The 72,089-nt window shown below is 50.1% G+C and overlaps 1 long non-coding RNA gene and 1 pseudogene across 2 annotated transcripts; both read left to right on the forward strand.

Moving 5' to 3' along the window:
* The first annotated feature begins 4,085 nt into the window (after positions 1–4,085).
* On the forward strand, positions 4,086–9,043 carry LOC109746419 (probable NAD kinase 2, chloroplastic; annotated as a pseudogene).
* Positions 9,044–12,424: 3,381 nt separating this feature from the next.
* LOC141021193 (uncharacterized) lies at positions 12,425–14,340 on the forward strand. Of its 2 annotated transcripts, none has more exons than XR_012181341.1 (2): positions 12,425–13,136; positions 13,206–14,340. It is a non-coding gene; the product is annotated as an uncharacterized lncRNA (long non-coding RNA). The 2 variants fall into 2 exon arrangements; XR_012181340.1 differs by having other exon boundaries at positions 13,211–14,340.
* Positions 14,341–72,089: the final 57,749 nt, after the last annotated feature.

Raw genomic sequence — 72,089 nt, forward strand, 5'->3', positions numbered from 1 at the left:
CCATTATGTTCTAAGATTGATGTTGCTATGACTTTTCTATGCTTAATTCTTGTCACTAGGGCCCAAGTGCCATGATTTCATATCTGAACCTATTATGTTTTCATGAATATATGTGAGTTCTTGATCATATCTTGCAAGTCAATAGTCACCTACTATGTGTTATGATCCGGCAACCCCGAAGTGACAATAATCGGGACCACTCCCGGTGATGATCGTAGTTTGAGGAGTTCATGTATTCACTAAGTGTTAATGCTTTGGTCTGGTACTCTATTAAAAGGAGGCCTTAATATCCCATAGTTTCCAATAGGACCCCGCTGCCATGGGAGGGTAGGACAAAAGATGTCATGCAAGTTCTTTTCCATAAGCACGTATGACTATATTCGGAATACATGCCTACATTACATTGATGAACTGGAGCTAGTTCTGTGTCACCCTATGTTACATATTGATCTTTGCTTAGTTACTTTTCCGTTGCCACTGTTACGATTACTACAAAAACTACTACTTTGCTACTAAATACTTTGCTGTAGATATTAAGTCTTCCAGGTGTGGTTGAATTGACAACTCAACTGCTAATACTTGAGAATATTCTTTGGCTCCCCTTGTGTCGAGTCAATAAATTTGGGTTGAATACTCTACCCTCGAAAACTGTTGCGATCCCCTATACTTGTGGCTTATCATACATCAAGTCTCTGGTAGATGTAGTCTCGATCACGCCTCCGGCGTGCGGCTTCCGGAGTCCACCTTGAGCGAAATGAGGGCCCATCAGCCCAGCCCGAGGACCACGGGCCGACCAGGCCAGTGCCCCCTAGTCCGGAACACCGTCATTGTGGTTACAAACACCCAAAATACGACCACCAAACTTGCTCTAGGGGTTCACATACGGTCCATTATACAATTTATTATACGTACACGCTTATCTGGACTAAGTCAACCCTTGCCATGTGTACGCTGACTACCATGTATGCTCGTTCTCCTGAATACGCAGCAAGGCATTTTTTTCAAAAATTCCAGAACAAAAGAGCTGCGCCCCACCTGGTCGGACCGAGCCGTTCACCTGGTCGGGTCCTGCCCCGCCCCTCACTCTCTCCTCTCCCAACCCTAGTTCCCAAATTCCCTCCCCACCGCCTCAGCCATTACCGCCGCCGTCCGCCGCTGGCGTAGCCATTGACTGCAGCAACTCCATCCGTTAGCGGTGTCGTCCTCATGTCATCTTCGACCTGCGTGCGCTCTGGACTGCGTGGCCGCTCCATTGTTATTCCATTAATCAGGTGCCCGGATTGTGGTGACCAAGTCAAGTCCTACCGCTCTAGCACCGACAAGCATGATGGGTGGGTCTTCTACAGGTGCAGCAAACACACTGTAAGTGTGGCATGTTCGATTTGTTTGCCTTCCTTTGTGCTTGATATTCTTCACTGGTTGTCTGGTCTGTAAGGAGTATAATTAATCTGTTTTATTTGCTACTTGTCAATTATATGCCTTGTCCTATTTTATGTATAAACTAAGTATATATTGAAGCACAATTAAGATTCCATGCCTTGTCCTATTTAAAATAGCTCTACTTACTTGTCCCAATTTAAATTAGGCTTGAACCTTAATTATAGGTTCTGCTTGCCAATTAAGTTAACTAGTTAGTTAACAAGTTAGTTCATGCACACTTGTTTTGCTATGATCCATGCACATTATTTATTGCTAGTGTAGGTTGCGTATATAATAGTTAACTGAACTTTTTCCAGTTAACGAAACTTGTCGTGTTTCATCTGTTTTATCAAGACATGCCCTTGCTTTGGTTCAGTTGTTTGTCTCTGTGAAATAAAGATGTTATTTTTTCGTAGGTCACCTGTGATTTCTGGCACTGGGAGCTAGAATATGTGTAGCATCTGGTTGAAAATAGGGTTTTTGTTGGTGATGCTGTTGTGGATGCAATAGGTGCAGCTAAGGACAGAAGAGGAGAGAGCTTGAGAGGAAGAGGACTGAATCAATGAACCCAAGAAGCATAGTTGGAAGAGGCATTGCAAGCAGAGTACATTTTGGCACCCCTAGTGACCAAAACTTTGCTACCAAGTAGCAAGTTGCTATGCTGCTTGGATTAGGTAGAGAGATCCTACTGTTGCTAAAGCTGGTGATGGCTACTGTTATGGTGCTTTGGGTGATGTGTTTCATCTTAATTATGAAGAAGTGAGATGTTGATAAATGAGTGCTATGTGAAGTTGTTCTTAATTGAGCAGACTAAGTAGATGTTTTGGGTTTGGCTCCATGCTGAAGTGGCATGGTTGCTGTAGTTATTAGGGTTGTATGGTTGTAATGGATAATCTATCAAATAATACGAAGACCGAAGTCTCAATGTTTCTTCTTCCAATTTGTTGTCATTTGAATTGTTATCATGATATCTTGAATACATAGCAATCTTGTTATGGTACTTCCTTATTTAGTCAGAAATCTTTTTCAGTTTAGTTCAGTGCTGGCCAAATATGTTCTTGTGAAATGAGTTGGCCAGCACTAAACTAAACTGAAAATATTGATGAATGTTTTAAATGCGTGCAAATATTTGTGATGAAATCACATTTGTGTATATCTGGGCAAAAAAGACAAAATTGATGCTTCGAAAATACTTGTTGGAAGCATTTTGGAGCATCCATTTGTCTTTTTTGCCCAAACCTACACGAATGTGATTTCATCACAAAAAATTGCACACAGTTAAAAAATTCATCAATGTTGATCATGAAAGAATTCATTTTGAATTTTTTTTACTTTCTTTCTTCTGATTTCAGTTTTAGTTGCATCGGAGGTGTCAGTTTGTTCATAGCGACTTGACATTTTCTGAGAGGATGGCAGTTTTGAGCCTTCATTTCAAAAAATCATGTCGCTCTGAAGAAATGCCACGCCACACACAACTAAAACTGCTATGGAAACATTCGCAAATGCCATCCCCTCCCAGCAAATGTCAGCCAGATGAGAGGGTCCATAATTTGTAACCAAGATATAATCTTATTTTGTCTACTGTGCTTTTCAGATATGAAGTATAAACTAAAAAAACATACCACGTGACACGTGTGGTAAGCAATCCAAACAATTAAAAAAACTAAAAAAATCCCATAATAAAACCCAAACCACACGATGTGGGCCATGATACCTTCGCCAAACTGAATATCTGAACCTTATCCGTTCAGAGCATCTCCAATAGAAAATGTAAATTTAGAGATGTAAGACAGAAGTTTACATCTCCAAAAAGTGCCTTTTACATCTTTAAAAAAGTGGCAACTCCAACAGAAGATGTAAAAGTGCAACTCCAATAGATGATGCAAAATGGAGATGTAAACTAGTTGTCCCGCCGGCGACCATCAAGCACGGTGGAGTGCCTTGGGTTTGCTCTACGGGCGACGATTTGCAGCGGCGTTTGACTCTACAGATAGCTGGGAGCGAGACGCGTCCTTTGGGGCAAACGAGAGAAGTTGCGGTAGCTGATACGCGGCGGCCGGAGCATGGAGGGGCTGCCGGCGGATGTAGGTGGCGGTGCCGGGCTGCGGGCGGCGGCGGTGGTGGAATCGAGCGGTGGCGGTGTGGGGATGCAGCTGGTGATGCGGGCGGGGCGGCGGGGGTGGTGGAATCGAGCGATGACGGCGGTGGAATCGAGCAACGGCAGTGGAACCGAGTGACGGTGGTGGAATCGAGCGGCGGCGGAAAACCGCTCGATTTGTGGCGTGCGGCGGCGGCCGGCGGTCGAAACAGGCGGCAGGGGTGCCAAAGGGGGCGGATTTGGCGCGGGCCAACGACGGCGGGGTGTGGCCGGCTTGCCGGCGGGCGGCGGCGGTACGGCGGGGCAGCAGGAGGAAGAAGAGGGGCTAGGAAAGAAAATCGAATGGCGGTTGGCGCGCGGCTAATGTTTTTACATCTCCAGTGGATGGAGATGTATATTTGCAGCGCGAGGTGTTGTAGTTTATATCTCCAAGGCGGAGGTGTATTTTTTTGCATCTACATTGTTTATTGGAGAGATGTTTTTGGACATCCGAGATGTAAAAGTTAGCAAACCTCCGAGAATGACAATCTAATAGAAAAGAGACTCTGATCACCCCTCATACTATCCGTGTAGTTCTCCTCATACTTGTGTGCGCGCGCGCGCTCGCGCGCTCCATTTGAGATCGGCTACAGCAATTTGCACACAGCCACCCACAAATGGCGGCAGCGTGACCAACCTGCCGCGGAGAGTTTGCCAGTTCGCCTGTTGTTTTCCCTACCGGGTTTCTTCTCCCCACTCCCTCATCAGAAGCCACAGTTTTTTACTCCACCTCCTGACTGTGGATGCCATCGAGAGGCACGCCGAGACCACGGGCGGCCTCGACAGCGTCGCGCATCCTTCCGCTCCTCTCGTCCTCGTGTGATGCTCGCCGTCTGCGCGCAGCACGGGCCCGCCGAGCTCCCGCTCCCGCCGCCGCCGCCGCTCGCTGGCGAACGTGTCGCCTGGATCGCCGCCGGCAGGTGGTGGTGGTGCTGGCGCCCCGCGGCGGCGCGCCGCGGCGTCGTCCTTCAGTTCCCGGATCCTGCTCGATTCCCAGGTTAGTTGGCTCCCTCCCCGTTCTCGAGCATTACGTCGAACAGTTCGTGGAAGCGACTCGGGGCGCCACCCTTGGTCTAGCGATCTTAGCGGCTTCTACCTTTTGAACCTTCGATATGCAAATTGTACCCATTTATGGGACGGATGGCTGATGGCACATGCTTTTCTGTATATATGGTCCTAGCCTGTATATGGTTTCTGTGGGCATTTGATCGAGCACTTGGCTTGAAGCTAGAAATGAAGTGGAAACTTTGTTGCTTGTGTGATTGCATCGATAGCTCCAGATGATATTGTAGTGTTGCTTCCTGACTGATGGGTCACATTCTTTGCTGTAGAATTCTCACACAAGGGACTTATCCTAGCTGTTGTGGGCGGGTCCAGTGCCTGGCGACATCGCAGAAATTGAGGCATACTGCCGCAGAGCAGCTCCAAAATGCTGTCATGTCGGCTCTGTGATCCAGAGACAGGCGAGTGCCCTGTCCGGTATGATGTGCAGTCCGAGGACCTGCCAGTGCTGGACGACAAGGTTGCTGCCGTGCTTGGCTGCATGCTGGCATTGCTGAACCAAGGTAGGACAGAGGTGCTTGCAGGACGGTCAGGTGTCGCGAGCGCGCGATGGATAGGATTCCACCACTGGCCTTGTTCCGTGGTGATATGAAGCGGTGTTGTGAGAGCATGCAGGTTGCACTTGTTAGCTATCTTTGTACCGAATGAGGCCTGAGGATTGGATATCTGGATGAGGCTGCAAAGGTTGAAGAATGCCTGTTATGATGCGGGTTTCGCAAGGGTTGATGGTCATCCCTGTCCAACATTCTTTGCAAATTGGTTTCCGGTGTACTCAACTGTGCCAGATGTTTCGGCGACAGACGAGTTGGAGGTTGCATTTTGGAGGGGAGGGCAAGTCAGTGAGGAGGGTCTTGCATGGTTATTGGCCTAGGGATTCCGAACTATTGTCGATCTCCGGGAGGAAGATGTTAAAGATGATTTAGACCTTTCAGCAGAAGCGAAGCTGTATCATCTGGAAAGATAGAGGTGGTCAACAGGTCAGTTGAGATTGGGACTGCTCTTCAGCCGAACAGATTCAACAATATGCGGCACTTGTGTCAGATGGAATGAAGAAGCCCATCTATCTTCATAGCAAGGAAGGGATTAGTAGGACGTCTGCAATGGTCTCCAGATGGAAGCAGTATGCTACTCATGCAGAGAGACTGGCCACCAAAAAGCGGTCACCTATTGTGAATGGTAAGGCACTGAAGAATGATCTGACAGTACAGCACACAAGTGGCCCATGTTCCTCCTCAAATGGTAGTGAAAATGGTGCAATAGTGAATCTGATATAACCGTGGATGCTGGGGAAGCACATGATATAGACATAGAAATTACAAGCGATAATCTGGAAGTTACTTATACCCTTCCCAATGGTCAAAGCACTGAACAAGGTGAAATGCATGACAGCAGGACAGAACTTCTTTCAGATTTTAAACTGGAGACTAGTCCCCTTAAGGCACAGTTTCCTACTTGCAATGTTTTCTCTAGAAAGGAGATGACCAAATTTTTTTAGAAGCAAAAAAAAGTTTATCCAAATCGTTCTGAACTCCCGGAGATGATCGAGTAGCCTGATGATCTCAAAGAGAAAACAAAATCTCAGAGCTGAACATAATGAAGCCATTGATTGTGAAGCAGCAGACATGATGGTTCTGAAAAGCGCAAATGGGACATTATTTGACAATGATTATATACTATCGGTTTCTTAAAGTACCACTAATGGAAAACCGTCGAACACTGGAACCTCCACTTCTCTTGAAGAAAAGGAAAGTGCAGCTTCGCCCTAACTATTGATCCTAAAACGTCTCATGCCAGCAATCACAATGGGAATGCTCAGCTTGGATCACAAGAACCATCTGAAAAGAATGGTGGTCCTTATCTTGAGAGGTAGGAGTACCCATCAGTGATCAGATACAATTGATGGAAGTATTTGTGCCACTGCAACTTGTGTTGTCAGAGTTCAGTCAAGAAGAAAAGCTGAGATGTTTCTAGTACGAACAGATGGATTCTCTTGTACTAGAGAAAAAGTAACAGAATCATCTTTAGCTTTTACTCATCCTAGCACCCAGCAACAGATGTTTATGTGGAGAACTCCTCCCAAGACTGTCTTACTGTTGAAGAAATTAGGTGATGAGCTCATGGAAGAGGCTAAAGAGGTGGATGCACACTTCCATTTTTTAGTACATATATATTTATTGCATATCATTCATATATCAATACCTCGTTCCTTTTTTCGTATCTGGTAGCAAAATGTACTCTAGTCATCTTAAAGAATAAAGTTCCGGCATGCAAATTATGTATTCGATAAAATTATAGATATAGTGCTAGTGCTTGCAAGTTAATGCTTTATGTTCAGAGACTTGCCTTACATCATGATTTTGTCACATGCTTGGGTGGTGGCGGGGTCATATTACACGCATCAAACTTATTTAGAACCTCTGTACCACCTGTTGTCGCACTCAATCTTGGATCTCTTGGATTTCTGACTTCACATAATGCAAGATCTGTATAAAGTCTTAGGAACTAGATGTCTCTATTTGTGCCTTTTTCCTTGGTAACTATGCATCATTGCCCTTCGTCTATATTTCTCCAAATATTGAATTAACTCAATTTTCATGGGTGGCACCTCCAAATTCTGTATTATGCTAGAAAAGTTTAGCCAGTGGTCACTTATGTTTCAAAATTTCTACAAACTGAACTGTCCTTCATCGTTTGATACTTTTATCACTTGGTGCCCGAAAGAAACGGTTATTGCAATAGCCACATAATAGTGTAGCTGAGTCTGCTTGGTACGCTTGATCTTGTAGTCCTGGAGATTATATTACTGTTTGATGCTTGAATTTACTTAGATGTTCAGGATTGTTGTACTACTATGTACCCACTATAACTTCCAACTTCTTTGAATTAATGGGAATGTATATAGGTTCAAGGAGATGGTATGATAGTAGCAACACCAACTGACAGCACAGCATACTCTACTGCAGCAGGGGATTCAATGGTAGGTTAATTTTTGCAAGTTATATTACTAGGAAGAACTGAGCAAAAGCATTAACTTAAATTATGCATGTACAAAAGCATTTTCCAGATTCACATAATGCATGTTTCTTGTGTTATATTTTCATCCATGTGACATGTATTTCTCAGTTGTGCAGCATATGGATATAATTTTACATTTACGACAGAAATTTGGTTATGTGAGTAAAACTACTATCTGTCATGCATCCAGTACCTGTTTCAAGGAAGCCAGGCCGATGAACATCTGGAAAGCTCCTTGTCCTTGATTTCCACTGCGGAATTGATAAGTGGTTCCTTTTGACAAAGCTTAAAAAAATACAAACGCTTCTCACAAGCTTCACTCGCACATGTTTGTATACACACCATCTACTTCAATCATAATACAAAATCTTTCTCTGTTGCCTGTGAGCAAGATTCAATCTACCTGCTGCAGTTAAGATCTTGTATTTTAAATCTTGGGGGCAACGCATACCTCAAGGCTGAATAACGGAAACTGATGCTATGACATGTTTGTCTGCTTTGCTGGTGGAGTGCTTCGTTCAAATGCATTATGTCATGTGCGCTTTTATCTTTTGAGCACCGCAATTGCATTACTTGTGTGTTTAGTAAAACTTTCTTTCTTGCCAGTCAGTTCGTTCCTTTTCCCATGCGTACTTCGATATATCAAGTGAAAAGAACAAGTTATTTACTGTGATCATTGTGGTTTTGCTGTCCAGGTACATCTAAATGTCCCATGTATGCTGTTCACTCCAATCTGCCCATACTCGCTGTCATTTAGACCTGTCATCCTTCCTGATTCCGCACGGCTTGAATTGAAGGTACGGAAATCCTCCAATAGATGGATGGTGAAAGAAATGCCTAATATTCTCATGTATTCTTATGTCAGTACCTCATCCTGTTAAGTGCTTGGCATTCTTATGTCTCGAGAATATCGCTGGCCTTGTTACCCTACAATACCACATGCTTGCTCTGCTGCTGACTTTGTGATTTTTACCAGATCCCGGATGACGCGAGAAGCAATGCATGGGTGTCCTTCGACGGCAAAAGGCGGCAGCAGCTGTCGCGAGGAGACTCTCTTCATATATCCATGAGCAAGCACCTGCTCCCAACAGTCAACAAATCGGACCGAACCGGCAACTGGTTCCGCAGCTTGATCAGGTGCCTGAACTGGAATGAGAGGCTGGACGAGAAGGCGCTCTAGACACCCCTAGACACACACACTAGAACCCTAGCATGTTCCTGTACATACATTGATACATGGGCTCTATACATAGATAACCTCCTTCTGTTAGAAGATAGATGATCTTTTCTGTAGCATCTGTAATGTTACAGAAGACAGGCAGACTTTTTGACCTGACAGCAGATGATGGTAACACTGATAGTGTTTGTAATTGTACGCTCTTTAAATCAACAGTATATGGCCTTCTTCGAGGGGAAAACGAGCATGCCAAGAGCTGAGCAGCTGTGGACTATTAGTGTTATCTATGTATTACAGGAGCCTTCTTCGAGGGGAAAACTTAGCATTACTATGTGAAGATTCTATTTGAAGGATCAAGATGTCACACATACTCTAGTGATTTACCACAGAGATATCGATTCAGTCTCCTCTGTGAAGATGAACAATGCACTTTCAATTGCTATTCCTGAACAGTCAACAGTATCATATGTAATGTAAAATGAAGGGGGTGCAGCTTTCTGTCAAGTCAAGCAGTCAAGAATGGTAATCATGTGAGATTACTGCAGTATTGCCACGAGTGATAAATACCCAAATAGGAGTACATCCTATGGAACATCATCCCTCCTGCTTTAGAAATTCTAGCAAAACTGAAGTGGAAAAATGCACAGCAAAAAAAAAACACGGACTTGGTCACAGAGGAAGATTCAGAATCCTGATCTAGAAGTTAAGCAGGGTGCTTACACTTGCTTCAAATCGTTATTGACGAAGAATATCAGCAGATCAAGGAGAAGAGAGGATCTAGCTAGGGTTGGGAGCACCAGATCGAAGGAATCAAGACGAACTATAATGTATATTATCAGAGGAACCACCCATCCACCCACACCTCTGTTCCGTGTTCCAGCTACAAGCCGGCCGATCTGCCATTCCATCCTGAACGTTGCCACCAAACAAAGCTAAAAGAGGAAAACTATTACAGAGCTCACTGAGCCCACTCACGGCGTGCAAGCCGGGCTGAACTGTACTCATTCTCCCGCCCACTGTTTGAGTTATCTACGGCGCTGCATCTTTAAGTGGATGTAAGGTCCAATACAATTTCACCATCAAGCAACGGCTTCGTCATGCTGTTCAATAGATGCCAAGGACAGAAGATGCAAAATTATCCAAAATCTTTTGTAAATAAACAATAAAGAGAACAACAGCCAACCCTAGACTGAGATGATTTTACCGACCTCTCGGTTCCTTCCTGTGAGATCTGGTTTGTAGTATCATTGACAGTGGCCCGGTTCCAATAGCTTTGCAGTTTGTTGATTAGCTTCCCAAATGGCGAGCTGACAAAATTGTCAATAAAACTGTTGGAAAATAATAAAGCAAGCAAGAGCTGCAAACAATAATAAATAGACAGATTAAGAGCCCACCAAACAAGTGACCAAAACCATGAACCTGCTGATGCGATGTACTTGAGACAAACAGAGATAACCTGCATATATATATAATCGTTAGACTCGTAGAAGAAATTGGTTCAAATGATTTGAGCTATCTCAGTTCATTACTATAGGGTCGTCGGTGCTGCAGCCCCAGTACACAGTGAGCAGAAAACCTGCAACACAAGCACAACCGATAGCCCACATAGCATTTGCATGGTAGTTGAACGTGTCCAGATGAAGTCCCAGCACCATGAATAGCAGGGCCTGGAATGCTCCATGGCCAGCGATGCTCATCGAGCATGGCGCTGACGTGGGGAACTTGCAGGCTACCATTCCCAAAACCATTGCTGTAACGGCACCACAGAAGTAAACTGCAACGAAAGGTGTTAGTCTGGGGTTGCTCTTGTTCACTCTATCCAACATCTGGAGAGCGTCCTTCCACACGAAGGTGGTCAGGCCCGCGGTGATCAGACCATAGTACAGATCCATTAGTTTCTTCTGCTCGGATTTTTCCTGCAGCTCAATGGGAAATGCAATTAATAGTTCCTCATTATCTGACTTAGGATCCTCATTTTCCTCAAGGAAGTTGGTCCAAACATGAGGTAAGATTAACCAAATGTGTCAAAACTAATTAGTTACCTCATCATCGGGCTTGGGATCCTCTTTTTTATCAGCAAGGTTGGGGCCGGGCGCCCTTTTGAACGCTGTAACATTGAGCAACCAATATGATACATGCCTATTGGTTTTCTACACCGAAGGAACGTTGTAGCAAATAGTCGAATAGAAGTGCATCAAAAGTTAGAGTTCATCATTTACTCTTTAGTTGCAAAATTATTCAAAATGTTTGGAATATACAGTATATAGTTTCAGAATCTGAATAAATCTATATTCTGTTGCTCCAGGTTATCAATCAAACAAGAATCATGTTGTGGTTTTTTAGGCCAAAAGCAGGCACTCTATACCAATTCAATTCGGGTAATGAGAAGTAAATAAAGTATATACAGATGAGTAGTGTTATAAAAGTAGGAGCAAAGCCCCCAAAATCAAACACTTAGCTAGCACGAGTGTATCGATTCCCATGTAGCACGTCCTTCCATGTACATACACACCATCACCATTGAAATCATTGGATTGGGCGCACTAAAGCCACACATGACACAAAGCGTTCATGACTCGTGAGGACGCCATAAAATTTCCTCGAGTTTTTGGCATCAGGCCCGCCCAAACGTGAGCAATCCGCTCACCATCATCAAGCACTGGCGTGATGGCGTTGTTCCTGGCAATGTGCTCATTCGTTTCGAGCTCTAGCTATGCGTATTGTTTCTGACGGCTAAATATGGCTCGCCTGGTTCTCAAATCAATCAACCCAACAGGCGGAAGGAAATTCGGTTCATAGACAAACACACTAGAATTACGACAAACGCACTACAATTCGGACCGATTTCGGCGCTCGTCCGACAAACTATGAGAAATCGAAATGCACACGAGAATCTGTGACAGCGTCGCTGCGCTCAAAGCGAGAGGTTGCAACATCGATCCTGTGCTGAAATCGGTCCAAATCAATCGACATGGCAGAGGAGGAAGGGGGCTCAGGTGCGCGATACCTTGGTGCTCGATCGGCGGCCTCAGCGAAGGGGAGAGGAGGGCTGGGGGCTTGGGCGGGCTCGGCTCGACTCGTCCGCAGCGAGCGCTCCTTGCTTTGGTTCTAGAACATTCCAGAAGCCAGAAGAAGGTGAGAGGGTGAGGTTGAAAAGGGAGAAGAGAACGTAGGCGGGTCAGGCGCGCGATACCTTCGGGCTCGATCGTCGGCCTCGGCGAAGGGGAGAGGAGAGGCGGCGATGAAGCTCGGGCTGGGCTGGGCTCGACTCGACTCGGCTCGACTGATCTCCGCAGCGAGCGCTCCTCCTTCTAGAACATTCGAGAAGCCAGCAGAAGGTTAGGCGAGAGCACGGGGTTGAAGGAAGAGAAGAGAAATGGAGGGGGTTAAGCTAAACCCTGCTTGCCTGCGTGTTGCGGGGTGAGGAAGACGGAGCCGAGCCAGCGTGCCAAATGCCGGTGCTCCGGTTTATAAGGCGATCACCGAAACGACGACCTACGCTGACAGGTGGGCCTCGCTATTTTTTTCTTTCCTGCGGCTTCCTTCTTCTTCCACGGCGAAGGGAGCACGCGCGGCGGGGCGGGGCGACTAGCCGAGCAGGTGGGGAGCTTACTCAGAGGGGCTGACGGGTGGGCTCCACTATTCAAATGCGTCTTCCAAGTAGAGCAGGTGGGGAGCTTATTACTCAGAGGAGCTGACGGGGAGCCTTTAGCATTCGGTGAGTCATACCCCTTCGAAATATCAATCAACACATTTGCTTATGTAATTGGATTAGACTGGTCATAACTAGGCTCGCATGACTGCATAAGTTGTCCAGTCCACTATATTGGGCCCAACTTTGGTGACATTGTTTGCATGTTAGGATCACTGTAACATCTCTTGGGAGTGTATCTAGAGAGGCATGTTTCCACGCATGCCAGCTTGATGTTGCGATTTCGAGAGTAACACCGAGAACTGGTACTCAGGGTGACAATGGAAACTTGATGATAGCACCCATAATGTTCTGTACCACATCCATAAGGTCCTTTCTGTTGCATAGCACTGCTTCTGTCTGTATATTAATATAGTTCTACTATGTGTATTACCCAACACCAGTATGGCCGTATAGGCTAGTTAATATTGTTCTTGCATTTTGTTTGTTCATGATATTGTTTTGGTTTTACATATTATCCTGCTCTTCCTACAGGTACAGGTGGTAATTTTTTCCAGATGCTAATCCAAATAAAAATGTGTCACGGCCTGTGTGCATGTTTCGTGCATATGGACTGTTACTATAACAGAAAAAACAAGCTTGGTCATGTTGATATTGTATTTATCGATGAAAGGGTATGGTATCTGTTTCCTTACTGATGCTGCTTTGTTCTTTGTGGATATTTACTGATATCTTGCTTATAGAGCAGGAAACTAAGCTGTATGCGGAACAAAGAAAGCTCAAGCATAAAAATCCGTGGTTATTATTTTGTTCTTGTTGCAAGAGGCAAGTTAGCCTTGCTGAGCGTACTAAATTCTAAGATTGTGGCTAGGTTATAAAGCCTTGACCAACAAATTTCCAAGGTTCTTCTCTTTCAGAAGAACTTTGATTGAAGAAAGACTCTGGATGTGTGCAAAGGTTGTTCGCTGGAGTAGTTTTATCAGCTAAACCTGACAGGGTGTCATGGATTTTTAATACTAAGGGGTGTCATGGTTGGGACTTGGAAAGGTAAAACTAAATGCTAGTTGTGTGGTCGATGAAAGCGCGTGGAATCATCTTTCTTTTGTTGCCCGTCAGCGAGATACTACAATTTTATCTTGCTTGGTCGATGGTTAGAAAACCAGGAGTTAGTCCCTGTTGGGTTTGCTGCTTTCTGATGGACTTGTATGAAAACAAGAAACCAGCATGTGTTTTAGCAATAGCTATAAAATGCTAACTGATTCAAATCTGTTTTTTTTACTTTATGTCACTGGTTGCGTTTCTGGGTTTATTGCAAGAGGAAGGCAGAAACCATATATGCTGGTAGCCCAAGTTGCTTAAGTATCTGTCAGGATTGCCGGTGTGATCGTACATTGTAGTGCCAGCAAGGGTGGAATACCTTTTCTGCTTTGGTAGAGACTTTTAGTGCTTATTCTTTTTAAGAACTTGCATATTTTTGCCATTTAATATGATTCGTGTTTAGGGGAGGACTTGCCACTTCCTGGGCAAGGAGAGTGGGAACAGTTTTTGACTGCCTGACAGACTCAGCGGTACAATTTGCTAAAATTTTGTTAGATCAATGTACCGATGTGTGTGGGGATTGACATATGATGCCATGCAATTGTTTAGGGTGAAGTGAGTCGGTTTTTAAAGGTTACCCGAACCATGTTTTCCCTGCAGAAGCAACTCGGATCATGATTCAGAATGTGAACTATGACAGATAGTAGTGTATCCTTGTTTTCTCGCCTGGAAAATATTTGTATTGGTTGTTGGCTGCTGTTGTTCGCCCGCAAGCAAGCTTCGATGTCCTGTTGTTATATTTGTCATGTTTATTCATGAATTTGTGAACTTGACGCATAATTGTCTTTTTCTTTATGTTGCGGCAAAACTTTTAATATCCGATATTATAGCAACTATTAACAAATTCAGGAATTGTCATCCGTTAGAGCTCGTGGAGGTATGTGGCTGCTGATGATACTTGTAGTTCTTTAACAATCAAATTCACATTGATGCTATAATAGCTAGAACTTATTCCAAGAACGCAGTTGCAAAACACATAAAATCAGAGGCTCGTATGTACTTCCTCTGTGAACTCTGCCTTCCTTCACACAACCCAAACGCAAGTAGTAGATGAATGCAATAGATGCTCATCAACTTGCTGAGATTATTTACTTGTTCTGCTTAACTGGTGACTGTTTGTTTCCCTCACAACGTACCACAATTAGGTACTCATGGGTCCATGCAACCATTGTGACAATCTTGGCCTCCTGGATATATCTTTTTTGCTTGATAGGATATTCCCTTTCTCCTTCAAACAACTATTTATTTTTCATTAATAGCCCTTTTACTCCATAATTCTTGATTAGGGGACAAGAGAGGGCTGCAGTATTTGCACATATATCCAGGATACACTGGAATTTGCAGAAGAAAGTGTCCGTCATTTGGCGTTCGCGGTAACCATGAGGGCATGTACAATGGTTGATAAGATAGTCCTATCTTAAGTATTGCATGTAATTTAGAGATGACAAAAAAAGATGTCTACAATGGGTCATTTCTTAGTCTTATCTTCAATAACTAGCTATTCCTAAAAACGTGGTGAGACATATTGTGCTAAGAGATCATCTCTTGTCTTCTCTTAAATAAGAGAAGACAAGCCTTTTCTTACGAACTCTCTCTCCTCCACCTCATCATTTATCCTAAGTGTCACTCCTAAGATAGCACCATTGTACATGCCCTGATACTCTACTATTGTGCAAGTTCTTGCAATTCTTGTTACATGAGTTTTTTTTGTGTGATAAAGAGTTGAGACAATTGAGGCTTTGAGAAAGGCATTGCATTGCCTTGTACTCCCTCCGTCCGGAAATACTTGTCGGAGAAATGCATAAAAATGAATGTATCTAGAACTAAAATACATCTAGATACATCCATTCCTCCGACGAGTATTTCCAGACGGAGGGAGTACTTGACAATCAAGCTTTCTCTTACAATTTTCAGTTTCAGTTCATAAAATGATAATTCAACGGTGTACTTATTTTTGGGAAAAGGCTTCTCCTCAACTGACTGATCGTTCGCGCGTGTGGACCACCTCCGTGAAACCGTGACCGTCCGATCAGTGCTCCGATCAGTGCTTATCTTGTGGCGCACAACACCCTACCCACCACGTGTTTGCAACATTGGCGATGTTGCAATAGCCAAGCGCAACATAGGGCGTGCTGCGGACCGACCGAGTGCCACACATCCCATGAACGTAGTCACGTACGCAACCTTATCTCCTCGAGCCACCCCCTTTCCCCCAAATTTAATTTTCCCGCAAAAAAAAATTTCTTCTCGAGCCATCATCTTCCTCTTGAAGCATCCCCCTTCCCCTAAATCTATTTTTCCTTGCAGGTTGCCCCATCCAATTCCTCTCCAAGTTGTCACCGTGCGCAATGCTTCCGAGGATGTTGCCGCTGTTGCATAGCATCTCCTTGGAGCCACACGCCATCACCGTGAGTTTTGCACAAAGGCGCTACACCACCACTGTCAGAGAAGACGGTCAGCCAAAGCTGTGAAGGAGCTCCGATCACAACACCGACGACTCCGCAACTATGAGCAAGGAACGACTGACCGAAGCTGCAAGCTAAGGCTATGAGCAGGAACAACTCACTTTTTAATACATCTAAGGTGTTGCGAGAGGCGCCGATGATGCCAGCTCGTAGGAGATGTTTCTGTGGGAACGACCTCAACACGGCTGAGCGCAACATGAGTAATGTTGCAAACCTCCGAACGAACATGGCTCATGTTGCAAAACACTCGTTAGTGCAAATATGATTGCAACATGACCCATGTTTCAACCTCCGAGCACAACATAACCCATGTTGCAAAGCTCATTAGTTGGATCGAGTGGCTACGACGCGGTGGATCCAACTGTTCACGACCCGACTGATCTTTTTGGAGATCAACAGGGTGACGTGTAGCTTTGTCCTTATGACCAAGCTAGGAGTGTTGTTCTGCAAGTTCCCCAAGTCAAAATATGTAGAAGTGTCGGAGTAAATGACCACGGGTAGCCTCATCAGCCTCCCATGGTATTTCAAGACATCGGGGCCGGCTGCGCCCCTCAAGCATCAATGACGAAGGACCGCCTTCTTGGGGCCAGCTGGTCCAACCGGCCGGCTGTCGGAAGGCGGCGGAATCCGGAAGACGGCCATGAAGTGGGCCGACTCCTAGTAGGCGGCCTCCAGAGAGGCCGTCTTCAAGCAGGCGGCCCCTTGAGCCCTCGAAGTTAGCACCCACATAAAACATGACGAGACGGGGCATGGCTACAGTGCAGCCTGCCACCCCCGAATCCAGGACGGGACATGGCCACAGTGCAGCGTACCTGGCGAACATCCCGCGCCCGGCGCGACACTGTAGCCATGCCGCTCATGACATGACCCGTGGCAGAGGGAGCCATGCTCCCACGACGGGCTGTCGGTACGGCCCACCGGCGGCGGGCCCTACCTGTTCGTGAGAAGCCAGAAGGCGGCGAACCCTGGCCAGTCGGCTTAGGAGGAGGCCGGCTCCTGACCAGGCGACCCTCCCCCTTCCTTGAAGTTTGTATGCCATTAACTAGAAGAGATGGGGAGTGGCCACAGTGAACGCCCACCAGGCGGCGGGACTGTAGGCACGCTCTCCCCAACAAAGCACACATCATCAGAGGCATTGCCACAGTACTAAGTAACCGGCAAGACCCGCAAGCGGCAGGCGTGGCCTGTTGGCCAAGTACGAGACAATCAGCGGGACCCACTAGGTGGCGGGCCCCAGCTGCCGACGAAGAAGCCGACCACTAGAGACACTGATAGCCGGGTCCTACACCCGGTCGGATTACCATTGTACCCCTGGGGGGTAGGCCTATATAAACCCCCCAGGGCACCCATGCAAAGGGTTCAGCCCCTTAGACACCACACCCACGTAGAGAGAAGAGCAGAGCTAGCCTTGCCCTTCTTCCTCCTCTAGCAAAGAGCTCAAGGAGCAAGCTTGTAGCTACTTGTTGAGATAGTGATCATGCGGAGACCCCGCAGAGCAGGACTAGGGGTGTTATCTCCTAGGAGAGCCCCGAACCTGGGTAAAGTGCGTCGGCGTTCATGTTTGCGCCTTATCCCGTTTCCAGGCACCAGCGACGTATTATTCTCCCCCACCATGATAAGCCATCCTTTGGCATATGTCGCACGAAACCCCCGAGATTTGGCGCCCACCGTGGGGCTAGGTGCACCATCATTCGGAGATCTGTTCTGGACGGGAACCCTCTTCCTCCCTGGCAAGCGCAGCCAGCCCGGCACGCCCGATGGCGTTTGCGCCGACGCGATGCATGGCGCGGAAGTTGCCTACGCGGCGAGCTGCCTCGCTGATCTCATCGGCGAGATTCGCCTCTCCAACGAGCCCGCGCCCGACGCGGGAGTAGCCAGCTCCGAGAGCTGCCTCATCGACCTCCTCGGCAAGCTCCACATCGCCAACGAGCCGGCCTCCGACCTAGAGTCGATCGGCTCCACTGACCCGATGCTTGCCGACTCCGACACGACATCCCTCGACGCCTTCCCCACCAACGTGGTGGTCATCGACGATCCGCTCCCCTGTGCGGACAGCAACGCCAGCACCGTCACGGAGGTGCTCATCATCAGCCACGATGGAGCCTCTGGCGGATCCGGCCAGGACCCGCTGCAAGCGGCGCTGCGAGACCTGTCCGCACCCATCGCGGCAGACGCCAACGCCGAGACCTTAGAAGCCTGCCGCGTCGCGCTCGTCGAGAGCGCCAAGAAGTTGGCTACCATGAGACGCCTCTCCGAGGCTTACCAGTGCGAGATCGACCGCGCGATCGGCGGCACTCCGGCTGCTGGTTAACCCAGCCGCGTGGGCACGGTCCGACAACGCGGGGCCGCTATCGCCAGCATGTTCGGAGTAGACCGCCCGGTCTATGCCACTCCTGCGGAAAAATACGTGCTGCCCAGGCGGCAGCAGACGAGCTGGACCACCTGGAAGGTGACGAGCGTCGCTGCATGACGGAGCTCGTTCAGCGGCTCATCGACGTGGCTGCCGCGCAGCAAGAAGCCGGCCGCCACGTGGTGGAGCCTGGCGCGCACGCTGAGAATCCCCCCCCCCCCCCGCCCAGAGCAAGGCGCGACCTCCCGGACGCCGACAGCAGGCGGCGCCCGCGACCGAAGAGACAAAGAGCCGGCTGCTAGTCACAGCCGCACGCGCATCACCATCGAGCGCGACCAAGACGGCCTCCCACGAGCCGTGGAGCGGCGGGACGATCGTCCGCCTCCCCCTCCTCCTCGCAGGGAGAGGTATGCCTCCCCGCCGCCTGTTGAGCACCCGACGCTCAGCGGCCAGCTGGGCTGCCGTGAAGGAATTGGAGAAAACGATGCCCGCCATCGGATCGACCGCCTGGCTCGATCCCTGGCGCTAGAAGAAGAAGATGCGATTGGTCTGCCTTGTTTTGGCCCCCGCATTCGCGACGAGCCCTTCCCCAAAGGGTTCTTGCTCCCACGAGATACGCCCAAGTACAACGGCTCCATGAAGCCGGAAGATTGGTTGGTTGACTACTCCACCGCAGTCAACATAGCAAACGGCAACAAGCACGTTGCCGTGAAGTACGTACCCCTCATGCTTCAGGGCACGGCCCGGACTTGGCTAAACAGCCTCAAGCCCTACGGCGCCAACAGCTGGGTAGATTTCACCGAGGTCTTTATCCGCAACATCACCAGCACCTACAAGCGGCCGCCCAAGCCTCGCCTGCTCTCTCTGTGCATCCAAGGCCCTACCGAATCCACTCGCGACTACCTGACGCGGTGGGCCGAACTGCGCAACTCCTGTGAAGGGGTGCACGAGGTGCAACCACAGAATACTTCACCGCCGGGTGCAGAGAAGGCACCCTACTCAAGCACCGACTTCTCTGCGACGAGCTGCTGATCATAGCAGACAAGTACGCCACTGCCGACTCCTCCATGAAGTCGGAGCTTCAGGTGGACGCGTCTGGGAAGGTGCTCCCTCCGGCTCCCAGAACGCCGGCTGGTGACTCCAGCCGGCGCCAGCAGCAAAACGACAACAAGCGCAAAGCCCCGATGCCGGCTTCCACCAGCCGGCAGGTGGCGACAGTCGAAGACCAGCAGCCGGAGGGGCAACCCGGCCCCAAGCGTCAGAAAGGCGGCAAGCCGGCTTGGCTGCCCGCCTTCTCCTATGAGCAAACCCTCGATGCTCCTTGCAAGTTCCATAGAGGCGCGAAGCCGTCCAACCACATCACCCGGAAGTGCCACTGGCTCACCCGAATCTCCAAGGGCGAAGGATTGCTGCCGCCTCCGCCTGCTAGCCAGCCGGCTCCGCCTCCTCAGCAGCTAGCGGCCCGTCCAGTAGTTGGCGCCATCCAAGATGAATTCCCTGAAGAGCACAGAGCCTATGTCGTCTTCACCAGTGTGGCCGATGATAAGCGCAGCCGGCGCCAGCAGCACCAAGAAGTCAACGCTGTCGCCTCTGAAGTCCCAGAGTACATGCACTGGTCCGAGAAGCCCATCAGCTGGAGCCGAACCGACCACCCAGAAGTGATGCCTTGTCCGGGTTCTTATGCCCTGGTGTTGGATGCCACCTTTGCAACAGAGAGGCGAGCTGCTCGTTTCTCTCGAATCTTGATAGATGGCCGTAGCAGCATCAGCATCCTTTACCGCGATACCATGGAGAAGTTGAGCATCAAAGTGAAGCAGCTCCAGCCCAGTCGGACCGTCTTCCACGGCATTGTGCCCGGCCTTTCCTGCTCACCAATTGGCAAGATCAAGATAGATGTCCTCTTCGAAGACAAGGATCATTTCCGCCGCGAAGCAATTTGGTTCGAGGTGGTCGACCTCGAGAGCCCTTATCATGAGCTCCTAGGCCGGCCAGCTTTAGCCAAGTTCATGGCGGCGCCACATTATGCTTACCTCAAGACGAAGATGCCGGGAACCAAGGGCATTATCACCATATCTGGAGACTACAAGAAGTCGGCCGCTTGTGCCACAGCTAGCAGCCGGCTGGCCGAGTCCCTTGTGATTGCAGCCGAGAAGAAGCTCCTTGACCAGGTTGTGGCCATGGCCAGCAAGCAGCCGGACCTGTCGCCAGACCCCAAGGAGTCGGAGACCCAGGGCTCCTTCCAGCCGGCCAAAGAAACCAAAAAGATACCCTTGGACCCGAACCACCCGGAGAGGTTTGCTGTCGTAGGGACCAATCTCGACAACAAATAGGAAAGCGAGCTCATCGATTTCCTCTGTGAGAATCGGGACATCTTTGCATGGTCTCCCAAGGACATGCCGGGTGTTCCGACGGATTTCGCCGAGCACAAGCTACATGTCAGAGCAGATCGCAAGCCGGTCAAACAACCCCTCCGCCGCCTGTCAGAGGAGAGGAGAAGAATTGTTGGTGAAGAGATAGCTCGTCTCCTAGCAGCCGGCTTCATTATGGAAGTATTCTTTCCAGAGTGGCTTGCCAATCCAGTCCTTGTACTGAAGAAGAACAACAAGTGGCGCATGTGTATTGACTATACCAGCCTCAACAAAGCCTGCCCCAAAGATCCGTTTGCTTTGCCTTGGATAGACCAAGTGATAGACTCCACAGCCGGATGCGAGCTACTGAGTTTTTTGTATGCCTACTCAGGGTACCACCAGATCAAGTTGAACCTGGCCGGCCGCCTGAAGACCGCTTTCATCACACCATTCGGAGCCTTCTGCTACCTGACCATGACATTTGGCTTGAGGAATGCCGGTGCCACATTTCAGCGTTGCATGCAGAAATGCCCACGTCTATGTAGACGATATTGTGGTGAAGACGGAGAAGCGCGGTACCCTTTTGGAAGATCTCAAGGAAACTTTTGATAATCTGCGCCGTTTTCAAATCAAGCTCAACCCAGAGAAGTGTGTCTTTGGAGTACCAGCCGGCCAGCTCCTTGGCTTCCTGGTCTCAGAACGCGACATTGAGTGCAACCCTGTGAAGATCAAAGCCATCGAGAGGATGGAGAGACCCACCCAACTACGAGACGTCTAGAAGTTTACCGGCTGCTTGGCATCCATCAGCCGCTTCATCAGTCGGCTGGGCGAGAAGGATCTTCCCCTGTACCAGCTCATGAAGAAAACCACTCACTTTGAGTGGAACGACAAGGCGGATGAGGCCTTTCTCCAGCTAAAGAAGATGCTGACCACGCCGCCTTTCCTAGCGGCTCTGACTGCTAAAGAGCCCATGCTCCTTTACATTGCCGCAACCAGTCGGGTGGTCAGCACAGTCATTGTGGTACAGCACCCAGAAGACGGCAAGGCACAACCGGTCCAGAGGCATGTGTACTACTTGAGCGAGGTGCTGTCAGCCTCAAAGCAGAACTACCCCCACTACCAGAAGATGTGCTACGGCGTGTATTTCGCCGCCAAGAAGCTCAAGCCATACTTTCAAGAGCACCCCATCACGGTTGTCTGCACTGCCCCGCTTGCCGAGATCATAGGCAACAGAGACGCATCAGGCCGAGTGGCCAAATGGGCAATCGAGTTGGCCCCCTACACCATCTTCTACCAGCCACGCACCGCCATCAAGTCCCAAGCGCTGGCCAACTTCCTCGTCGACTGGGCTGAGAACCAGTACCTGCCGTCAGCTCTGGACTCCACTCATTGGCGGATGCACTTTGATGGCACAAAGATGCGCACCGGTCTCGGAGCCGGCATCGTCCTCACCTCTCCCAAAGGCGACAAGCTCAGATACACATTGCAAATTCACTTTGCCGCCTCCAACAACATGGCCGAGTATGAGGCACTAGTACACGGACTCCGGCTGGCCAAAGAGATCGACATCCGCCGGATTCTGTGCTACGGCGACTCAGATTTGGTGGTCCAGTAGTTGTCAGGAGACTAGGACGCCAAGGATGCAAACATGGCAAGCTACCACTTCCTCGTCCAGCAGATCAGTGGATACTTTGACAGGTGCGAGTTCCTTCACGTGCCACGAGCCGACAACGAGCAAGCAGATGCCCTGGCACGGATTGGCTCCACCCGGTAATCCATACTAGCCGGCGTTTTCCTTCAGCGCCTCCTCAAGCCGTCTATCGAGCCTTCGCCAGAATCAGAGTCTATCTTCGTGCCGGCTGCCCCCGGAACAGTCGGATCCGACTCGGGGACCTCAGCAGCCGGCCCGGGGACTTCGGCAGGCGGCTCGGGGACTGCAGCAGTCGCACCCGGCCCGGGGACTTCAGAACCCGGCCCGGGGACTGCAGCAGTCGGCACGGGGACTTCAGAACATGGCCCGGGGACTGCAGCAATCGGCTCGGGGACTTCAACGACACAACAAGCGGTGGCCGACTCCAACCCTCCGCCTCCCAACCCAACCGCCCTGGTACCAGTGGCCGTATTAATAGTGAACGAAGTCCAAGCACCATCATGTGCACAACCCATCCTCAATTTCCTGGTGAGCGGAGAGCTACCAGCCGATGAGATCTCGGCCCGGCAGGTGCAACGCCGGGCAGGAGCATACACGATAGTGAACAAAGAGCTTGTCAGGCGCAGCATCACTAGCGTGTTCCAGCGCTACGTAGAGCCAGAGAAGGGCCTGTTGGAGAACGTAGTAATAATTCAAAATTTTCCTACGTGTCACCAAGATCAATCTAGGAGATGCTAGCAACGAGAGAGAGGGAGTGCATCTTCATACCCTTGAAGATCGCTAAGCGGAAGCGTTACAAGAACGCGGTTGATGGAGTCATACTCGCGGCGATTCAAATCGCGGAAGATCCGATCTAGCGCCGAACGGACGGCGCCTCCGCGTTCAACACACGTACAGCTCGGGGACGTCTCCTCCTTCTTGATCCAGCAAGGGGAGAGGAGAAGTTGAGGGAGAACTCCAGCAGCACGACGGCGTGGTGGCAATGGATCTCGTGGTTCTCCGGCAGAGCTTCGCTAAGCACTAAGGAGGAGGAGGAGGAGTATGAGGAGGGAGGGCTGCGCCAGGGAAGAGGTGCGGCTGCCCTCCCACCCCTCCACTATATATAGGGGCAAGGGGAGAGGGGGAGGCGCCCTAGGGTTTCCCCTAGGGGGCGGCGGCCAAGCAGATTGGATCTCCCTAGGGAAAATCCTAGGGAGACTTGCCGCCCAAGCCAAGCAGGTGGAGGCTTGCCTCCCAAGCCAGGTGGAGGCGCCCCACCTCCCCAAGTAACGTGGGAAAGGGTGTGGGGGGCGCACCACCCCTTAGTGGGCTGGTTTGCCCCTTCCCCTTTGGCCCATGAGGCCCTCCAACACTTGCCGGGGCTCCATAAACACCTTTTGGTCATGCTGGCCATAGCCTGGTACCCCCGGAACACTTCCGGACTCCAATACCCTTCGTCCAATATATCGATCTTCACCGCCGGACCATTCCGGAACTCCTCGTGATGTCCGGGATCTCATCCGGGACTCCGAACAACCTTCGGTAACCACATACTATTTCCCATAACAACTCTAGCGTCACCGAACCTTAAGTGTGTAGATCCTATGGGTTCGGGAACTATGCAGACATGACCGAGACACCTCTCCGGCCAATAACCAATAGCGGAATCTGGATACCCATATTGGCTCCCACATGTTCCACGATGATCTCATCGGATGAACCACGATGTCGGGGATTCAATCAATCCTGTATACAATTCCCTTTGTCAATCGGTATGTTACTTGCCCAAGATTCGATCGCCGGTATCCCAATACCTCGTTCAATCTCGTTACCGGCAAGTCACTTTACTCGTTCCGTAATGCATGATCCCGTGACTAACTGCTTAGTCACATTGAGCTCATTATGATGATGCATTATCGCGTGGGCCCAGAGATACCTCTCCGTCATACGGAGTGACAAATCCCAGTCTCGATTCGTGCCAACCCAACAGACATTTTCGGAGATACCTGTAGTGCACCTTTATAGCCACCCAGTTAAGTTGTGACATTTGGTACACCCAAAGCATTCCTACGGTATCCAGGAGTTGCACAATCTCATGGTCTAAGGAAATGATACTTAACATTAGAAAAGCTCTTAGCAAACGAACTACACGATCTTGTGCTATGCTTAGGATTGGGTCTTGTCCATCACATCATTCTCCTAATGATGTGATCCCGTTATCAATGACATCAAATGTCCATGGTCAGGAAACCATAACCATCTATTGATCAACAAGCTAGTCAACTAGAGGCTTACTAGGGACATGTTGTGGTCTATGTATTCACACATGTATTACGATTTCCAGTTAATACAATTATAGCATGAACAATAGACAATTATCATGAACAAGGAAATACAATAATAACCATTTTATTATTGCCTCTAGGGCATATTTCCAACAGTCTCCCACTTGCACTAGAGTCAATAATCTAGTTCACATTACTATGTGATTGTAATGAATCCAACACCCATGGGGTTTGTTCATATCTCGCTTGTGAGAGAGGTTACTAGTCAACGGGTCTGAACCTTCCAGATCCGTGTGTGCTTTACAAATCTCTATGTCACCTTGTAGATGCAGCTACCACACGCTACTTGGAGCTATTCCAAATAACTGCTCTACTATACGAATCCGGTTTACTACTCAGAGTCATCCGGATTAGTGTCAAAGTTTGCATCGACGTAACCCTTTACGACGAACTCTTTTACCACCTCCATAATCGAGAAAAATCCTTAGTCCACTAGATACTAAGGATAAGTTCGACCGCTGTCATGTGATCCATTCCTGGATCACTATTGTACCCCTTGACTAACTCATGGCAAGGCACACTTCAGGTGCGGTACACAGCATAGCATATTGTAGAGCCTATGTCTAAAGCATAGGGGACGACCTTCGTCCTTTCTCTCTCTTCTGCCGTGGTCAGGTCTTGAGTCTTACTCAATACTCACACCTTGTAACACAGCCAAGAACTCCTTCTTTGCTGATCTATTTGAACTCCTTCAAAATCTTGTCACGGTGTGTATTCATTTGAAAGTACTATTAAGCGTTTTTGATCTATCCTTATAGATCTTGATGCTCAATGTTCAAGTAGCTTAATCCAGGTTTTCCATTGAAAAACACTTTTCAAATAACCCTATATGCTTTCCAAAAATTCTACATCATTTCTGATCAACAATATGTCAACAACATATACTCATCAGAAATTCTATAGTGCTCCCACTCACTTCTTTGGAAATACAAGTTTCTCATAAACTTTGTATAAACCCAAAATCTTTTATCATCTCATCAAAGCGTACATTCCAACTCCGAGATGCTTACTCCAGTCCTTAGAAGGATTGCTGGAGCTTTGCATACTTGTTAGCATCTTTCAGGATTGACAAAACCTTCTGGTTGTATCACATACAACCTTTCCTCAAGAAAATCGTCGAGGAAACAATGTTTTGACATCCTATCTGCAAGATTTCATAAATAATGCAGTAACTGCTAATATAATTCCAACAGACTCTTAGCATCGCTACAAGTGAGAAAGTCTCATCGTAGTCAACTCCTTGAACTTGTCGGAAAACATCTTAACGACAAGTCGAGCTTTCTTAATGGTGACACTTACCATCATTGTCTGTCTTCCTTTTAAAATCCATCTGCACCCAACAGCCTTACGACCATCAAGTAGTTCTTCCAAAGTCTACACTTTGTTTTTATACATGGATCCTCTATCGGATTTTATGGCCTCGAGCCATTCGTCGGAATCCGGGCCCATCATCGCTTCTCCATAGCTCGTAAGTTCATTGTTGTCTAGCAACATGACTTCCAAGACAGGATTACGTACCACTCTGAAGTAGCATGCATCCTTGTCGTCCTACGAGGTTTGGTAGTGACTTGATCCGAAGTTTCATGATCACTATCATAAGCTTCCACTTCAATTGGTGTAGGTGCCACAGGAACAACTTCCTGTGCCCTGCTACACACTAGTTGAAGTCATGGTTCAATAACCTCATCAAGTCTCCACCATCCTCCCACTCAATTCTTTCGAGAGAAACTTTTCCTCGAGAAGGACCTGTTTCTAGAAACAATCACCTTGCTTCCGGATCTGAAATAGGAGGTATACCCAACTGTTTTGGGTATTCTATGAAGATGCATTTATCCGCTTTGGGTTCGAGCTTATCAGCCTGAAACATTTTCACATAAGCGTCGCAGCCCCAAACTTTTAAGAAACGACAGCTTAGGTTTCTGTAAACCATAGTTCATACGGTGTCGTCTCAACGGAATTGCGTGGTTCCCTATTTAAAGTGAATGCGGTTGTCTCTAATGTCTAACCCATAAACGATAGTGTAATTCGATAAGAGACGTCATGGTATGCACCATATCCAATTGGGTGCAGTTATGATGTTCGGACACACCATCACACTATGGTGTTCCAGGCGGTATTAGTTGTGAAACAATTTCCACAGTTTCTTAATTGTGTGCCAAACTCGTAACTCAGATATTCATCTCTATGATCATATCACAGACATTTTATCCTCTTGTCACGACGATCTCCAACTTCACTCTGAAATTACTTGAACCTTTCAATAATTCAGACTTGTGTTTCATCAAGTAAATACACTCAGCATCTACTCAAATCATCTGTGAAGTAAGAACATAACGATATCCACTACATGCCTCAGCACTCATTGGACTGCACACATCAAAATGTATTACTTCCAACAAGTTGCTTTCTTGTTCCATCTTACTGAAAACGAGGCCTTTCAGTCATCTTGCCTGTGTGGTATGATTTGCATGTCTCAAGTGATTCAAAATCAAGTGAGTCCAAACGATCCATCTGTATGTACTTTCTTCATGCATATATACTAATAGACATGGTTCGCATGTCTCAATCTTTTCAAAAACGAGTGAGTCCAAAGATCCATCAACATGGAGCTTCTTCATGCGTTTTATACCAATATGACTCAAGTGGCAGTGCCACAAGTATGTGGTACTATCATTACTATCTTATATCTTTTGTCATGAACATGTGTATCACTACGATCGAGATTCAATAAACCATTCATTTTAGGTGCAAGACCATTGAAGGTATTATTCAAATAGACAGAGTAACCATTATTCTCCTTAAATGAATAACCGTATTGCGATAAACATAATCCAATCATGTCTATGCTCAACGCAAACACCAAATAACAATTATTTAGGTTTAACACCAATCTCGATGGTAGAGGGAGCATGCGATGCTTGATCACATCAACCTTGGAAACACTTCCAACACATATCGTCATCTCACCTTTAGCTAGTCTCTGTTTATTCCGTAGCCCTTTATTTCGAGTTACCAACACTTAGCAACCGAACCGGTATCTAATACCCTGGTGCTACTAGGAGTACTAGTAAAGTACACATTAGTATAATGTATATCCAATATACTTCTGTCGACCTTGCCTGCCTTCTCATCTACCAAGTATCTAGGGTAGTTCTGCTTCAGTGACCGTTCCCCTCATTACAGAAGCACTTAGTCTCGGGTTTGGGTTCAACCTTGGGTTTCTTCACTAGAGCAGCAACTGATTTGCCGTTTCATGAAGTATCCCTTCTTTCCCTTGCCCTTCTTGAAACTAGTGGTTTTACTAACCATCAACAATTGATGCTCCTACTTGATTTCTACTTTCGCGGTGTCAAACATCGCAAGTTGCTCAAGGATCATCATGTCTATCCCTGATATGTTATAGTTCACCACGAAGCTCTAATAGCTTGGTGGCAGTGACTATGGAGAACCATCACTTTCTCATCTGGAAGATTAACTCCCACTCGATTCAAGCGATCGTAGTACTCAGACAATCTGAGCACATGCTCAACGATTGAGCTTTTCTCCCTTAGTTTGCAGGCTTAAGAAACTTGTCAGAGGTCTCATACCTCTTGACGTGGGCACGAGCCTAAAATCCCAATTTTAGCTCTTGGAACATCTCATATGTTCCGCGACGTTTCAAAATGTCTTCGGTGCCTCAATTCTAAACCGTTCAACATTATGCACTGAACTATCACGTAGTCATCAAAACGTGTATGTCAGATGTTCGCAACATCCACAAACGACGCTCGAGGTTCAGCACACCGAGCGGTGCATTAAGGACATAAGCCTTCTGTGCAGCAATGAGGACAATCCTCAGTTTACGGACCCAGTCCGCATAATTTCTACTATCAACTTTCAATTAAATTTTCTCTAGGAACATATCTTAAACAGTAGAACCAAAGCGTAAGCTATGACATAATTTGCAAAGACCTTTTGACTATGTTCATGATAATTAAGTTCATCTGATTATTTAATGAACTCCCACTTAGATAGACATCCCTCTAGTCATCTAAGTGATACATGATCCGAGTCAACTAGGCCGTGTCCGATCATCACGTGAGACGGACTAGTCATCATCGGTGAACATCTCCATGTTGATCGTATCTACTATACGACTCATGTTCGACCTTTCGGTCTCTTGTGTTCCAAGGCCATGTCTGTACATGCTAGGCTCGTCAAGTAAACCTAAGTGTTTCACATGTGTAAATCTGGCTTACACCCGTTGTATGCGAACGTTAGAATCTATCACACCCGATCATCACGTGGTGCTTCGAAACAACGATCCTTCGCAACGGTGCACAGTTAGGGGGGACACATTCTTGAAATTTTAGAGAGGGATCATCTTATTTATGGTACCGTCGTTCTAAGCAAATAAGATGTAAACATGACAAACATCACATGCAAATCATAAAGTGACATGATATGGCCAATATCATCTTGCGCCTTTTGATCTCCATCTTCGAGGCGCGGCATGATCACCTTCGTCACCGGCATGACACCATGATCTCCATCATCGTGTCTTCATGAAGTTGTCTCGCCAACTATTACTTCTACTACTATGGCTAACGGTTAGCAATAAAGTAAAGTAATTACATGGCGTTTTTCATTGACACGCAGGTCATACAATAAATTAAGACAACTCCTATGGCTCCTGCCGGTTGTCATACTCATTGACATGCAGGTCGTGATTCCTATTACAAGAACATGATCAATCTCATACATCACATATATATAATTCATCACATCCTTTTGGCCATATCACATCACATAGCATACCCTGCAAAAACAAGTTAGACGTCCTCTAATTGTTGTTGCATGTTTTACGTGGCTGCTATGGGTTTCTAGCAAGAACGTTTCTTACCTACGCAAAAGCCACAACGGTGATATGCCAATTGCTATTTACCCTTCGTAAGGACCCTCTTCATCGAATCCGATCCGACTAAAGTGGGAGAGACAGACACCCGCTAGCCACCTTATGCATCAAGTGCATGTCAGTCGGTGGAACCTGTCTCACGTAAGAGTACGTGTAAGGTCGGTCCAGGCCGCTTCATCCCACAATGCCGCCGAATCAAGATAAGACTAGTAACGGCAAGCAAAATGAACAAACATCGCCCACAACTACTTTGTGTTCTACTCGTGCATAGAATCTACGCATAGACCTAGCTCATGATGCCACTGTTGGAGAACGTAGTAATAATTCAAAATTTTCCTACGTGTCACCAAGATCAATCTAGGAGATGCTAGCAACGAGAGAGAGGGAGTGCATCTTCATACCCTTGAAGATCGCTAAGCGGAAGCGTTACAAGAACGCGGTTGATGGAGTCGTACTCGCGGCGATTCAAATCGCGGAAGATCCGATCTAGCGCCGAACGGACAGCGCCTCCGCGTTCAACACACGTACAGCCCGGGGACGTCTCCTCCTTCTTGATCCAGCAAGGGGAGAGGAGAAGTTGAGGGAGAACTCCAGCAGCACGACGGCGTGGTGGCAATGGAGCTCGTGGTTCTCCGGCAGAGCTTCGCTATGCACTACGGAGGAGGAGGAGTATGAGGAGGGAGGGCTGCGCCAGGGAAGAGGTGTGGCTGCCCTCCCACCCCTCCACTATATATAGGGGCAAGGGGAGAGGGGGAGGCACCCTAGTGTTTCCCCTAGGGGGCAGCGGCCAAGCAGATTGGATCTCCCTAGGGAAAATCCTAGGGAGACTTGCCGCCCAAGCCAAGCAGGTGGAGGCTTGCCTCCCAAGCCAGGTGGAGGCGCCCCACCTCCCCAAGTAACGTGGGAAAGGGTGTGGGGGGCGCACCACCCCTTAGTGGGCTGGTTTGCCCCTTCCCCTTTGGCCCATGAGGCCCTCCAACACTTGCCGGGGCTCCCAAAACACCTTTCGGTCATGCTGGCCATAGCCTGGTACCCCCGGAACACTTCCGGACTCCAATGCTCTTCGTCCAATATATCGATCTTCACCGCCGGACCATTCCGGAACTCCTCGTGATGTCCGGGATCTCATCCGGTACTCCGTACAACCTTCGGTAACCACATACTATTTCCCATAACAACTCTAGCGTCACCGAACCTTAAGTGTGTAGACCCTACGGGTTCGGGAACTATGCAGACATGACCGAGACACCTCTCCGGCCAATAACCAATAGCGGAATCTGGATACCCATATTGGCTCCCACATGTTCCACGATGATCTCATCGGATGAACCACGATGTCGGGGATTCAATCAATCCCGTATACAATTCCCTTTGTCAATCGGTATGTTACTTGCCCGAGATTCGATCGCCGGTATCCCAATACCTCGTTCAATCTCGTTACCGGCAAGTCACTTTACTCGTTCCGTAATGCATGATCCCGTGACTAACTGCTTAGTCACATTGAGCTCATTATGATGATGCATTACCGAGTGGGCCCAGAGATACCTCTCCGTCATACGGAGTGACAAATCCCAGTCTCGATTCGTGCCAACCCAACAGACACTTTCGGAGATACCTGTAGTGCACCTTTATAGCCACCCAGTTACGTTGTGACGTTTGGTACACCCAAAGCATTCCTACGGTATCCGGGAGTTGCACAATCTCATGGTCTAAGGAAACGATACTTGACATTAGAAAAGCTCTTAGCAAACGAACTACACGATCTTGTGCTATGCTTAGGATTGGGTCTTGTCCATCACATCATTCTCCTAATGATGTGATCCCGTTATCAATGACATCCAATGTCCATGGTCAGGAAACCATAACCATCTATTGATCAACGAGCTAGTCAACTAGAGGCTTACTAGGGACATGTTGTGGTCTATGTATTCACACATGTATTACGGTTTCCAGTTAATACAATTATAGCATGAACAATAGACAATTATCATGAACAAGGAAATACAATAATAACCATTTTATTATTGCCTCTAGGGCATATTTCCAACAGGGCCAAGCAATTCTTAAAGACATCCACCAAGGCGAGTGCGACCACCACGTGGCCTCCAAATCCCTTGTCGCCAAAGCCTTCCACCATGGGTTCTTCTGGCTGACTGCTCTGGAAGATGCCAAGGACTTGGTCAAGAAATGCAAAGGCTGCCAAAAATTCAGCTCCAAGCAACATCTGCCAGCTTCTGCACTCAAGACCATCCCCCTTGCTTGACCATTTTCCGTCTGGGAGCTGGACATGGTGGGCCCATTCAAGACAGCACGCGGCGGCATGACTCATCTGCTTGTTGCCGTGGACAATTTTACCAAGTGGATTGAAGCGAAGCCAATCAAGAAACTGAATGGTCCAACTGCTGTGACCTTCATCGCAGATATCACCGTTCGGTACGGTATACCACACAGCATCATCACCGACAATGGTACAAATTTTGCCAAAGGAGCGTTGGCTCGTTTCTGCGCAACGCAGGGCATCTGACTGGACTTAGCGTCCGTTGCACATCCACAGTCAAACGGCCAAGTCGAGCGAGCAAACGGCCTCGTCCTCTCCGGCATCAAGCCCCGACTAGTCGAACCACTGGAGCGCTCGGCCGGCTGCTGGATCGACGAGCTGCCGGCCGTCCTCTGGAGCCTGCGCACCACTCCGAACAAGTCAACCGGATTCACTCCTTTCTTCCTTGTGTACGGGGCCGAGGCTATCATCCCAACTAACAACGAGTTCGACTCACCTCGCGTCACCATGTACACGGAAGCGGAGGCGAAGGAAGCGCGAGAAGACGGCGTCGATCTACTGGAAGAGGGCCGGCTGTTGGCACTCAGCCGGTCCGCCATCTACCAGCAGAGTCTGCGCCGCTACCATAGTCGGAAGGTCAAGCCAAGATCCTTCCAAGAGGGGGACCTTGTGCTCCGGCTGATCCACCGGACAGCCAGCCAGCCCAAGCTCTTGGCCCCTTGGGAAGGCCCCTTCATCATCAGCAAAGCTTTGGGCAATGACTCCTACTACCTGATCGATGCACAGAAGCCCAGGGCACGCAAGAGGGACGACTCCAGCAAGGAAACAGAGCGGCCATGGAATGTAAATCTCCTTTGAAGATTTTACAGTTGATGCAGTATGTACCACGCTACCTTTTGTACTAAACGCAAAGACACTGGGTCCCTCGAGGAGCACTCGGGGGATACCCTTTTTATCTATATGATAAGATTTATGCCTATGAATGTGTTATTTCATTCTTCTGCCTGGCACCGGGTTCGACCAGTCGTCCCGGGGGCTTGCCGCCTTGTACTATGTCGATGCTACCTGCAGTCGGACAAGTAGTGTGCCGGCATCTAAGCCCTCTCTTGCCACAAGCCACAGCTCGCAAAGCGACTGTCTAGCCGGCAAGAGTTAAAGGCAGGAAACGGTGCCCACATGAAAAATGGCTATGGACAAAAGCACTCACATAGGCCAATGCCGGCTCCTTGCCCAAGCCGACCGGCTGCTGAGCAGCTGGCCGGCCGGCTTCTTACTTAAATTGCTACGTTCTAAATGGAAAAGGACTTGTCCTTCCAAATGGCTAAGTACTTGACCAGGCCACAGACCGCAGAGCGGCTGTCTGGCTGGCAAGGCGGCAGCCAAGGGAAGGCGGCAAAAGGAAAAGCCAAAAGAACAGAAAGCAAGACAAGTCAGAAGTCGGCAAAGCACAACTCGTGCGAAATAATATTTGCATAGCAAAAGGCCCTCGGCCGGAATTCAACAAAGTTTGAATACACCCCCAGCGGGTGGAACTGCGCAAAATTAACAAGTTTGTTCAAAATACTTCAAAGTAGGAAAAGTTAAGATAAAACTAGCCGCCTAGGCTAGAGGAGCAGCAGGCGGGTCCGACAGGTTGGTGGAGCCGGCGGTGCCGGCTGATGGAGTGGTCGTCTGGCTTGGTCACCGTTAGCAGCAGTCGACGAACTCACACGCGGCTCGTTGCTTGAGGCCCGATTGAGCTGAGGCTGGCCGTCCGCTTCATCCTCCGGTGCATCGTCTTTGCCATCCTCGCCTTCCTCGTCCTCGCCCTCGTCGCTGGAGGCGATTTCTTCCGTCAAGTCCTCGCCGTCGTCCGGGTTCAGCCCAAACCAGTTCGGTGGCACCTCGGCACCCTCCTCGTCCAGCTTGGGGAGGATGATGCCGGTCTCGGTGTACTCGGCGATCGCCGCCGCGCGTTGAGTGAGCTCGCGCCTCACCGCCACCAACTCTGCATTGGCTTCCTGCCGGAACGTGGCCAACTGGGCTAGGCTTAGCCCAGGATACCACACCTTGACGAATTCCAAGGCCCACTGTGCGCCTGCCCGGGCCGAGGAGCCCTTCCACGCCTCGAAGCGGCCGACGGCCACCTCCAACCAGTCGGCGGTCCAACTGGCAGTGCACGGAGCCTGGACGCCTGGCCAGAGGGCGGAGATCACTTGGGCCCCGACACGCTCCAGGCGGCAGTGCATCCGATGAGCCCGCTGGAGACGAGCCTGGACGACGAGAAGCTGCTCTCCGAGAGTCCAAGGGGCGTTGGGTGCGATCTCCGCACCAGCCTGCCTTCGCTCATCACGTCGGGCCTCGATGGCCTGGGTGGCAGCAATGGCGTGGCCAGGGAAGTACGCTGCGCAAGAAGGGAAAAGAAATATGAAGCCGGAAGCTGGATCATATAACAGTCGGCAGACGAAAGGAGAAGATAACTCACCATCGAGCATGTCCTCGATCTCGCCGTAGCCGGCGGACAGCACCTTCTCCGTCTCGTCCTAGTTCGAGCACTGAATCTCGAACTCGGCCTGGAGGTTGGCCTCGCTGTCCTTCAGCTTCTGAAGCTCCGCCTTGTGCCGGTCTGCCTGGTCCGCCAGCTCCTTGACCAGGCGGTCGCGCTCCTGGGCCGCCTTGCTGCACTCCTCCTCCTTGGCGCGCAGCGCGGTTTGAGCTTCGCCCAGTTGCTGCTGCAAGGCGACGTTGGCCCCTGCAAAGACAAGAAAGAAAAGACATCAACAATCAATAAAGAAGACAAGGAGTTGCCGGGAAGATCCGGCCCGACTGCCCAGTAGTCGGCCTGAATCTCGGGGACTACACCCAGTGGGGTGCGTTGACGCGCCCCCGCAAGAAAGGAAGCGGAGTGCTTACTCCGGCTCTCGGTCAAATTAGCGGTCCGCTTGGCCAGCTTATGGATGTGGGAGTTGAAGGCGGCCGAGTGGACATTGTGATAATCCTGCAACAAAGGCAACAGAAGAGAAAGTGAGTTAGCACTTGAAGCCTACCTAGAAGTTCCAGGCCGCCTGCTCAGTAGCCGGCCTGGAACTCGGGGACTACACCCAGTGGGTGCGCTGGCGTGCCCCCACAGAAGATTACAAGAATCAAAAAACAAGAAACAAAAGAGCATACCCGAATGGCCGCTCGCGTCGCCAGGAACTCCTGCGTGTATTGCTGGAGAGCGGTGGCCTGGGCGTGGAGCCGGACCCGGACGTCCTGCGCGGCCATGTTCAAAACAGTCATCCCACCTCCAGGCATCCATTCTGGTGGGGCGGCACTGGTGGCCTATGCATCTGGGGTTGATGAGCTTGCAGCCCCGATCTCCTGCTGCCGTGGCGCCGAAGCCGCCTTCGCCGAACGCCGGCGCGCTGGAGTACAGACCACGGGGGTCGCCCCCACCACCAGCTCGCCACCGACCGGCGGCACCGGTGGCACGTCAGGCCGACTGCTTTGGGCCTCGGCAGTCGGCGCTTGCAGGGGCATCTCCGCCCCCAAGAAGACGGCGTCGCCTCCTCCCGTCTCCATGGCCGGCTATGTTTGGGAACGCAGTAATTTCAAAAAATTGCCTACAATCACGCAAGATCTATCTAGGAGATGCATAGCAACGAGGGGGGAGAGTGTGTCCACGTACCCTCACAGACCGAAAGCGGAAGCGTTTTATCAACGCGGTTGATGTAGTCGTACGTCTTCACGATCTGACCGATCCTAGCACCGAACGTACGGCACCTCCATGTTCAGCACACGTTCAGCTCGATGACGTCCCTCGTACTCTTGATCCAGTTGAGGCCGAAGGAGAGTTTCGTCAGCACGACGGCATGGTGACGGTGATGATGAAGTTACCAGCGCAGGGCTTCGCCTAAGCACTACGACGATATGACCGAGGTGTTAACTGTGGAGGGGGGAGCCGCACATGGCTAGGAACAGTTGATGTGTGTTCCAGGGGTGCCCTTCTCACGTATATAAAGGAGGGAGAGGGAGGGAGGCAGCCTAGGGCGCGCCCAAGTAGGAGGAATCCTACTTGGGCCCCTAGTCCAATTCGGCCCCCCTTACCATATTTGGACAAGAGGGAAAGGAAGGAGGGGGAGGGGAAGGAAGTAGGAGTCCTACTTCATACTTTCCTTTTCGTCCTCTCCTTTCCCTTTCTCCCCACGTGGCTGGCCCTATAGGGGGCGCACCAGCCCCTTGTGGGCTGGTGTGTTCCCTTACTTGGCCCATAAAGCCCATATCTTTGCCGGGGTTTGCCCGGAACCCCTTCCGGTGACCCAGTATCACCCGGAACACTTCCGGTGTCCGAATATAGCCTTCCAATACATGAATCTTTACCTCTCGACCATTTCCAGACTCCTCGTCATGTCCGTGATCTCATCCGGGACTCTGAACAAACTTCGGTCATCAAATCACATAACTCATAATACAAATCGTCATCGAACATTAAGCGTGCGGACCCTACGGGTTCGAGAACTATGTAGACATGACCGAGACACATCTCTGGTCAATAACCAATAGCAGAACCTGGATGCTCATATTGGCTCCTACATATTCTATGAAGATCTTTATCGGTCAAACCGCATAACAACAAACGTTGTTCCTTTTGTCATCGGTATGTTACTTTCCCGAGATTCGATCGTCGGTATCCTCATACCTAGTTCAATCTCATTACTGGCAAGTCTCTTTACTCGTTCCGTAATGCATCATCCCGCAACTAACTCATTAGTCACAGTGCTTGCAAGGGTTATAGTGATGTGCATTACCGAGAGGGCCCAGAGATACCTCTTTGATACACGGAGTGACAAATCCTAATCTCGATCTATGCCAACCCAACAAACACCTTCGGAGACACCTGTAGAGCATCTTTATAATCACCCAATTACGTTGTGACGTTTGATAGCACACAAGGTGTTCCTCCGGTATTCGGGAGTTGCATAATCTCATAGTCAGAGGAACATGTATAAGTCATGAGGAAAGCAATAGCAATAAAACTTAACGATCATAATGCTAAGCTAACGGATGGGTCTTGTCCATCGCATCATTCTCCTAATGATGTGACCCCGTTCATAAAATGACAACACATGTCTATGGTTAGGAAACATAACCATCTTTGATAAACGAGCTAGTCAAGTAGAGGCATACTAGGGACACTTATGTTTTGTCTATGTATTCACACATGTACTAAGTTTCCGGTTAATACAATTCTAGCATGAATAATAAACATTTATCATGAAATAAGGAAATAAATAATAACTTTATTATTGCCTTTAGGGCATATTTCCTTCAGTCTCCCACTTGCACTAGAGTCAATAATCTAGTTCACATCGCCATGTGATTTAACAACAATAGTTCACATTACCATGTTATTAACACCCATAGTTCACATCGCCATGTGACCAACACTCAAAGGGTTTACTAGAGTCAATAATCTAATTCACATTGCTATGTGATTAACACGCAAGAGCACTAAGGTGTGATCATGTTTTGCTTGTGAGATAAATTTTAGTCTACGGGTCTGCAACATTCAGATCCGTATGTATTTTGCAAATTTATATGTCTACAATGCTCTGCATGGAGCTACTCTAGCTAATTGCTCCCACTTTCAATATGTATCTAGATCGAGACTCAGAGTCATCCAGATCCGGGTCAAAGCTTGCATCGACGTAACTCTTTACGACGAACTCTTTATTACCTCCATAACTGAGAAATATTTCCTTAGTTCTCTAAAGATAATTTTGACCGATGTCCAGTGATCTACTCCTAGATCACTATTGTACTCCCTTGCCAAACTCAGGGTAGGGTATACAATAGGTCTAGTACATAGCATGGTATACTTTATAGAACCTATGGCTGAGGCGTAGGGAATGACTTTCATTCTCTCTTTATCTTCTGTCATGGTCGGGCTTTGAGTTTTACTCAACTTCACACTTTGCAATACAGGCAAGAACTCCTTCTTTGACTGTTCCATTTTGAATTACTTCAAAATCTTGTCAAGGTATGTACTTATTGAAAAAACTTATCAAGCGTTTTGATCTATCTCTATAGATCTTGATGCTCAATATGTAAGCAGCTTTACCGAGGTCTTTCTTTGAAAACCTCCTTTCAAACACTCATTTATGCTTTCCAGAAAATTCTACATCATTTCCGGTCAACAATATGTCTTTCACATATACTTATCAAAAAACTGTAGTGCTCCCACTCACTTTCTTGTAAATACAGGCTTCGCAAGTCTGTATAAATCTATATGCTTTGATCAACTCATCAAAGCATATATTCCAACTCCGAGATGCTTGCACCAGTCCATAGATGGATCGCTGGAGCTTGCACACTTTGTTAGGACCTTTAGGATTGACAAAACCTTCTTGTTGTATCATATACAACTTTTTTTTAAGAAATCCATTAAGGAATGCAGTTTTGACATCCATTTGCCAGATTTCATCAAATGTGGCAATCGCTAACATGATTCGGACAGACTTAAGCATCGCTACGAGTGAGAAAATCTCATCGTAGTCAACACCTTGAACTTGTCGAAAACTTTTTGCGACAATTCGAGCTTTGTAGATAGTAATACTACTATCAGCGTTCGTCTTCCTCTTGAAGATCCATTTATTCTTACTGGCTCGTCGATCATCGGGCAAGTCAATCAAAGTCCATACTTTGTTCTCATACATGGATCCCATCTCAGATTTTATGGCCTCAAACCATTTCGCGGAATCTGGGCTCATCATCGCTTCCTCATAGTTCGTAGGTTCATCCTGGTCTATTAACATGACTTCCAGAACAGGATTACCGTACCACTCTGGTGCGGATCGTACTCTGGTTGACCTACGAGGTTTGGTAGTAACTTGATCTAAAGTTTCATGATCATCATCATTAACTTCCTCACTAATTCGTGTAGGCATCACTGGAACTGATTTCAATGATGAGCTACTTTCTAATTCGAGAGAATGTACAATTACCTCATCAAGTTCTACTTTCCTCCCACTCACTTCTTTCGAGAGAAACTCCTTCTCTAGAAAGGATCCATTCTCAGCAACGAATATCTTGCCTTCGGATCTGTGATAGAAGGTGTCCAACAGTCTCCTTTGGGTATCCTATGAAGACACATTTTTCCGACTTGGGTTCGAGCTTATCAGCTTGAAGCTTTTACACATAAGCATCATAGCCCCAAACTTTAAGAAACGACAGCTTAGGTTTCTTGCTAAACCACAGTTCATACGGTGTCGCCTCAACGGATTTAGATGCTGCCCTATTTAACATGAATGCAGTTGTCTCTAATGCATAACCCCAAAACTATAATGGTAAATCGGTAAGAGACATCATAGATCGCACCATATCCAATAAAGTACGGTTACGATGTTCGGACACACCATTATGCTGTGGTGTTCCAGGTGGCGTGAGTTGTGAAACTATTCCACATTGTTTCAAATGAAGACCAAACTCGTAACTCAAATATTCACCTCCACGATCAGATCGTAGAAACTTTATTTTCTTGTTACGATGATTTTCCACTTCACTCTGAAATTCTTTGAACTTTTCAAATGTTTCAGACTTATGCTTCATTAAGTAGATATAACCATATCTGCTCAAATCATCTGTGAAGGTAAGAAAATAACGATACCCACCACGAGCCTCAATAATCATTGGACCACATACATCGGTATGTATTATTTCCAATAAGTCAGTAGCTCGTTCCATTGTTCCGGAGAACAGAGTTTTAGTCATCTTGCCCATGAGGCACGGTTCGCAAGCACCAAGAGAGTCGTAATCAAGTGATTCCAAAAGCCCATCAGCATGGAGTTTCTTCATGCGCTTTATACCGATATGAACTAAATGGCAGTGCCACAAATAAGTTGCATTATTATTATTAACTTTGCATCTTTTGGCTTCAATATTATGAATATGTGTATCACTACGATCGAGATCCAACAAACTATTTTCATTGGGTGTATGACCATCGAAGTTTTTATTCATGTAAACAGAACAAGAATTATTCTTTGACTTTAAGTGAATAGCTGTATTGCAATAAACATGATCAAATCATATTCATGCTCAACGCAAACACCAAATAACATTTATTTAGGTTTCAACACTAATCCCGAAAGTATAGGGAGTGTGCGATGATGATCATATCAATCTTGGAACCACTTCCAGCACACATCGTCACTTCACCCTTAACTAGTCTCAATTCATTCTGCAACTCCCGTTTCGAGTTACTAATCATAGCAACTGAACCGGTATCAAATACCCAGGGGTTGCTATGAACACTAGTAAAGTACGCATCAATAATCTGTATATAAAATATACCTTTGTTCACTTTGCCATCCTTCTTATCCACCAAATATTTGGGGTAGTTCCGCTTCTAGTGACCATTCCCTTTGCAGTAGAAGCACTCAGTTTCAGGCTTAGGTCTAGCTTTGAGCTTCTTCATGGGAGTGCCAACTTTCTTGCCATTCTTCTTGAAGTTCCCTTCTATCCCTTTTCCCTTTTACTTGAAACTAGTGGTCTTGTCAACCATCAACACTAGATGTTTTTTCTTGATTTCTACCTTCGCCGATTTCAGCATCGCGAAGAGCTCGGGAATCGTTTTCGTCATCCCTTGCATATTATAGTTCATCACGAAGTTCTATTAGCTTGGTGATAGTGACTAGAGAACACTATCAATCACTATATCATCTGGAAGATTAACTCCCATTTAAGTCAAGCGATTGTAGTACCCAGACAATCTGAGCACATGCTCACTGGTTGAGCTATTCTCCTCCATCTTGTAGGCAAAGTACTGTCAGAGGTCTCATACCTCTCGACACGGGCATGAGTCTGAAATACTAATTCAACTCTTGGAACATCTTATATGCTCCATGACGTTCAAAACGTTTTGAAATCCCGGTTTTAAGCCGTAAAGCATGGTGCACTAAACTATCAAGTAGTCATCATATCGAGCTTGCCAAATGTTCATAACGTTTGCATATACTCCTGCAATAGGTCTATCACCTAGCGATGCATCAAGGACATAATTCTTCTGTGCAGCAATGAGGATAATCCGCATATCACGAATCTAGTCCGCATCATTGCTACTATCATCTTTCAACTTAGTATTCTCTAGGAACATATCAAAAATAAGACACGGGAGCTATACGCAAGCTATTGATCTACACCAAAGATATGCAAATACTATCAGGACTAAGTTCATGATAAATTAAAGTTCAATTAATCATATTACTTAAGAACTCCCACTTAGATAAACATCCCTCTAGTCATTTAAATGATCACGTGATCCAAATCAACTAAACCATGTCCGATCATCACGTGAGATGGAGTAGTTTTCAATGGTGAACATCACTATGTTGATCAAATCTACTATATGATTCACGCTCGACCTTTCGGTCTTAGTGTTCCGAGGCCATATCTGCATATGCTAGGCTCGTCAAGTTTAACCCGAGTATTCTGCGTGTGCAAAACTGGCTTGCACCTGTTGTATGTGAACGTAGAGATTATCACACCCGATCATCACGTGGTGTCTCGGCACGACAAACTGTCACAACGGTGCATACTTAGGGAGAACACTTGTACCTTGAAATTTAGTAAGCGATCATCTTATAATGCTACCGCCGAACTAAGCAAAATAAGATGCATAAAGGATAAACATCACATGCAATCAATATAAGTGATATGATATGGCCATCATCATCTTGTGCCTTTGATCTCCATCTCCAAAGCACCGTCATGATCACCATCGTCACCGGCTTGACACCTTGATCTCCATCGAAGCATCGTTGTCATCTCGCCAACTATTGCTACTACGACTATCGCTACCGCTTAGTGATAAAGTAAAGCAATTACATGGCGATTGTATTTCATACAATAAAGTGACAACCATATGGCTCCTGCCAATTGCCGATAACTGTTACAAAACATGATCATCTAATACAACAATTTATATATCATCACGTTTTGACCATATCACATCACAGCAAGCCCTGCAAAAAAAAGTTAGACGTCCTCTACTTTGTTGTTGCAAATTTTACTTGGCTGCTATGGGCTTAGCAAGAACCGTTCTTACCTACGCATCAAAACCACAACGATTTTTCGTCAAGTATGCTATTTTAACCTTCAACAAGGACCGGGCGTAGCCACACTTGATTCAACTAAAGCTGGAGAAACAGACACCCACTAGCCACCTGTGTGCGAAGCACGTCGGTAGAACCAGTCTCATGAACGCGGTCATGTAATGTCGGTCTGGGCCGCTTCATCCAACAATACCGCCGAATCAAAGTATGACATGCTGGTAAGCAGTATGACTATTATCGCCCACAACTCTTTGTGTTCTACTCGTGCATATAACATCTACGCATAGACCTGGCTCGGATGCCACTGTTGGGGAACGCAGTAATTTCAAAAAAATTCCTATGATCACGCAAGATCTATCTAGGAGATGCATAGCAACGAGAGGGGAGAGTTTGTCCACGTACCCTCGTAGACCGAAAGCGGAAGCGTTTTATCAACGCGGTTGATGTAGTCGTACGCCTTCACGACCCGACCGATCCTAGCATCGAACGTACGGCACCCCCATGTTCAGCACACGTTCAGCTCGATGACGTCCCTCGTACTCTTGATCTAGTTGAGGCTGAAGGAGAGTTTCGTCAGCACGACGGCGTGGTGACGGTGATGATGAAGTTACCGGCGCAGGGCTTCACCTAAGCACTACGACGATATGACCGAAGTGTTAACTGTGGAGGGTGGAGCCGCACACGGCTAGGAACAATTGATGTGTGTTCTAGGGGTGCCCTTCTCATGTATATAAAGGAGGGAGAGGGAGGGAGGCAGCCTAGGGCGCACCCAAGTAGGAGGAATCCTACTTGGCCCCCCTTACCATATTTGGACAAGGGGGAAAGGAAGGAGGGGGGAGGGGAAGGAAGTAGGAGTCCTACTTCATACTTTCCTTTTCCTCCTCTCCTTTCCCTTTCTCCCCACGTGGCTGGCCCTATAGGGGGCGCACCAGCCCCTTGTGGGCTGGTGTGTTCCCTTACATGGCCCATAAAGCCCGTATCTTTGTCGGGGTTTGCCCGGAACCCCTTTCGGTGACCCGGTATCACCCGGAACACTTCCGGTGTCCGAATATAGCCTTCCAATATATAAATCTTTACCTCTCGACCATTTCCAGACTCCTCGTCATGTCCGTGATCTCATCCGGGACTCCAAACAAACTTCGGTCATCAAATCACATAACTCATAATACAAATCGTCATCGAACGTTAAGCGTGCGGACCCTACGGGTTCGAGAACTATGTAGACCTGACTGAGACACATCTCTGGTCAATAACCAATAGCGGAACCTGGATGCTCATATTGGCTCCTACATATTCTATGAAGATCTTTATCGGTCAAACCGCATAACAACATACGTTGTTCCTTTTGTCATTGATATGTTATTTGCCCGAGATTCGATCGTCGGTATCCTCATACCTAGTTCAATCTCATTACCGGCAAGTCTCTTTACTCGTTCGTAATGCATCATCCCGCAACTAACTCATTAGTCACATTGCTTGCAAGGCTTATAGTGATGTGCATTACCGAGAGGGCCCAGAGATACCTCTTTGATACACGGAGTGACAAATCCTAATCTCGATCTATGCCAACCCAACAAACACCTTCGGAGACACCTGTAGAGCATCTTTATAATCACCCAGTTACGTTGTGATGTTTGATAGGACACAAGGTGTTCCTCCGGTATTCGGGAGTTGCATAATCTCATAGTCAGAGGAACATGTATAAGTCATGAGGAAAGCAATAGCAATAAAACTTAACGATCATAATGCTAAGCTAACGGATGGGTCTTGTCCATCGCATCATTCTCCTAATGATGTGACCCCGTTCATCAAATGACAACACATGTCTATGGTTAGGAAACATAACCATCTTTGATAAACGAGCTAGTCAAGTAGAGGCATACTAGGGACACTTATGTTTTGTCTATGTATTCACACATGTACTAAGTTTCCGGTTAATACAATTCTAGCATGAATAATAAACATTTATCATGAAATAAGGAAATAAATAATAACTTTATTATTGCCTCTAGGGCATATTTCCTTCAGGCTGGTCATCGCCGGCTCCTCCCGTCGGTGCTGGGATCTTTGGCGCCGGTGGCGCGGAGCGTAGAGGGATGATGAGTCGCGGAGTTTGGCCGCGGGCCGCCTCCTCCGCCTGCGCTTTGGCGGCTGCGTCCGCCTGCTCTTTGGCCGCGGCGTCGGCCCGCTCCTTGGCTGCCGCGTCAGCCTCTGCCTGTGCTGCCTTAGCCACGTCCGCCTTCTCTCGCTCCGCCTTCTCCCTCTCCTCGCGCGCCTCCCGCGTGTTCCTCTCCGTCGCCTCCCGGAGGTCGGCAAGAGGGTCCATGCAGTGGGGCTCTACAGAGCCGCCCGCCGCCCCAATCATCAAGGCGGACGAAGCTCGATCAAGAGAGAGCGGAGCCCTGTTCAAGCAAGACAAGAAGAAACTCAGAAAGAATTTTCAAGAAAGACGAAAGGAAAACGCAAGAGAAATCAAGCACTTACGCGGACACCGTCGGGGGCTGCTTCGTGGTCCTCTGGAATTGGGCCGCCTTTGCGGCAGCCTCCTGCTGTCTGGTCACGGCGGCCAGGTTCTTCGGCTTCTTCGGCCGGCGTCCGAACAGCAGTGAGTCGGCTCGGCGCTTCGGCGCGCCGCTTGGTGCCGTCGGCACAGTGGAGGAGCTCGTGCCTGCCTTATTAGCGTCGTGTGTTCTACGCGGCTCGGCCTCCTCGTCGTCGATGTCCGGCCAATCCTCGACGCCGCCTCCTCTGGAGCCGCCTGCTCTGCCACCGCCACCTGTGGCGTCATCGTCCTCCATGGCGGTCGCCCCCAAGTCGGGGTCGTCCGCATCACTCACTGACCGGTCCCGCAGATACTCATGGCCCTGTTCCAGAGCGTCGGCTGCCGGATGGGATGTGAGGATCTGCATTGTGACCGACTGATCAGGCGGCAAAGCAGAACCCGGCAAATAAAGAAAAAAAGAGAGTTAAGGACTCACCGCGGGCGGCAGGTCCGTGCGGGAGTATGGCCGCTTGCCGAACTGCCACTCCGCCTCCGAGAGTTTGCAGTTTGAGATGTGGTTCACTAGCCGGGCCACCTCCCTGTCCAGCATCTCCTTGGTGCACATCCGGCACGGGTCTCGATGCCCGCTCATCCGGATCATCATATGAGGTCGGAATTGAAGAGGGAGCACTCGGCGCACCACGAAGGCGGTCAGCAGGTCCGAGGCCTTGAGGCCCTCCGACTCCATCATCACCTTGAGCCGGGCGATGGCGGCAGTGGAGGCGGCCGACAGCGTCCTCGGTTTGAAAGTCCAGTTGGTGCGGGGCTCAGCCGGCGGGCCGACTGTATAAGCCGGCAGATTGACGAAGTGATGCGTCGGGTGGACATTCTCGACATAGAAATAAGATTTTTTCCACAGCTTGACCGACTGTGACAAGTTGATGGCCGGGAAGCAGTTCCCGGTGCCCGGACGTCGCACCGCGATGAAGGCTCCGCACTGAGCCATCTCCTTCTTGGCGGCAGTGCCGAGCTTGGTATAGAAGAACCCACAGAGCTCGAGGGTGGGGAGAACGCCGAGGTAACCCTCGCAAAGCGTAACGAAGGCAGACAACAGCACCACCGTGTTCAGTGTGATGTGGTGCGGCTGGAGTCGATAGAATTGGAGAAAGGAGCGGAAGAAGCTGCTTGCCGGCAGGCCGAGGCTGCGAAGGAAGTGCGACCGGAAGACGACGCATTCGCCGTCCTCCGGCGCCGGTGAGATCTCCGTCTCGCGCGGAACGCGTACTCGTACGTAGTTCTCGTCGGGCAGCCGCCGCGTCTGGCGGAGGAAAGCGAGGTGATCCTCGTGGACGTTGGAGCCGTCCCAGGCGCCGGCCCGCTCGGGCTCCATGGGAGCTTGAGCTCGACGGAGGCACGGTGCGGCGACAAACACGCAAGCCCGCGGTGGAGCAGCAACGCTGCGGGGAAGATAGGCTCAGCAACGATGGGCTGCGGCAGCGCTTCGGCAAGATGCGGGAGTGCGGTGGCAGCAGCAAGAAGAAGAAAAGGGAAGGGAGAGGAGGGCGCGCGTGCGTCTGCCGCCCCCTCCTCCCCCTACTTATAGCCCCAAGCGGCGGAGCCGAGGGGGCGAGAACGTTGGGGGTCATGGGATTAACTGCGCCCACGACCCAATGACCCCACGATTACCGCGCAGTAACGGCGCGTAATAACTGCGCCTCAGAATTTCAACCGACCGCCTCGGCCGCGGCGGATCTGCGCGCGCGCCGAGGCCCGGTAGTGGCGGGCCCCAGCCTGCGGCAAAGTCCCGTCGCACGCATGGGCTTGCAAGCCGGCCTGGACTGCTGGCGCCGCGTGGCGCGCGCGCAACGGACGGCAAGCTCGACGCCTGGCCGGCGTGCCGTCTGGCTCCCGCCACGACGTTTCGAAATCACCAGGCGGCCTGCCCGATCACAGTCGACTCCTACCAGTCGGCACCTCAGAAGACGGATGAAGCAAAGTGACCAGACCACTTAGAGTAGGAAGCTGCCGAGGCTCCTTGCCCTTTCAGCGGCGGCGCCCCACCAGCTTCGGGGACTACTGTCGGAGTAAATGACCCCGGGTAGCCTCATCAGCCTTCCATGGTATTTCAAGACATCGGGGCCGGCTGCGCCCCTCAAGCTTCAATGATGAAGGACTTCCTTCTTGGGGCCAGCTGGTCCAAGCGGCCGGCTGCCGGAAGGCGGCGGAATCCAGAAGACGGCCATGAAGTGGGCTGACTCCTAGTAGGCGGCCTCCAGAGAGGACGACTTCAAGCAGGCCGCCCCTTGAGCCCTCGAAGTTAGCAACCACATAAACATGACGAGACGGGGCGTGGCTACAGTGCAGCCTGCCACCCCCGAATCCAGGACGAGACATGGCCACAGTGCAGCGTACCTGGCGGACATCCCGCTCCCGGTGCGGCACTGTAGCCATGCTGCTCGTGACATCACCCGTGGCAGAGGGAGCCATGCTCCCACGACGGGCTATCGGTACGGCCCGCCGGCGGCGGGCCCTACCTGTCCGTGAGAAGCCAGAAGGCGGCGAACCCTCACTATAGAAAAAGACACATCCGTGACATTTTGGGCCGAACGAAATTTTTTGCTGTCATACTTATGACACTTCTATGACGATAATTGTGACAGAACTCGGTATCATCATAGATGTGGTGGGCTCCTACTTCTATGACAAAAAATGATGACAGAAAATGGGCTTTTCGTCCTGGGCGGGCTGGAGACGCAGCTGCATGACATTCTTTGGGCCGTCCATGACGAAAAAACCGTGGTAGAATCGAGGGCGAGGAAAATATTGGGGTGTTCCCGTTTACGATGGGTGGTCGGGGCCGAGCGATGCGCGTTTCTCCCGTACACGCACGCGCGAGGGTGCGAGGCATTGGGCTCTAATTGAACCCGAGCGAGGCGTTGGGCTCGAACTGAACCCGAGCGATTGCACTGCAGGCTACGCGTTACTGAACCCGAGCGATCGATCGATGGGTGTTAACTGAACCCGATCGAGCGATTCCTTCGCTACTACTACTAACTGAAGCCGATCGATGCTGCCTCTGGATGAATAGTGAGCGTTGCTGGGGGGGTTTGGATGAATAGTGAGCGTTGCTGGGGGGGTTTGGATGAATAGTGAGCGTTGCTGGGGGGGGGGGGTTGGATGAACAGTTCCTGGTGGGGGTGGATGAACAGGACCCCGTGGTGTTGCCTCTGGATGAACAGGACCCCGATCGATCGAGCCGGTTGGGGCTGGCTGAACAGGACCCCGTGGAGGGCAGGATGAACAGGACCACCCCGTGGAGGGCAGGATGAATAGTAGACGGTGGAGGGCCGGATGAACAGTAGCCCGTGGAGGGGTGGTTGAACAGGAGCCCATGGAGAGGGCTGGTTGAACAGTAGCCGGTGGAGTAGCGCGCGGTGGAGGCTGGATGAACACGAGCCCGTGGATGAACAGTCACAGGTGGAGGCTGGAGGAGGTCGACGGTGGAGTTAACAGTAGCCCGTGGAGGCTGGAGGGGTCGATGGTGGAGATGAACAGTATCCTGTGGAGTCCCGTTTTGCGGTACGCCACACACCTCCCGATGAACAGGACCCCCGTTTCGACCGTAGCGCTCCAACACAAGTCCGTTTCCTCCGTTTTGCGGTACGCCACACCCCTCCCGATCAACAGGACCCCCGTTTCGACCGTAGGAGGTCCGTTTCCTCCGTTTTGCGGTACGCCAGACCCCTCCCGATGAACAGGATCCCGTTTCGAACGTGGCCGGTCGAACACAAGGCCCTTTCCTCCGTTCTGCGGTATGCCAGGCCTCGTTTCCATTGGCTGTTCCGTCCAAGCCCTCCCGATAAACACGACGACGCATTCCGTTTCGACCCAGCCGGTTGGCTCCCCATGAACACGACGACGACGCAGTTTCTCCATTCCGACCCAGCCATGTACACGAGCCCTGGCCGTATGTATGCGCGAGTAGGCGTTCGAGACCCTGCCCGTATGTACGTACGTGGCCGTATTTTCTTTCTTGCAGATTGGCCGCTGTATGTATGTGTACATGCTACGTGCGCGCCTCTACTATGACACGTGCGCGCCTCTACTACGACACGTGCGCGCCTCTACATCGACCAGTATGTACGTACACGTTCGCGACCAGAATGACAACGCTACGTACGCTTCGACCAGGTGGGTCCCGACTGTCATGCACTTCCTTGCGTGTGAAGATGTAGATGGTGGGTCCCACCAGTCAGGGGGGCGAATCAATTTTTTTTGCCCGGACGCACTTCCTTGCGTGCGAAGTTGTAGCTGGTGGGTCCGAGCAGTCAGCGGGAAACGTTTTTTTCACGAAATACGGTAGCCCGTCCGGTGGGTCCCCGCTGTCAGGTGTAGGAATAATTATTTTGCAAGTAACAAGGAGGCACTTCCTTGCGGCTGCCGTGGACCCAGCCGTCAGCCTCTCCTCATACAGTACTCTTCCGATGGAAGTCGTTCCTTGACCATGTTGACCACGCCGCGCGGAGAGCACCAGGGTGGTGGACGACGGCGAGGCCTAGGAAGGGGACGACGCGGAGCCGGGGAAGACGAGGCAGTGGATGCCCACGCGTAGAGGAGTATGAGGGTTCGCTGCGGTGTGAGGCTGCCCACTACAAAAAAAAGACACATTCGTGACAATTTGGGCCGAACAATTTTTTTTCTGTCATACTTATGACACTTCTATGACGATAATTGTGACAAAACCCGGTATCATCATAGATGTGGTGGGGTCCTACTTCTATGACAAAAAATCATGACAGAAAATGGGCTTTTCGTCCTGGGCGGGCCGGAGACGCAGCTGCATGACATTCTTTGGGTTGTCCATGACGGAAAAAACCATGGTAGAAGCGAGGGCGAGGAAAATATCGGGGTGTTACCAGTTACGGTGGGTGGTTGGGGCCAAGCGATGCGCGTTTCTCTCGTACACGCACGCGCGCGGGTGCGAGGCGTTGGGCTCTAACTGAACCCGAGAGATTCCACTGCAGGCTACGCGTTACTGAACCAGATCGAGCGGTTCCTTCGCTACTGCTGCTAACTGAAGCCGATCGATGCTGCCTCTGGATGAACAGTGAGCGTTGCGCGCGCGCGGGGGGGGGGGGGGGTGGATGAACAGTTCCCGGTGGGGGTGGATGAACAAGACCCTGTGGCGTTGCCTCTGGATGAACAGTGAGTGTTGCTGGGGGGTTTGGATGAACAGTTCCCGGTGGGGGTGGATGAACAGGACCCCGATCGTTCGAGCCGGTTGGGGCTGGATGAACAGGACCCCGTGGAGGGCAGGATGAACAGGACCACCCCGTGGAGGGCTAGATGAACAGTAGACGGTGGAGGGCTGGATGAATAGTAGCCCGTGGAGGGGTGGTTGAACAATAGCCGGTGGAGTAGCGCGCAATGGAGGCTGGATGAACAGGAGCCCGTGGATGAACAGTCGCAGGTGGAGGCTGGAGGAGGTCGACTGTGGATGAACAGTAGCCCGTGGAGGCTTGAGGGGGTCGATGGTGGAGATGAAAAGTATCCCGTGGAGTCCCGTTTTCCAGTACGCCACACCCCTCCCGATGAATAGGACCCCCGTTTCGACCGTAGCGCTCCAACACAAGTCTGTTTCCTCCGTTTTGCGGTACGCCACACCCCTCCCAATCAACAGGACCCCCGTTTCGACCGTAGGAGGTCCGTTTCCTCCGTTTTGCGGTACGCTAGACCCCTCCCGATGAACAGGATCCTGTTTCCACCGTGGCTGGTCGAACACAAGGCCGTTTCCTCTGTTCTGCGGTACGCCAGGCCTCGTTTCCATCGGTTGTTCCGTCCAAGCCCTCCCGATGAACACGACAACGCATTCCGTTCCGACCCAGCCGGTTGGCTCCCATGAACACGACGACGACGATGTTTCTCCGTTCCGACCTAGCCATGTACACAAGCCCTGGCCGTAAGTATGCGCGAGTAGGCGTTCGAGACCCTGCCCGTACGTACGTATGTGGCCGTATTTTCTTTCTTGCACACTGGCCGCTGTACGTACGTGTACATGCTACGTGCGCGCCTGTACATTGACTAGTATGTACGTACACGTTCGCGACCAGAATGACAATGCTACGTATGCTTCGCCCAGGTGGGTCCCGACTATCAGGCACTTCCTTGCGTGCGAAGATGTAGCTGGTGAGTCCCAGCAGTCAGGGGGGCGAATCATTTTTTTTTGCCCGAACGCACTTCCTTGCGTGCGAAGATGTAGCTGGTGGGTCCTAGCAGTCAGGGGGAAACATTTTTTTCACGAAATACGGTGGCCCGTCCGGTGGGTCCCCGCTGTCAGGTGGAGGAATAATTATTTTGCGCGTAATAAGGAGGCACTTCCTTGCTGCGGCCGTGGACCCAGCTGTCAGCCTCTCCACGTACAGTACTCTTCCGATGGAAGTCGGTCGTTGACCACATTGACCACGCCGCGCCGAGAGCACCAAGGCGGTGGACGATGGCGAGGCCTAGGAAGGGGACGACGCGGAGCCAGGGAAGACACGGCAGAGGATGCCCACGCGGAGACGAGTACGAGGGTTCACTGGTTCGGCTGCGGTGTGAGGCTGCCGTTGCTGCAGAATGACAGGGGGTGTTGGTGAGTAGAGGGATGGCCTGGCCAGCGGTGGGAGTAGTAGGGGGCGGTGAGGCCTCCGCGGCATCGCAGCCGGCCATGGGAGGCAGGAGCATGAGGCACGACCGGCGCTGGTTTGGGCGGTTGGAGCAAGAAGACCAGAGGTTGAAGAAGCACTACGGCCGTTGGATGGACATCGTACGGTCAATGGAGCTAGAATCGTGCGTATTAACTAAGTTGACAAAGCCCTCCGTCCCCGTCAACTTAGTAGGCCCACAAGTCAGCCTCCCACTATACTGGGTCCTAGCTAGCAGGGGGAGTATTCATTTTTTGTGCGTAATAAGGAGGCACTTCCGGTGGGTCCGAGCTGACAGCGGGGGGAACATTTTTTTCATGAAATACGGTGGCCCGTCCGGTGGGTCCCAGCAGTTAGGGGGGAAACGTTTTTTTCGCCAAATATGGTGGCCCGTCCGATGGGTCCCTGCTGTCAGGTGGAGGAATAATTATTTTGCGCGTAATAAGGAGGCACTTCCTTGCGGCCGCCGTGGACCCAGCTGTCAGCCTCTCCACGTACAGTACTCTTCTGATGGAAGTCGTTCCTTGACCACGTTGACCACGCCGCGCCGAGAGCACCAGGGCGGTGGACGACGGCGAGGCCTAGGAAGGGGACGACGCGGAGCCGGGGAAGACGCGGCAGTGGAAGCCCGCGCGGAGAGGAGTACGAGGGTTCACTGGTTCGGCTGCGGTGTGAGGCTGCCGTCGCCGCGGGGCCTTGCCAGTGGTGGGAATAGTAGGGGGCAGTGAGGCCTCCGCGGTAGCACAGCCGGCCACGGCAGGCAGGAGCATGCGGCACGACCGGCGCTGCTTTGGGCGGCTGGAGCAACAAGACCAGAGGTTGAAGAAGCACTACGGCCGTTGGATGGACATCGTATGGTCACTGGAGCTAGAATCGTTCATATTGACTAAGTTGACAAAGCACTCCGTCCCCGTCAACTTAGTAGGCCCACAAGTGAGCCTCCCACCAAGGTGGGTCCCAACCAGCAGGGGAAGTATTCTTTTTTTTGTGCATAATAAGGAGGCACTTCCGGTGGGTCCGAGCTGACAGCGGGGGGAACGTTTTTTTTGCGCAATACGGTGGCCCGTCCAGTGGGTCCTAGTAGTCAGGGGGAAACGTTTTTTTTTCACGAAATATGGTGGCCCGTCCGGTGGGTCCCTGCTGTCAGGTGGAGGAATCATTATTTTCCGCGTAATAAGGAGGCACTTCCTTGCTGCCGTCATGGACCCAGCTGTCAGCCTCTCCACGTACAGTCCACGTCCGATGGAAGCCGTTCCTTGACCACGTTGACCACGCCGCGTTCCATTGCATGCATGCGTCCATGGGCGTGGTGCGTCCCCACTGTCAGCCTCTCACGTACAGTCATCTTCCGATGACTCTCGGTTGTTGACCACGTTGACCACACCGTGCCGAGCGCACCAAAGGCCGGTGGACGACGGCGAGGCCCCAGACTGGAACGACCCAGAGATGGGGAAGACGGGGCAGTGGAGTTGCAGATGGAGACGAGTGGGAAACTTGACTGGTTCGGGTGCGCGGCAGCACAGCCGCGGTGCCGCCCACGGGAGACAGGAGCAAGAACAGAGGTTGAAGAAGGAGCACGGCTGTTGGATTAGCATCCAATGGTCCAGCTGCTAGAATCATTTGTTGATTAAGTTGACAAAGCCCTGCGTACACGTCTGCTTAGTAGGCCCACAAGTCAGCCACCAAATCTGACGGGTCCCAGCTGTCAACGGGAGGAATAATTTTTTTCGCATAACAAGGAGGCACTTCCTCGTGCGAATATACAGCCGGTGGGTCCCAACTGTCAGGTGGAGGAAACATTTTTTTCAGCTTAATAAGGAGGAACTTTCCTTGCGTGCAACCATGGACCTCGTGGGTCCCAGCCGTCAGGCTCTCCACGTACAGTCCTCTTCCGATGACTCTCGTTTGTTGACCACGCGGCACCGAGCGCAGCGAGGCGGTGGACGACAGCGAGGCCCCGGACGGGAACAACTCGGAGATGGGAAGACGCGGCAGTGGAGTCGCAGATTGAGTGGAGGAGAAGGGTTATAACTGGTTCTGGTGCGGCGTGGGGCTACAGTTGGTGGAAAATAATAGGAGGTGTGGAGGGGTGGAGGGATAGCCTGGCCGTCGGTGGGGTAGCGCTTCGCAGTGATGCGTGCTAAGCAGAGCCGCTAGCCGCCGGAGGCCGGACCAGGCGGTCCCGGCGATGCTGGAGGAAGAAGACGAGAGATTGAAGGTGCATGCCGACCAAGTTGACAACGCCCTACGTAGGCTTCGACCTATTGGCCCACATGTCAGCCTGCAAAAATGTGGCATATATTTAACCCATGTTTTCTAGAATGCATAGTCCATTTGCTGGGCTGGGAGAACAAATAATTTCGCGTCAATGCGGCCCATTTATATTATCTAAGAAATCCGAGCCCATTTGCACTTCCTTCAAATACACGAATTAGCAGGGCTCGTTATATATATAATGTTATGTTAGAAGGAGCAATTAATATCAAAAATAAACCGGAGAGGCACATTTTTATATACATAATTAACAAATTAGCAAGTTATTGCTCAAAATAAAAATGAGCGCGTTATTATTACATTGGTCGTTAAAATCTTCGCAAGCTTTTGTATGCAATCACCAGGATTTTCCTTGCCCGTGAGTCAAAAACAACCAGGATTTTCCTTGCCAACTTCTGTTAAACATTTACTTTTATAAGTTAATAACACGTGGGATGTTTTTATAATGTATATATAACTCTCTATAAAATATACGATAATAGTAATAATATAAATATATATAATGTGGTTAAAAAATACATTGGGCTGCCGATCTTTAAGAAAAAGCCCATAGTCTGGTATGGACCTCAACAAATAAGTTGAAACCACCGTCACCGTATGCCGTGGGCTACGCATGTTAAAATACAAAACCTAGGCCTAGCTGATACTTTTTCGCCCTCTGGAAAAAAATGATACCAGATCCCCGAGCGAACTAGATTATAGAGGAGGCCGGTAGCATGACTGAAGAAGCACATCAGGAGCGATTTTTTTCTTCAGTGGATGGCTCTCGATGGCGTTTTTTTACTTGCCTCTGCACCATACAACTTGTATTTTTAGCCTCCCAGTCCGTGGTGGACCACCAGCCCATTTGTTGGGCGGGCCAACCTACAGAAACCAGCACTCGATTTTTCATCAAGCCCCCAAAACAACGTAGTACTATGTTTGTTTTGAGGCCGAAAACATTACGGCAGGGGTTGAGCGGGGGAGGGGGCAAGATAGAGCAAAAAGATTAAAAAGAGCTGATGCGCCGTTGCTACCCTAACAAAGCAGGTGCAATTCTTCTCCGGAAGAAGGTGTGCCGTTGACACCCACACGTCACATACCCCACAGTAGGCATACTAACAAGTTCACACACAAGCACAACAGAAAAGGTAAACATTCATATCAAACTCAGGTTCACAGGACACGTTCATATTCATAGCCAACATTCACTATCAACAACTCAAAAGATTCATATATACACAAGTTCAGCATGTCTATGGATCCAAATGATTGATAGATCACACAACAATATTCATAGATAATTCACAAAAAGATCAGATATACACATGTTTAGTATGTTTATGCATCCAAATGATTGAGATCACAGCCAATATGATCCATGGATGAACTTTAATTACCTAGGGTACAGACTGGTAAATGGTGTTCAGTCGGAGGTACTTCTTGCTAAAATTAATGCTTGTACGAGTAAACTTTCGAGTACATAAGAGGCAGCACAGACAATCTGAACTTTGCTTGTAGGTTTATCCTCAAATAGTGGCCTCGTGCTGAGGGAGGTTTGAGCAACTTGGTCACTAATTTCATCCAACTAGTTTACTGCTCATCTTGGTCCTGTAGCTCGCCAAAATTCTACATTGCAGACGAGAAAGGAGGCGGTTGAGAAAATGAACCACCCAAATTTTTTGTGTGGTTCAACTGAAATGGAGCATCCCTGGCGTGCAGACTGATTAAGTGACAGATGAATATACGTGTCAACCAACTTGTCTGGAATCTTTAGACTCCATGCCATACAGTTCGCTACCATATCTGCTGATAACCAAAAGGCACAAGTTGGGACCAAAGACTGGACTGTGTTTTTCTGGGCTACGCGCCAAGCAATATTTTTAGTGTTTAGTCTCCTAATACTTGGAGTTTGACAACTAGTTGACGCTGGTTGATACTCGAATGAATATAGGCACTTCTTTTCAACATCGATGCTTGTCTAAGTGAACTTTGGAGTACATAGCAACAACATAAGTATCTGTCCATCTGATCTTTTTGTGCAGTTCTACTGAAATCACCCAATGCAATGATTTGCTTGCGAGTTCAGGCTCCAAGTTACTCCTTTATAAAATCGGCAAACAGTAGCACAATACCAAATTACCAATACATGACAAGCACAATAATCAGGATAAAGACCAGTACCAACCTGTGTGAGGTAGCATATCAATTACTTTTTCCTTTGACTGGAAGCCGAGATAAGGGAAGCGACTGATAGCGAAGGAAGAAAGCAGGCCCAGATTAGCGACTGACAGGAAAGGACGGAAGCTGCCGAGGCAATGAAGCACCCAAAGTTTTTGTGCGGTTCCACCAAAATCGAGCATCCCTGTTGGGACATATATTGAGAGAGTGAGATTACTTTAATAGTGGGACTAGTTGATGAAACATACACTAACAAATAGAAGCACCCTCATTATCTTAATGGGTAAAGTTAGCAACATAGTAGTCTTGCTTAAAGAGAGGTATTAGTTTATTTAATCAGTGCCAATTAGCTCAACACTCAAAGCATTGCCATGTATCATAGGTTGCAAAACTTTAACGTGCAAAGTTAAAGGAGTTTCTCATGACAGTAGCACGATACAAATAGAGATGACAGCAAACTAATATGGATGAAGGCCTTAGACCCGTACCAACCTGAGGAAAAAAGCTTATTCATGTAGTCCCATAAGAGATGATAAAGCACTCACTGGAATCACTCAATAGTATATATTTTTGTGCACTTCAAATGTATGGTTGAAATCACTCTTGTTTACAAGTGCTGAGATTATATCGAAAGATTATCAAGAACTTCCAGCAGAATTAAAGCATAGGCTGGGATACAGTTCATTGTATTGTCTTGTGTAGTTCCACTAAAATGTATGATTGGCACAACATGATCCCTGTTTGCACAAGTAGGAACAAGGTGAAACCTTCATTAACTTAGTGAGAAAGGATAGAAAGACATTAGCATATTACTCTAACAGTAGCATCAAATTCATGATGGACAATACCCAAAACATTGCCTCATTGAACCAATGGCAATAAATTGACATGCAAAACAATAGCACTATTATGTCATGACACTAATAATATTCCCTCCCTGCTCCACCACATGATTCACCTCCATAGACAAACATACACACGTAGATGATTCAGCATAGGGTGCTACTAAAGATTTGTTTAACTCTGACGGGAAAATTAGGCAGCAATAAATTAGTGGTACTTAAGTACTCCTAATTAATTAAGTGAGACAGCAGAAGTGGACGGACTCCCTGGAGGATCGTCTCACATGTAAGGTAGTCGTTGCCGGAGCCCTTGAATGGCCTCGACTGAGGCCTCTGGCTTCAGCAAGATCGCCTTGGCACTGTTTATTCTTCTTCTTCCTCTTCATGCTCTGTTTCTCATTCTCCTCACCAGTTGGTGAAACCAAGTACATGATTGGCCTTCTATTTCAGAATTGGTTTTGTCAGTGAGGGAGTACAAGTGTACTAGTAAAAAATAGCATTATTTTCTCATGGCAGTCGCAAAATAGAGATGAACACATGCATTAAATATCATTCTTACCTAAAGGAAGTTTATGGTGCCAATATGGATGATGAGGATTGGAACACAAATCTCCCTTTGTGCAGTTCCACCGAAATGAACCAACTGTTCCATTCTGACATTCCAGTTAAACAACAGAAAAGTCACTTCTTTTAAGAAGAGTTTTGTGCAGTGCACCAAAAGGTCACAATAGCAACTAGGTGAAATGGATATCCCTGTTTACACAAAAAGCTACAGAGGAAACAGTCAGAGTCTCAAACAATTACAGGCAAAAACATTTGGCTAAACTTGACATGGCTTATAACAGTGGCATGGCTTCATTTTTACCAGGGGCATTAGATTAAGAACAACTAAATTTTGGTATAAGGGCATGGGACAGTGGGTGCACCATCAGTCCAGCACCATGTACCTAAACATGGGCATAAAGTGGTGATTCATAGTTTGTTGCCCCGAGAAACAAACATCCAAGAAACATATCTGGGTTGGTACCATTTTTGTTCACTCTAGCCACCTACTCCTATGTGTGGATAGCAAATCTAGTCCTGGTCATACCACTGTGTTCAGCGTTACCCCTATATTTCCCTTTTCGACCAAGAGACTAGTTGGATGACCAGCCTGTACTACTTTCACCCCCTTTCCTTCCTGTTTGTACCAAGTCCAATGTACTACATACTAAATTCCCCCACCCCCACTTTATTTCTTGTTTGAACCAATTACAAGATTCGACTCCATGAAGTAGCTTTACCTCTAACAATAGAAAAAAAAATAGGTGAAGTTGGACCATCCGATCGAGAGGGGCTGAGAGGTAGAAAATGATGCACATGCAGCGACGTAGCGAGCTGGGGAAGTAGAGCAAAGGCGGTTTTGAAGGAAGATATACCTGAAGGTCGTCGGGATGTGGATAGGTGGGCGGCGGGAGGCCGGATCCGCCCACACTAGGGCAACGACGAAGGGATTGGAGGACCTCCCGCGCCGGCGCTCGGCCAGAGATAACGGTGCGGCCGGCAGTGGGTCTCCTCCCTCGCTGTCGACGATGGCCTAAACACTGCCCCTCCTCCCCTTCACCGGCGGAGGGGGATATGTCCGGATCTGTAACCAGCGGTGAGGATAGGAAGACAGTGTTTTTTGAAGGGAGAAAGACAGTGTTACCACCCCTATCTTGTTTAGATCTGGAGAGGATGAGAGTGTGTGAATAGAGCAACCCTGGCACGCAAGCGTGGAGGCTCCGGCCTATATATACGTAGTGGGGTAGTTTTCCTTTTTCACTCCATCAAAACAATCGTTTAAAATTGTGTACTACGTGCCAGGTCGCCGTTTTTTTAGTTGTTGATTGTTTTTTGAGATAGCTACCCGCTTGTTCCAAGTGGTGTTACGGTGTGCCAGGTCGCACTTTGTATCGTTCAAGTCTGGTACAAGTCCCTCCATTAAATGAACAACCACCCCCTCGTAAAAATTGTGAACAACCCCACGACTAAAATTATCAGAAACGTGGGTTGCCCCAACATGCATTATTATTTATATGTTCTACTCCCTCCGTTCCTAAATATAAGTCTTTTTTATTAGCCACACCTAAGACAAGAATTTTTTTATTAGCAGTGAACCCCACATGTCATAGACACAAAAAGTGTGGCAAGATTCCCTTAGGCAAGCCAAAGTGTGTCTAACAATTTGAGCAACTCAAGTTAGGCAAGTGTGGCAAGTGTGGGGAAAATAATGTGGCAACATAAGACAAACATAGTCACAATCCAAACAGCCCCGTAATTTTGTGTGACATGCATGAAAATTTGGTTAGTTAAATTTATAGTCAAAATTTGGCAAGGTGCATCAAATCAACACATGCAAGTAATAAAAGGGAAGTCACGGCATGCATGCATGCGTTGTACTCCCTCCGTTTCCAAATATAAGTCTTTTTAGAGATTGCAACAAGTGACTACATACGAAGCAAAATATGTCTACATACATCCATATGTAGTAGTCCATTTGAAATGTGTAAAAAGACTTATATCGAGTGTAGTGCTTTGATGTGTCGTGTCAACTCATACAAGACCGAGAAGTTTGATTACTACAACGCCCTCTCCCTCGCGGACTGAGCTCCGGTGCCTTAACTGCACTTGCCTTTAGCTGCATTACAGGTGGGCCAACCACCTGTTGGGCCCACCAGTCATAGACGCAAAGGCAGGAGCAGTAAGTCAATGAAGCTGCCCCCCTCCCTCGCGCATGAGCGTGGTAGCTGGCAGGACTAGTAGGAGATTTCTCTACACGCTTCTTGACGGCGGCTAACTTGCGGATGGAGTTGACCATCATGTCGTCCATGCGAGAGGCGAAGCCGGCATCGGCGAGGGCTACAACGCCGGCGGTCGCCAGCACCGTCTGGAAACGCTGCACGGTGCGGGGCAGTAGGCCGGCGCCTTGGATGATTTGGCACAGCCGACTGCCGCTCGCGACCATTGCCTCCATAGGTGCTTCTGGCTTCTGGTCACTTGGTCTTTTTTTTGAAACGGAACACTCAATTCCATAACTCACACGGGTCCAGCCAAGATGCTGGCCATACGAACATTTACATCATCTAGCATGTCCTCTAGCCAGAAATCCTGATCAACTCGGTGACGGGCACCGTAGGCAGCTAACTCATGAACTAATTTATTACATGCCCGCGGGGCAAAGCTAAAAGAAACATGGCTGAAGTTCAGTTGCGCGAAATCACAGATTTCTTGGAGTGAGCAATGTTGCGCAGAGACTAGGAGTGAGCAGTGTTGTGCAGAGACTAGGAGTAGATGGATTGGAGGGGTGGGGATTTGCCGATGGTCGGTTTGCTCAACTGCGGCCCCACCTCACAGTGAAAACGTTACTACTGGAATAAAAATGCCATATACTCCTATACTAATAAAACATTAAGGCCACGAGGCGATGCAGTGCTGGTTACAGGAGGCAAGAAGAAGAGATGCATCCATCGACGACGTCCACCTCCTCGACTCAGGGCACCGGCCCACCGAACGGCGGCTATGTAGCAGCGGCTTTCGTGGCCAGGTCGATGTGCTTCTGAACAATGGCATCCAAAGATTCCAGCCGCTGGAAGAAGGCCAACGTCTTTCTGTCCTCGCTGGCCTTGTAGTGGCCTATGTAGATGATTTCCTCGTAGACGTGGATGTGCAGGTCGACAGTTTCTTACATGGCGAGGCGCTGCACGACGAGCGCGGCCTCGAGGTGTACATTCTTCGTCGCGACCTCCGGTACTTGCAGGGCCACCAGGGCTTGAAAGAGTTCGTCACCATGGAGGCCGATGAGGGTGGCAGGCAATGAGGAGCCTGGGCGCGCGGGCTGGAGCAGTACGGCAAGGTTGTCCACGCGCTTCTTGACGGTGGTGAACTTGCGGATGGAGTTGACCATCATGTCGTCCATGCGAGAGGCAAAGCCAGCGTCAGTGAGGGCTACGACGCCGGTGGTCGCCAACACCGTCTGGAAACGCTTCATGGTGCGGGGCCGCAGGCCCGCGCCTTGGATGATTTGGCACAGCCGACTGCCGCTCGCGTCCATTGCCTCCATAGGTGCTTCTGGCTTCTGGTCACTTGGTCTTGGATTGGAGCGAGCAGTGTTGCGCAGAGACTAGGAGTAGATGGATTGGAGTGGTGGGGCGCCTTTATATGAGAATCCGAACTCTGTTGCATTCACATCCTGCTGGCTCTATTCTGCTTCTCCAATTAATTCCCTCTGCATGTAGAGTAATTTGAGGATGCATCATTGACCGTTCAACGTCTCGGGAACCGCTACCCTCTCCCTCCTTGGCATTCAAGCACCTATGGAGGCGACTGCCCCTCGCGTCTATCGCGTGTCAGGAGACGTTCCCGTCGACGACGAGGTGCCTATGGTGACTTCGTAAATTTCAAGATGATAGTACTAGTATACTCAATATTGTGCACCGCGACCAAGGCCGAGAGGAAAAGAGAGAACTACGTATTTATTTACGGAGTAGATTCACTCATTTTGCTCCATACGTACTCTATCTCGGTGTAGTCTAGTCACTTGTTGAAATCTCTAGAAAGCTAAATACTCCTTTTTGGTTTACAGGGCTATACTAGCAAGTACTCCCTCCATCCGAAAATACTTGTCATCAAAATGGATAAAAAAGATGTATCTAGAACTAATATACATCTAGATACATCCCGTTTTATTCATTTTGATGACAAGTATTTCCGGACGGAGGGAGTACTACAATAGTGGGCTCACATAGCAATTTTGTGTCATGCAAGAGCCTAGCTATATGCGTGCTCCAAGGTTCGCAACTGCCACGTTCGGGTTGCACTTGGCTCTTCGCCTCTTCGAGAAGACGAACAATGATGTTACTACTCTGCTTCTATATTATCGAATCCACTGCTGCATGTCCATCCACCGCGAGCGGGAGGGGTAGCTTGTTGTAGTACTATAAGCAAAAGCCTGTCCTCGTCTGCGAGCCACCGCGCGCATGGGCGAGGGAGAAGGCGTGTGGTAGTAAAATCAAGCTTCTCCTCGTTGTACGAGTTGACGCGACACATCATAGCAATAGCCCCACATGGTTGCCTCTAAACTTGGCTGAAAGACCCGCAGTGTACAATACTCCATTTGCTGCAACCTCTAACATTTACCCCACCACAAATTAAAATATATATTCCTGTCTTGACCAGATGAGCGTGCAAACTAGAATCACCAGGATGACAGGTAGGGCCAGAAGATTATTTTAATCAAAAAAATATAGCATGGAGCCGACCCCAACGATTTTAAGCTTACAGACACAGTACACGCTATCCTAGACTACTCTACACATGAAACTGCCACACGAGCGTCCGGGTTGCGCTTGGCTCTTCGCCTCTTCAGGAGTACTACTGCAGTGGAGGAGTACTACAGTATGCTTCTGGCCATCTGACACCGATTGAACTGCTGCATGTCCATCGCGTACGGGAGGGAGAGCATGTGGTGAACGAAAGCTTCTCCTAGTCCTGCCAGCCACCACGCTCATGGGTGAGGGAGGGACGCAGCTTCATTGACTTACTGCTCCTGCCTTTGCGTCCATGACAGGTGGGCCCAACAGGTCGGCGGCCCACCTGTCATGCAGCCAAAGGCAGGTGCGGTTAAGGCGAGAGGGCGTTGTAGTAATCAAACTTCTCGGTCTTGTACGAGTTGACGCGACACATCAAAGCACTGCACTCGATATATTTCAATAATTTGCGTTTACCGATGCATTAATTACAATGCATGCATGCATGCCGTGACTCTCCTTTTGATACTTGCATGTGTTGATTTAATGCACCTTGAAGTAGTATGAATATGTGACGGTAAAGCTTTGTAATGCCCCGACCCTAATAAAGCGAGAGATGGTTGCGCACGAGGAGGGCGAGATCATGCAGACGGAACAGGACCCAATGATGGAGCTCTCTATGGTCTCGATGGACCTCACCTTGCTCCACTGCCCCTTGTGCCTCCGCCCCTTGAAGCCTCCAGTGTATGAGGTTCGAATACACCTCGTCCGTTCGGCTGATCGAGAAAGGTGCAGGTTTCTTGATCGATGTGTTATTCGATTGATTTGTGCAGTGCAAGGGATGGCACCTGGCTTGCGTGGACTGCCGCGTCGAGCGCCCCGGCAACCAGCGGCAGTGCCAGAAGTGCAAGCGCGGCGGTGGCTTCGACGTGCGGAACACGGCGGTGGACGCCGTCCTCTCCTCAGTGAGGGTGGAGTGCCCGCACGAAGGCTGTGGGCTCTACGTCACTTACCACAAGCTCGCCGATCACCAGAGCGTGTGTCCGTTCGCGCCCTGCAAATGCCCCGTGCCTGTCTGCGGCTACGAAGGCCCGCCGCCGGTGCTCTCCCACCACATCAGCACCGTGCATCCCATGCCCGTGCATAGGATCTAGTACGGCAAGGCGCTCCAGCTGCAAGTGCCACTGACGGAGCCACGGCTCTTGCTGTTCACGGAGGAGGACGGCCGCGCGTTTTTCTTGGTCGGCGGCGTGCTCGACATCGGCGCGCCTATCGCCGTGTCGGTCGTCTGCATCAGGGCGGGGGCGTCCCCACTGCCGCACTACGTGGCCAAGCTGTGGGCGAACGGCCCGCCGGGGGAGCCCAAAGGCAGGACTGACGCCGTCAAGGTGGAAATGGAGGTGACAAGCAGCAGGGATCCCGGCGACGTCGCCGTGCAGGAGCTGACCTTCTTCACAGTTCCGCCCAAGCTGCTTGCCGGGGCTAAGATAGTGTCCCTCCACATTCAGATTGACAAGCTCACGTCCTAAATGATTCTACAGTGCCTTCTATTTATCTTAGTAATATGCTAATATAGGGGTTAGCTCGGTCTACTTTAGCTAAGAGATGGTGGGTTTTGGTGGCGATGCAGCAATTACCTCGACATCAGATCAGCGGTGAAAGTAATTTCGAATAGTTGAATGGATATTTTGTGTCTGTTGGATATAAAGATCCTTTGGGTAAGAAGTAACAGCTTATATGCTTTTTTTCAAAATGGAACAGCGATACTAGTATAATTTTTGTTGACATGCACTAATATTTTCGAAACGGACGTCGGGCTGTAGCTAGAAGAGCGGTTGGGATGCAGAATCGGCCCATACCGCGGTGACCCCCGATTGGGACGCACCGACTGTGGATTTTCTCCCTCGCCGATGTCGACCGCGTCTACGCAGAACATTGTTCCCTTCTCCCAGCTGCGGGATCAGACCGGATATGTGACCAGCGGTGTGGCCACCGTCGTTCTATGCTTGGGAAGAGAGCAACCCAAGCAAGCAGGCTTGTAGCTTAGGCTCCTGCTAGTGTATATATAATGGTTTTCTTTTTCTCTCCATATCAACCATTTTATATTGCGTACGTGTCATTGAAGAGTGAAATGATGGTTGCTTCTTCCGACTAACTTACTGTGTGATTTGACTGCTCCTTTAGTGGCCCCTACACGTACTCCCCCTACGTGTATGCAATAGTCACACGTACACATGGACGCAAAAACGCGCACAACGCCCTAATGCATGCATGTCCGAGCACACGACGGAACACACACGGTCACGCTCAAGTGCTCAACCTACACGTGCATGCACACACATACTCAGCCAGGGAGAGCTAGTGACCGTATAAACACCGGAAAATGTATATATTGAGCACAATGAGCGTATTATGAAGTCCACTGACCGTATTTTTGCAAATATACAGTGACAGACAGTGTATTTATCTCGTTTGAAATTAAGCCATATTAATCGGAGAGGAGGCAGTATGGACTAGCATTACTTTGATGTGTCCCATCAACTTGCCGAATGAGGAGAAGCTTGCAGGACGGGAGAAGCTTGCGCGCGGTGGCTCGCAGGACAAGGAGAAACTTTTGACTAATGCAAGCTGTCCTTCGCTCAGGCGGTGGACGTGCAACAGTTAATTCGGTGTCAGATTGCGAGAAGCATACACTATACTAGTACTATTGTTGTTGCACTTCCCGAAGAGGCGAACAACCAAGCGCAAAGTTTACTAGTACTACTACTATAGTCTATAGAGGTACTATACTAGTACTAGGAACCGGATGGAGGAGCGTCTGCACTCTTATTATATTTTTAAAATGTGATAAAGCAATCTTCAACACATTTGGTTCTCTTCGAGGGTTCTCGCATGTGATAATGGAAGTTGATTGCATGGAACACTCGCCACAATTCTCGCTTAATTCTGGCTCATATCCTATTACAAATAGGAGCGCTCGGTAATATTTCCTCCTTTTTTGTTATCCAGCATGTAAACAGGTCGGCAAACCTTGCGGCGCATCTTTGTGCGAACCGTACTTGCTGCACTTTGAATGTGGCCGAGAGCTGGCTTGATGAAACACCTCGCTTCCTACTTCTTTTTTGCGGGGTACCTCGCTTCCTAGTGACCAGTGTCTTGGCTGATCGTCCTAAGAATGCTTATATATGAATAAAACTCTCTCATTTACCCGCAAAAAGATTAAGCCATATTAACCGGAAAGGAGGGAGTATGGACTAGCACTACTTGTTGGTGTGTCCCGTCAACTCACAGAACGAGCAGAAGCTTGCAGGACAAGGTGAAGCTCGCCTACGCCTTTTGACTAATGCAACGTACCCTTGCCCAGGCGGTGGACATGCATCAGTTCATTCGGTGTCAGATTGCCAGAGGCATACACTGTAGTACCGAACATGTGGAGTACCATCATTGTTCGACTTCACGAAGAGGCGAAGAGCCAAGCGCAAGGTTTAGTAGTACAAGTAGTACTACTACTAGAACCGCATGGTGGAGCCCCTGTACTCTTATTTTTCTTAATCTCTGATAAAGTACACATTTATTTCGGAGAAGGGCGGAAAACGGCAGCCCAACATGTAATGATGATATCGATCAACCATGCTCGAATATATCTTGGCCTCCGTGCGAGCCCGTCTGTGTTTTCTCGCTCCTCGTCTCTCTCAAGGAACGGCGGGTTGGCCATTTTGCCCTCAATTGAGATCGGTTTTCTCACACTCCTGTCCCACATGTCAGTAATATGCCAAGAGGAGGTGCGTTGACCGACTGGCCATACGTGTACTTGGTTTTGCACCTTCATACTACTCCTCCCTTCGTCACAGTTTACAGGGCGCGCTTCATTGTGATGCATTTCTCTCAATGCATTTCCACCACCAGAGAGACTTTAGACGTGTTTGGTTTAATGCTCAATTAGTTAGGGCGTGGTAACCGCAATTTTCTCTTGATGTAGTACTACGGAGTGGACTAAGTGCATGCATGTGTGTACCCGGGGTGGAAGCACTTCATGCATGTGTGTACGCATTATTTCCTCTAGTAATAGACGCCATGCTATAACTACCAATGCTATTTTTCAGGCCGATCGCTAGTCGCCTTGGTCCCAGAGATTTTCTCTTTTTCTGAAGCGCGCTCTATAAACAGTGACGGATGGAGTAGTATGAGCGGATTCAAAGAAGAGCATATTGATGGTTGCTTCTTCCGAGCAACTTACAGTGGGAAAGGTGGGGCTTATGATTTGACTGCTCATTACTCACTATTAATGCGGCGCAACGACCGGTCTGAGTCTCCCATGCGGCTGTGCACTACCCCCTCGGTTCTTAAATATACTCCAGAGTATTTTTCTTTCTAGAGTTTTGAACGAGTGACTACTCAAATATTTGTCTTTTTAGAGATTCAAATGGACTACTACATACGGATGTATATAGACATATTTTAGAGTGTAGATTCACTCATTTTGCTCCGTATGTAGTCACTTGTTGAAATCTCTAGAAAGACAAATATTTAGGAACGGAGGGAGTACACATACGAAGTAAAATGAGTGAATCTACACTCTAAAATATGCCCATTTGAAATTTGTAAAAAGACAAATATTGTTGATGACAGTTGCGACGACAAAAAAGAAGCAACACGGTTGTGTTTGTCTAAAACGGTGTGAGGACGAGATTGCAATATGGAGGGTACGCCGGACGAGCTACGTTTTGTGCAAAGAACTATGGAAGATCCACATGCAGCCACGTGGGAAGACGGGCAGTGGAGCAAGGCTGGAGGGGATACCTGGAGGTCGTAGGGGTGTAACAAGGTGAGCGGCAGCGGGCATCTGCCCATACTGGTTCAGCAAGCAGGTGGCGTAGGCCCTACCGCGCCGGAGCTTGGTCAAAGAGAACGGCGTGTACCGCAGAAACGGAGAAACGATGCACGTCCCCCCTTTCCGCCGGCGGACGGGATGCGGCCGGATCAGTGACCAACGCTGAGAGAGAGAGAGAGAGGCCACCGTAGCCTTGTGTGAGATACTCTGAAGAGAGACAAACCAGGCAGGGAGGCTCTATTGTATATAGTTGTCGGAGTAAATGGCCACGGGTAGCCTAACCGACTGCCCCTGGCTCTTCAAAAATTATCAGGCCATTTGAGCCTTCAAGCATTCAAAGCATTGGGCCGCCTTCCCCGGTCGGCTACCTCAGAAGGCGACCCAGCCTCAGCAACCTCCCCCAAGATAACCATGGGATAGCCGACTCCAGGAAGCCGGCCATAGAGGATGCCGACTCCCCAGAGCCGGCCATGAAGAACGCCGACTCCCCAGAGCCGGCCACGAAGGGCGCCGACTCCAAGAAGCCGGCCAAAACTACACCCACATAACGGTGACAAGACGGGTGTGGCCACAGTGCGGCCCACTACCCCCGAAGCCCGAGGCAGGCATGGCCACAGGACGCCGTACGGGACGGCCATCTCCCGTCCGGCTCGGCACTGTAGCCATGCTGGCCTCAACGTCGCCCACGACAGACGCCAGTACGGCCCACGGGCGGCGGGCCCCTTTAGCCAGAGAGAGGCGCGAAGGCGGCCCGGCCTCCCCCAGTCGGCCAAGGGCGTAGCCGGCCCCCAGAAGCCGGCTACCCCCTCCCTCGAAGCATGTGCCACATTAAGGAGACAAGACGAGGTAAGGCTACAGTGAGAGCCCTCGAGGCGGCACACTGTAGCCACGCTTACCTCGACGAAGCCCTCGTCATCAGGGACGAGGCTACAGTAAACAGCCGCCGACAAGACCCCTAGGCAGTGGGGCCGGCCTGTCGACCAAGAGGCGGCAGCCGGCGGGACCCACCAGTCGGCGGGACCCACCAGTCGGCGGGCCCCAACGACCGGCGGAGAAGCCGGCGAGCGCAGACACTGACGACTGGGACCCGCGCCCAGCCGGATTACAATTGTACCCCCGGGGGTAGGCCTATATAAACCCCCCGGGGCACCCATGCAAAGGGTTGGCTTCTTAGAGTTACACACACACCATATAGAGAGGGAAGTGAGAGCTAGCCTCTTCTTCTCCCTTGAACCCAACAGCTCTAGGAGCATTTGTAGCTACTCTTCCTGATCTAGTGATCATGCGGAGACCCCGCAGAGCAGGACTAGGGGTGTTATCTCCACGGAGAGCCCCGAACCTGGGTAAGATTCGCCGGCGTGCATGTCTTCGCCTCATCTCGTTTCCAGGCACCGGCGACGTCTTACTGGCACCCACCATGATAAGACACCCGTTGGCATATGTCGCACCTACCACCCGACATTTGGCGCCCACCGTGGGGCACGGTGCACCGTCGTCCAGAGACCTGTTCTGGACGGGAACCCTCTTCCTCCCCCGCGAGCGCAGCCAGCCTGCTGCGCCCGATGGCATTTGCCTCGACGCGTTGCAAGGCGTCGACGACGCCTGCGCGGCGAGCTGCCTCGGCGATCTTCTCGGCGAAACTCGCATCTCCGATGAGCCCGCGTCCGACGCGGGCACGGACTACCCCGAGAGCCGCCTCGTCAGCCTCCTCGACCAGCTTCACGTCTCTAGCGAGCCTGCTATAGATGTGGAGTCGATCGGCTCCACCGACCCGATGCTCGTCGACTCCGACACGGCATCCCTCGACGCCTACCCCTCCGATGTGGTGGTCTTCGACGATCCTCTCCCTCGAGCTGACAGTGGCAGCAGCGCTGTCACCAAAGTGTTGGTCATCAGCCACGTCACCAACTCGGGCGAGAACGCCCACGACGTCCTGCAAGCGGCGATGCACGACCTATCCGTCCCCATCCCGGCCGACGCCGACGCCGAGACCCTGGAGGCACGTCGCCTCGCCCTCGTCGCGGAAGGCCAGAAGATAGCCTCCATGAGACGCCTCACCGAGGCCCACTAGCGCGAAGTCGACCGCGCCGCCTTCAGTACGCCGCTGCCTAGCGGGCCGAGCCGAGCCGGCTTCGTCCAGAAGCGCGGCGCGGCTATCGCCAGCATGCTGGGGGCAGATCGCCCCGTCTACGCCACCCCGCTCGAGAATCTGCGAGCCGCTCAGGCGACCGCCGAAGAGCTAAATGGGATGGGAGCCGACGAGCTCCCCTACATGACAAGACGGATCCAGCAGCTGATCGACGCGGCTGCAGAACGGCACGAAGCCGGCGCCCGCGCCGATAGTCATCCCCCGTGCCGGGAGCACGCCGCGACGTCCCGCTCGCCGACTGCGAGCGGCGCCCGCCAAAGGAAAGACAAGGAGCCGGCTGCTAGCCGCAGCCGGACTCGTATCACCATCGAGCGCGACGCGGAAGGCCGCCCTCGAACTGTGGAGCGCCAAGGAAATCTGCCTCCCCCCGCCTCGAAGGGAGAGACGTCTCACCCCGCCGCCAGTCACGCACCCGACTCTTGGTGACCGACTAGGCCGCCGAGAAGGAGTCGGCGAGAATGACACTCGCCACCGGATCGACCGCCTCGCTCGATCCCTGGCGCTAGAAGAAGAAGACGATGTCGGCCCACCATGCTTTGGCCCCCGCATCCGCGACGAACCCTTCCCCAAAGGGTTCTCGCTCCCCAGAGACACGCCAAAGTACAACGGCTCAGTGAAGCCGGAAGATTGGCTCATCGACTACTCCACCGCTGTCAGCATAGCCAATGGCAATCGGCGCGTGGCCGTGAAATACGTCCCCCTTATGCTGCAAGGCACGGCGTGCACCTGGCTCAACAGCCTCAAGCCCTACAGCATCAACAGTTGGCTGGACTTCACGGAAGTCTTCGTCCGCAACTTCACCAGCACGTACAAGCGGCCTCCCAAGCCTCGCCAGCTCTCCCTATGCGTCCAAGGGCCCAATGAGTCGACCTGCGACTACCTCACGCGGTGGGCCGAGCTCCGCAACTCCTGCGAGGGGGTGCACGAGGTTCAGGCCATCGAGTACTTCACCGCCGGGTGCCGAGAGGGCACCCTCCTCAAGCACCGACTCCTCTGCGACGAGCCGGCTACCCTCGACGAACTGCTGATCATCGCGGACAAGTACGCCACGGCTGACTCCTCGATGAAGACCGAGCTCCGAGTGGACGCCTCTGGGAAGGTGCTCGCTCCGGCTCCAAAGACGCCGGCTGGCGACTCCAATCGGCACCCCTACCAGAACGATCACAAGCGCAAGGCCCCCATGCCGCCTTCCACCAGTTGGCAGGTGGCCACAGTTGAAGATGAGCAGCCCGAAGATTGGCCCGCTCCCAAGAAGAAGGGTGCCAGGCCGGCTTTCTCTTACGAGCAGACTCTCGATGCCCCCTGCAATTTCCACTGCGGCGCGAAGCCGTCCAACCACACGACCCGAAAATGCCATTGGCTCACGCGAATCTCCAAGGGCGAGGGGCTGGTGCCGCCTCCGCCTCCCGGCCCGCCGCCTCCAGCCCCCCCAGCAGCCGGCGGCTCGGCCTGCAGTCGGAGCCATTCAAGATGAGTTCCTTGAAGAGCACGCCGCCTACGTCGTCTTCACCAGCCAAGCCGAAGACAAGCGTAGTCGGCGCCGTCAGCATCAAGAGGTCAACGCAGTCGCCTCTAGCGCCCCCGAGTTCATGCACTGGTCCGAGAAGCCCATCAACTGGAGCCAGGCCGACCACCCAGAGGTGATGCCATCCCCTGGCTCCTATGCACTGGTCTTGGATGTCACCCTCGCGACGGAGAGGCGAGCTGCCCGATTCTCCCGCGTCCTGATAGATGGCGGAAGCAGTATCAATATACTGTACCGTGATACCATGGGGAAGCTGAACATCAAGGCGAAGCAGCTTATGCCAAGCCGAACCGTGTTCCATGGCATCGTCCCCGGCTTGTCTTGCTCCCCAATCGGCAAGATTAAGATGGATGTTCTCTTCAGAGACAAAGATCATTTTCGCCGAGAAGCGATCTGGTTCGAGGTAGTGGATCTGGAGAGCCCCTACCATACTTTGCTTGGCCGACCTGCTCTGGCCAAGTTCATGGCTGTGCCCCACTACGCCTACCTGAAGATGAAGATGCCGAGCTCGAAGGGGATCATCACAGTGGCCGGCGATTACAAGAAGTCCATCGAGTGCGCCATGGCCAGTAGCCGGCTGGCCGAGTCCCTCGTAGTGGCAGAAGAGAAGAAGATGTTGGAGCGGGTTGTGGCCATGGCCGGCAAGCAGCCGACCCTGTCCCCCAACCCCAAAGATTGTGATGCGCAGGGCTCCTTCCAGCCGGCCAAAGAGACCAAGAAGATACCTCTGGACCCGAAGAATCCAGAAAGGTTTGCTGTCATTGGGGCAAACTTGGACAGTAAATAGGAAGGCGAGCTCGTCGACTTCCTCCGTGAGAATCGAGACATTTTTGCATGGTCCCCAAAAGACATGCCGGGTGTCCCGAAGGATTTCGCCGAGCACAAATTGCATGTCCGAGCCGACGCGAAGCCGGTCAAACAACCCCTTCGCCGACTGTCAGAAGAGAAGCGAAGAATCGTAGGAGAAGAGATAGCCCGGATCCTCGCCGCTGGCTTTATTATGGAAGTGTTTTTTCCAGAGTGGCTTGCCAACCCAGTTCTGGTATTGAAGAAGAACAACAAGTGGCGCATGTGTATAGACTACACCAGCCTGAACAAGGCCTGCCCCAAGGATCCGTTTGCTTTGCCACGGATTGACCAAGTGATAGACTCCACAGCCGGATGCGAGCTGTTGAGTTTTTTGGATGCCTACTCAGGGTACCATCAGATCAAGTTGGACCCAGCAGACCGCCTGAAGACTGCCTTCATCACACCATTTGGAGCTTTCTGTTACCTGACTATGACATTCGGCTTAAGGAACGCCGGTGCCACTTTTCAGCGTTGCATGCAGAAATGCCTCCTCAAGCAACTCGACAGAAATGCCCACGTCTATGTAGACGACATTGTGGTGAAGACAGAGAAGCGCGGCACCCTGCTGGAAGACCTGAAAGAAACATTCGCCAACTTGCACCGATTCCAAATCAAGCTCAACCCCGAGAAATGCGTGTTCGGAGTACCAGCCGGCCAGCTGCTAGGCTTCCTGGTCTCCGAACGCGGCATCGAGTGCAACCCTGTGAAGATCAAGGCCATCGAGAGGATGGAGATTCCCACCAAATTGCGAGATGTGCAGAAGTTCACCGGGTGCTTGGCCTCCCTAAACCGCTTTATCAGCCGACTAGGAGAGAAGGCTCTCCCCTGTACCGAATCATGAAGAAGTCCACTCACTTCGAGTGGAATGGCCAAGCTGACCAAGCCTTCCATGAGTTAAAGAAGATGCTGACCACTCCGCCTGTCCTGGCAGCGCCGATTGAGAAGGAGCCCATGCTCCTCTACATTGCCGTGACTAGCCGAGTAGTCAGTATAGTTGTTGTGGTCCAGCGTCCGGAAGAAGGCCGAGCCCAGCTAGTCCAGAGGCTGGTGTATTACCTAAGCGAAGTGCTATCCAGCTCAAAGC

Source organism: Aegilops tauschii, chromosome 4, assembly GCF_002575655.3.
Source record: "Aegilops tauschii subsp. strangulata cultivar AL8/78 chromosome 4, Aet v6.0, whole genome shotgun sequence".
In the NCBI taxonomy this organism is placed as follows: domain Eukaryota; kingdom Viridiplantae; phylum Streptophyta; class Magnoliopsida; order Poales; family Poaceae; genus Aegilops; species Aegilops tauschii.